Here is a 60,948-nt window from a genome sequence, read left to right as displayed (position 1 = left end):
TCCCATATTTTGTATATTAGTAGTGTCTGACGTAACTAAGAAAAATCCAAAATTATAGCTGCGCTCTCGGAGGTTTCGTAGAGTTACACAATTTTTTTGAAATTTTTCAAAAATTTCGATGTCTCCACTTTGAGAACTCGTAACTTTTTGAGTTTTTGAGCTACCGTGATGGTTTTAGGCTCATTCGATAGGTAATAACGCCGACTTCAAAAACGTCTCTTTGCGCACTTACCGAAAAAATTAGCCTGCTGAGCTACAGTTGAAAATGTGAAAAAATTGTTAGTGTGAGGTAACGATAAATGCCAAATTTCGACAATCGGGGAACTGGGGACTACCACCAGCGTACTTCTTACTCCGAGTTATGTCTGTATACGTGTTCAAATATAGGTCGAGCCTTTGAGTTACAGGAGTTATTTCAGTTTTTCTGAAAAATTTCAACTTTTTCACGTACCTCTATACGTTCAAATTTCATCAAAAAATAAGAACAATGGCGAAGTAACGAAAAAGAGGCTATAACAGAAAATTTTGCATTAACTAGCCATGTCTGTTGTTTTTTGGTGCTGTAACTTCAATATAAACATGGTTCAATTTTGGACCACAGAACGTATAGGGGTACGTGGAAAAGATGAAAATTTTCAGAAAAACTGAAATAACTCCCGTAACTCAAAGGCTCGACCTATATTTAAAGACATATACAGACATAACTCGGAGTAAGAAGTACGCTGGTGGTAGTCCCCAGTTCCCCGATTGTCGAAATTTGGCATTTATCGTTACCTCACACTGACGTTTTTTTCACATTTTCAACTGTAGCTCAGCAGGCAAAGTTTTTCGATAAGTGCTCAAAAAGAAGTTTTTGAAGTCGGTGTCATTACCTATCGAATGAGCCTAAAACCATTACAGTAGCTCAAAAACTCACAAAGTTACGAGTTCTCAAAGTGGATACATCGAAATTTTTGAAAATTTTCAAAAAAGTTGTGTAACTCTACGAAACCTCCGAGAGCGCAGCTATAATTTTGGATTTTTCTTAGTTACGCCAGACACTATTTATATACAAAATATGGGAAGATTTCAGGGGGGACACCCCGGGTCATTCCCATGTAAGTTGTAGTCTGGCGCGCCGTTGACGTGAATCTGAATCTGGGAAAGTAGGTTATCAAAATGTTGTTTGTGTGAATTGTAATCATATTTGGGCCATATAGTCATCACATATCATAAACCTTTCACAGGACGGAAGAAAAATGATGACAAAGAAAAATGATGACTAAAAAATGATGACTTTTTGCTATTTTTGAATAAGTAAGATCAAAAGTTTATTACCGGTCATGACCCCCAGTGACGTTCACGCGATTTGAGATCACTGAACCCTCTCAAAAACTAAAATCAGTAAGATCGTGTAATTTTTTATGAGAAAAATACAGAAAACCATTTTTGAAAATATTAAAATTATGACGCTTATTTGTAAACTAATCATTTTTTCCTGAGCTGACCCCAAAACCTAAAAAGCTGAATAGCTAGAAAAACTGACAAAATTCATTTCCGTTTCGTTTATTTCCAACCATTCCTATCACCAAAAATGCGGTTCAATACGATTCCCATATTCGTATTGATAACATCCTTAGCCTCTCATGGAATATCATATCGTAAGTGGGGGAAAGCAAGTTGTATGAATCTGACTTAGTTCACTGATTCTAAAGATACCAAACACGTCATCGACGGGCGTGACGTTGGCGCGTTTTGTGACGGTTATGTGTCACTATTGATATTGATATTTTATTTAACTATTTAAATATACAGAAAATGTCACTGGAGGTCAGGTAAAGTCCCTCACGAGACTAAACCTGAGAAAGGAAACCGGGAATAAGGAATTATAAAATAGGTGTTGGGCAAGGGGGAGGGAGAATAAAGAAAAAAAAATCAGAATCGTGCAATATTATTTACAAGAATATTATTTACAAGAGGTGATCTAGATGTGATAAAGCTAATCTAATTTATTCTAATATTGCCCTATTTAGATATTAGCGCGATATGCGTCTTACAACCGCACTCTACCAAAACCCGAGAAAATAGTGTGCGAAATTAAGAGACTCAGAGAAAAAGAGACATTTCTCAAGGGGTTTTCGGTAGAGCGAGGTTGTAAGACGCGTGTCGTGCTATAAATCGGGGCCTACATTGGCGCATTTGAAGATCTCTGAAACAACGCAAAAATTGAAATAAATGAGACCGCGGTCACGGTAAATTTATGGAAAAAATATTAGAAAACCGTGATTAAAAATAAAAAATTTGACGTTTTTGACAATCCAATTTTTTCTGAGATGCTCCCAAAACCCAAAAACCTACATAACCAAAAAATGTCCAAATTCATTTCCTTCCCATTTATTCCCAATTCCAAAAAATTGCCCAAAATTTCGAAAATTTGAGAGCCCAAATTCATTTCCCTCTACCAAAAATGCGGTTCAATACGATTCCCATATTTGTATTGATAACATCCTTAGCCTCTAATGGAATATCATATCGTAAGTTTTAGAACAGGACTGGGAGCACGGGACCTATATGTACGGGTACACCAAAATGTATCCTATAATTTCAGCGCCAACAACTACTATCAAGCCAACGCCTTATTCTCACCCTACGACAAATGCAATTTCCACTTCTCCTCCGCGTACTAATCCGCCGTTTGATCGTGGTTTCAAGTATAGCAAACTGAATGATGATGAATCAGGTATGTAAGACTTATGAGAGTGATAAAAAGGGATGAGACACAATTCGCTACGTCTAGACTTAGCTTGTGTTGGCGACAACACGGAGCTTCATAATATTAGTACCAAATTGAACTATTTAACACGCGAGATAGTTGCGAGGGTTTTTGGCTCCGGAGTGTAGCAGTTTGATCCCCTTTTCACATGAGTTCCATAGTTGTCCGGAATCCGGATTCCGGAAATTCCGGATTCCGGAATTCCGGGTTTTTTTGACATTCCGGTTCCGGTTCCGGATTCCGGAAAATTAAAATATTGATTCCGGTATTTAAAAAACTTCATTCCGATTCCGGATTCCGGATTCCGGAAAATGAAAAATTTGATTCCGGTTCCGGATTCCGGATTCCGGTTTTTCGGAAAATGGCATTCCGTACAACTATGATGAGTTCTATCCTCCTTAAAATCCCCAATTTTCAGACAAAACTACCGAATCCAACTTCCACATCTTCCTCACCAAAATCTCCTCTATCGCTCGCCTCGCCAATACAATCAAAATGCAATCAGACATCATGAACCGTTCTGGAATCGACAACACAATTGGTGAGCTTCTCAACTTGGGTCCCTACAATGCGTCCAATCTTCGAAAACTGAAAGTAAGTGGTCTGGATGAGTTTATGGATGTTGTGAAGACTTTTCTCCGATCAGTCAACACTGCCTATATTAAGAACGGTGAAAAATATATCAGCGCTTGCGAAGACATTCGGATCGGATCGAAACCTATTCGAAGTAATACACCGTATTCTTTTCCGTTTCGAGCGGAATTTTATGAAAAAGTAGAGGGTTTGAAAAACAAATTCGATGGCATCATTGTCGAAAATGCACTGAAAAAACTGAGATCGATATCTACTACTCTTCAAACAGTACAGACGTATTCATTAGAAGAATTTGTGTTTGAAAGTGAAAAGACAACAGTTGTGCAAGGTTTCCATAAGCTTTCAAATGAAATAGAAGATGCAAAGAATGATGTCAACAAACTGAAAGAATTTATCGCCTCCATAGCCGATTACCAATATTTTAAGGATGAATACGAACGGAATCCAGAATCAGAAAACCCGATGATATTGGTTGGTCTCACCGAACTTAGTTTGGATAAACGTTTTGAGACATTGCCTTCTATAGTTCCGATGAGTTTTAAAGAGAACTTCATTATGTTGGATAAAATGAAAGAACTCGTCAAGCCGCTTGAATATTTCTTTGATTTTATTGAGCATATGATCAAGTATCCAAATGTTCCATCAGCAGATCTTAAAGGATTTGGAGCAATCAGTCAATTGTCATCTGAAATCAATGATCATTCGTTGAATGGACTATTGAAAAATCAAACAGATATAGAGAAATTGATGGATGGTCTGAGTCCGATTTTGACGACGCAGAAAGCATCGAAACTGGCTAATATAAGCTTCTCGACAAACCAAAAGACTCGAGATGTTGTGTCAAATATCTATTCAATTGTGAAAGATTTAAATGAGATTTCATCGAGCGTTGAAAACGTTGATAACACATTCAATGATTATGAGAATTGTTTGAAAATAACTTGGTATTCTCAAGGAATCACGTTAACGGCTATGTCTGCCGAAAGTGAAATGTTTGAAGATCTTTATATGCTATCGATGCTTTGGATCGATTACCAAAAGCTGACAACTGAGTTAACAAATGTGACAAGTTTGATAACATTCAAACATCCAAATGACATTTTGGTATCTTATTCTGAAATTTCAAAGGTGGACGTTCAATTGAAATCAATACTGAACGAACTGAAAAAATCATTGGATCAATTTCAAAGAATTCCCAAGGATTTCAATGCTGACACCTTTACTACGCATATGAAAGAAGTGTTGAACTATAAAGAAACGTTTAAAACTAGTCTTAAAAATAAAAGATTAGCAAACGAATACTTGGTCTTCAACTGTTTGGAAGAGTTAGGAAGTCGGTCAAGAGACGTAAACATAGCGAGTCGATTGGTTCGGAAGCTGACAGTGTATCTGGATTCGGATCAGTTAAGTCTCTTGAAAACTTATTTCAATAGTCTCAAGGAGCCAGTAAAACTGTTCACGACAAACGAATCAATTGAGACAGAGATGAAGAAACAATCGGTAGAGAAAACAGTTCAAGACTTGAATCAACAGGATTGGTCACTTGCAACTACGATTGATAGAGCAGTGACCGGAATCAAGAATGTTCTGGAAGTGAAGAAACTCGTGGATCTGAAAATTCTGGGGCAACTGCTGAGGAATATGGATACTGTATCCGAGGAGATTACAAAGTTATCTGGTTGGAGTATAAAACGGAAGTTGAAAAAGAAATGGAGAAAAGTCTATGATGTCGTCGATCGGATTGAGATGGGTCTCCAGTTTTTCGAGAATTGGATCCATGAAACAGATATCTCGACAATGCGTAACATCTCGGAGTATGGATCATTTTTCACTGGTTTCGAGAAAATGCCTGATATGTGGATAGATAATTCGCTGGAAGAAGTATTGGATTACGTGATACCACTGGTAGAGGATGGGACATTGCGGAATGAGTTGATTGATTTGAAGTCGAAATTAGATCGAATGGCTTCATTGGATTTGCAGTTCTCCAAGTATAACTATGAAAAAGTTCCGGAAGCTTTTGAGAAGTTTGACAAGTTTTTGAATGAATTCTTTGCTGAAGACTTGGCGATTGGTTCAGAGGAAGTGACGGAGGATTGGACGTGAGCTTTCTACGGTTTTACCCAAATAATTTGATTTTTTCAGCATCTACTACTTGTGCCTCCTTCTCCTTATCTTCATCCTAATCACTGGAATTGTTCTATTCATTTTGTGGTACTACAAACTGCTCTGCTTCAAGCAACGGAAAAACTGGACGGTGTGCTCAGTTGTCGACATGGATGCAGATGATAAAACAGTGAATCCATTGACAGAAGACCTTCTCGTCATTATGGTTGTGAATGCGTCAATGGGTGCAATTCAGCAGAAATACGAGTTATGGATGGATTTGATGAAGATGGTGGTGAATGAGACACGAAATGAGAATAGAGCATTTCCGTATGTTCAATTGGCTATTCGAAAGAATTGGTTAGTTTTATGGATTATAATTACAGACAACTATAATTAAAAGGTTTTCAGGGATGTCAATCTTCCATTGAATCCGTGGACGGCACTCCAATCCATCAGACTTCATGCGAATACTTTTCTGACTCGGATTGGAAACATTTTCACAGTTACACAGGTATGCATGCGTCGCAGCTTGAGTCGATACTCAGTGAATGTGGAGACATAACTAATTATACAAGTTTCCAGGGACCCATGTATGCATCGGATGACCACGACGACACTCGTATCGATTTCCTCTCATTGATCGTCAAGGACGAGTCGGAATACGCAGTGATGATTGGACAAGCTCAGTCAGAAGAAGATCCGAAGAATCTCAACCTTTGTGCCGCCTATTTCAGTCAAGGTCCAGGTGGATCAGTCAAGATTGGACCGTTTACTGTGGAGACACTGGACGAGGCACCATTCAACCAGGGAACAGCACAGATTGATGTGACACTGCGGACTCTGAAAATTACAGACAAGCGGAAGAAGAAGGCCACTCGGACAATCAAACACTTCCATATGTCAACTTGGAATGATGAGGATATTCCTCCATTTGGATATGAGACGTGTTATCAGGTTATGCAGACGATCATCAAGTCGAAAGTGAGTATCTTGTTTCAGACTGAATATATATTGATTATATTTCAGAAACCCATCCTGGTCCACAACACGAAAGGAGTTGGCAGTGCGATGGCTTTTGTGGGACTGGAATACACTTCGAGAATGATGGAATACCATGAGGAGTACACGTACAAGGACGCATTCGGAAAATTGAGCGAAAAACGTTATTGCTCATTCCAAAATGCTCGCCAAATCGGATGGATGCACGTGGGATCCATCTTCTTCACCAGCCGTAACCATAATCTGGATATGTACATGTTCAATCAGATGAACAATGTCTTCTTGGAGGTGGATAGAGCGTACAGTGGAGTTCCGAAGAATGAGAATGGTGTCAAGTGGTGCTAGAGAAGAATGATATAATTATTCTCTGGATTGAAATAAAAATGAATAGAAATCACATCTCGGTTGGTAGAATAAAGTATACGAGCGCTGTTCTTGATTTAACAATGTATCAAAAATGACTAAATCACGAAAACAGTTCAAATATATTTTAAGCTACACATTTTATTAACAATAATTACAACCAGTAGTCAAAAACATTAGTGATATAAGAAAGTGGTCCTTGAATCTTACAATAACACATCGGAGTGTCGAAATACGCCGAGGTGCACTTAGCAGTACTCCCATATCGATCCATTCTTACCACTTTTGCAACGGTAGCAGTATGTGTCTCCTGATTGTACGTCATCATTGTCTGGAAATGGACTGCACTCGGTTCCTTTGTCGTCACTTCGATTTCATAGGTATTCCATGGGGTACTGTAGTCGTATTCAATGAGGGAGGGGACCTGGAAACGGATGTAACTCAAAATTGTGAAAAGCTATCTAAAAACTGTCAACTACAAAAATGTAGCTCTTGAAATGTTCTACATTTTTGTAGTTGACATATTTTTGATACCTCTCCTCCCTGCGGAGTTGCCAACGTTTGAAGGTGAGAAGAGACGCAGAGAAACAAGAGTGTCTCGTTGTCTGCGTCTCTTCTGGCCTTCAAACGGCTGTAACTCCGCGAGGAGCGGAGATATCAAAAAATGGTCAACTAGTAAAACATGGAAAATTTCAGAAGCTATAATTTTGTTGTTGACCATTTTTCAATATCTCCGTATCCCAAGGAGATACAAACCTCTTTCAACTCATATCGCCGGCAGATGGATGTGAAATTCAATTTGTCTAGTTGCATGTGTACATGATCCAGAACTTTCTGTCCGAGACGCATTTTAAGATCTTGGCTGTAACAATAATTTGATCAATTTCATTTTCTCCGCGTCCTTACTCCTTAACTTTCGTCTTTTTCACCTGACAAATACAGTATTGATTGGGGATGGGAAGTGTCCCACAAGTTCTCGGGAACTCTGGTTGTTTCCGTAGCAGAGAGTGTCATTTTTCATTGGGAATTGATAGGGGATTACGATCAGTGAAGGCGGTGACAGGTTGGTACTGAAATATTTCCATTTGATTGGATTTTTTTTTCAATATATTGGAATTTTCCATAAAATTTGATGTTTGAAAAGCAAAACTAAGCTCAAATTCGAATTCCTCATTAAAATCTACCCTTACCCCCATTTTTCTGCGTTTCTATCTCTCATTTTGTGTTTTTCGGATTACTGTAGCGCCGATTGTGTGCATTCACCGAACACCCTGACGACAAAATGCACAGAATTCGAAAATTGAGTGAAAACTGTCTGAATAGGGGTAAAAAGGGGTGGGGAACTCGAATTTAACATGGAAATTTAATTTGGAACATGTTTTTATGAAGAAATTGAAATTTTGAATCGAAAAACTTGTCAAAATTTAGAAAAATTGCAATCAAACTCAATTAAAACTTAATTAAAAGATGGCGGCGTAAAATTTTCTATAAGTTGGTAAATAATTAAATTTTAAAAGTTTACCATAAGAATATCCAAAATCGTTGCCCTTGTATCGAAATGAGTCTGTAATTGGTTGGAATTTACTCTCATCATTTTCAACATCCCGTTCTTGTCATCTCGAAACTTTTTAGGCACCGAAACTGCTAGAAATGGATTATTCCTTTCGAACGATCCGATTTCCGATGTGATGTGCTGGAATATGGGGGTTACTGTAGCTGTTATAGTGACACACACTTACATCACCCACTCTGATTCCATGATCTCCACTAATAAATATAAAAGAATCGTCTAGAATTTCACGATTTCTTTCGAGAAACTGCGTAAAGTAGTCGTCGAATCTCACGGGGCCATCCGGGTACTCATGGGCGAGATCGGTAAGCCAAGTGAAGGTGAATAATGGGCGGTCTGCAATTTTCAGAAATTTAATTTATATCCATCAAATAGCCCTTTTCACGGTCTACGTTTTTGTCTCTCACCTCGCCAAACACAACTCCGCCGCCTCGTTGACAACGCGCCACGTGGAATCGACCAGCTGTGTCCACGGCTCAAAGCTCTTATCACAATTGTTCGTCGGAAATTTGGCAGTCAACACTTTTCGAATATCCGCATGCCAGATATCATATTCAGGGAGGACACAAGTATTCTGGGAGTTGCCAGTGGAGTCCACGTGGAGGAAAGAGGAGGCTGGAAAAGAAATTGTCAATAGAGCGCATATTCACACCTGAAACCAAAAACTCACTGAAATTAGTGTCATCCGTTTTTTGGAGTTCCAGATGAAATTGTTGATTTTCAAGGAATAACTTTCTATGAATGATTAGATTAACAGCAATGAAAATACTGAGGAGTAGACATGAATTTCGGCTGAAATTTCGGAAAAAAAAAGGGTGTATTTTTCAAAAACAGCTGCACAGCTTACCTGTTCATGGCTCGAGGAGCAGAAAAAAATAATGTCACTTTTTTTGTAAAACTTTTTATTTATTTTTTATTTTTTATTTGTGTAACGTGGATAATCCACGATCCAAAATTTGAAAAGGTCAGATCATCTTTTTTTTTCAATTTATGTCACGTTTAAAAATATTTTGATGCTCAAAATTTGCTATTCTTCTTTTTTTTTCAAATTTCCCGCTAATTCTTCCAATTAGACTATTTGGTTGTAGCGTTTTTTGTGAAAGCTTTAAATTGTTTTCGAGATTTGATGAAAAATTGGGATTTCCGAGCACGAATGGGTTTTTAAGACTCGAAAAAAATAATGAATATCACTAAAATCCGCATGCCCCCAGTGATCACCACCACTGCATAAAACGTCTGAAAAAAAACGAGTTTTTCGGAGTTAAATTCTTGAATTTGTATGAAAACTGTAACTACTTCAAGGACAGACCACCAGAAACCTGTTTTTAAGAACAAAACTTTGAAAAATTCAGGAAAAATCATCGAAAATCACTATTTATGTTACTTAATTTTTGAAATTTTTGAAAAATTCCACAGAAATTACCAAAAAATTTGGGTTTTTTTGAAAATTATTCGAAAGTCTCTTTCGGGACTTCTTATGAATACCCTTAACGGAGGTCATATTCTCACCTCACATCGTAAACCAGTTTTCCCAGATGACACTCTAAGATACAGTGCGCCGCAAATGGTCTATAAATGTGTTTATGAGTTATACAGATTCGGACAAAAAGGTATCAACTTTTGGTTGTTTCAGTTGAAAATGCCCATCTTTGAGAGTGCGTTATAGTGAAACTAACTGTCACACAGAAGAAATGTTTATGAAGAAATTTACATTTTTAGAAATACCATTGAATAGATCTCATTTCGCTGATTCTATTGATACCAAACATGACATGTCTGGGGTGACGTTGACGCGTTTTCTGGTAGCTTCAGTGACAGAAGAAAATTCGGAAAGACCTTTATTTGATGGAAAAATTGAAAATTATTTATGATGAATTGTTGAATATAAAATTAAAGCATTTTCTTATTATAAAACCTTCAAAACATATAGTTGAAAATATGACCTTGGAGTTTGTAAGACTTCACGCAATAGAATTTCTTCACTACTTTCAGTAAGAATTCGGCTATCGTTGGGGTTCACAAAATTCACTTTGTGGTTGATTGTATGCGTGTTGGAGCGTGCCCATCCATCACTAACAATGAGCGTTTCTGTAAATAAAGTTGTTCCTTATTCATTTTTGTTATCATTCCCAACATACGAGGGTTCACATGGGATCTTTTTTGGGTACTTCAAACATTGCAACCTGAAATCAATTGTGTTCAAAGGTTAAACAAACATTCGAATTACTTCTCCTCTCTCAATCAACCCGAAAGTCCAAATGGTAGGGCGATGCACTTTCATCCAACTCCACAATTTTTACTGAACTTATTTGAGTGTTTCCTTTTTCGAATAGTTCTGATTTATTCACCTGGTTTTTCAAGGTTGATGTTTGCATTTGCCTATCATTCCCATTGTAAGCAGTCTCTGAACCAATTCTGAAAGTCTCCAACTGTGTTTTCAGGCAATCCAAAAAGTTGGATTTTCCATAAAATTAGCGGCTAGATAAATCGCTTTTTTATTGGAGCTCTCAGTCTTTCAAAAAAAATCATCTCTGAAATATTACCGTTCAGGAAGAAACTCAAATTTGTTTACCTAACATTTTTTGTCTTTCACAAGTGACATTAATTGAGAGCACCAAGATTGGCGACATTCTCTTTGATTCTTGATAAGTCCATACCTAAATAAAAATTCTTTAATAATTATGTTTTCTTTTTTTCTTAGGTACTGACTTACATTACGGATTTTACACTTTTTCCATTTATAAAAATTTCAAACGGAAAAAGGACACCGTGCTGCATCTCCAGAAGTCCAAAATACTATCCTTGGCTAAAACGTTATAACTCATTGTGAAAGTATCCAAATTGAACGAAATTTGTCGAAAAAGATGCGTAATCTACATACATCATCGCTATTGTAAATCATGATTTTGATCAAAAATTTGAATTTTTCACTCAAAAGTTTTACTTTTTATGCTTTTTAATTATAAAACAGTGGCAACTCGCAAGTAGGAGTTGAATTTTATATGAGAAACAAATTCTATACTTGAAAAATTGGGAAAAAGTTGGAAACCAAAGATTGAAAAAAATCCAATTTTTTTCCTCAAAATCTTGTTTTTTAATTGTGAACCCGGACATTTTATCCGGTTCCAAAATGTCCGGTTTCTAAATGTCCGGTTGCAACATACAGAAAATAGAGAAACTACAAGATTCCCATTTTTTTAAAGCAGCTTTTCGTGTTTAAGTCGAAAATCAGCGTAACCTTCTTCCATTAAAAATCTATATTTTTCCAAAATTTTTATTGACCCACCTTGTTCCAAACAAGCCAATAAAAGTATAATATAATTTTTTAGAATTCAATAAAAATCAGCAGAATAATTATTGGGGGACCAAGCCATTCAGTAGGCAGTCGAAGCAAATAATATATGGTAAATGAATATTTAAAAAACTGAGAAGACAAATATTTGTGGGTGAACCATCCGAACACTAGTGGAATAAAAATGAGTCCGTTGAGTCCGCTCCCTTCTCCGAAAAGATAACATTTTATGAAGAAACGGAGACAACCAGAAAAAAAGAAAAAACAAATTATCCCATCCCGGCGGGAAGGGTTCTGCTCGAGGGGGCCATTTGTCTGCGTCTCTCGTTTCTCAACACTATTTCCTTGAGGCTGTCAGTCAGAAGGACGGGGGGAGGAAAGCATTTTAAAATAGCCAGATGGAAGGGGTGACGTTGACGCGTTTTTTTGGAGGAATGGATTTTCTAGTTTTCAGATGGATCTGGCTGTTTTTCTAATTAAGTTTTCAACGGGGTTTCAGAAAATTTTACTATTCTGAAAATACCAATGGATAGATCTGATCCTGCCATTAATACCAAACATGATATGGCTGGGGTGACGTTGGCGCACTGAAGTAAGAAGAGGGAAAAACATGTCGACTCGATACCCTAGAGATGCGATACGGAGACACAAAGAGTGTCTCCGTAGAGACATCGGAAGAGTGTCTGACTATCGGCTTGTCCAGATTATCAGTAACCACTCGAGATTCTCTGTTACGCCGTCGCTATTCTGCCAAAATACTCAAATTCATTTATTTCTCATCAAAAACCATAACAAATCAAAAAAGTCACAAAAATAAGCATCACATATCATTCATCTCAATCAGAATACACTTCTTTTCCTCTTCTGACGTCTTCTTCTTCTCATCTCCAGAAGTCTCCACAATCTTCTTCTCATTCTTTACCGATTTCCCACAACATTTGACAATATAGTAACCCATCGTAGCCACCAACCAGATCAACACACAAATCTCCGCCAATTTCCCAAAAGACTGATATGTCTGTGCGTCTTGGTGTCCGGATGTCCGTGGCTTCTCTTCATATTTTTCGAATAGTTGATAGATATCGGTTCGATTCAAAAATTTGTTTGAAACCGTCAAGTTCGCGCCGAAATTTGTCATAAAATTCAGTTTTTCCTCGATTATATAGAATATCTCGCAGTCGTTCCCGTAGTATCCTGTTGGACAATGACATAGAGTAGAAGATACTGAGAAGCGGTCGCCCCCGTAACATTCTCCACCGTTTTTGCAACTGAAATTTGGACAGCCCGATCCGACTGAAACAATATAACTTATACTTTTATTCGTCACAAAAACCGAGAACTCACACTTGTGACAATTCCATCCACAGTAGCCCGGGGCACAAACCGAACTTCCATGTTTATCACATCGCCATCTTTCTTTTACCAAGCAGTGCTGGTGACAAAGGGTTCCGTACCAATCTCTAAAAACGGGGGGGGGGGGGGGTTTTAAATATATATCGGATATCTGGACTCACTCGGCACACTTGAATTTCATCTGGAGACCGGTGTACGGTAGTGGCAATTCATTAATGTCGTATACTGGTCTCCTCCAGGGATTGAAAATCACGGAATTCGAAGTGATATTGTTGTGAATCGTGACATTCATCAGTTCTTTAGAGCTATTTGATAAATCGAATCCTTCGAAAATCAATAATTCTGGAGTATTTGGCTTCAAATGACGCCAAGTGACATGTGACTTATTTTCATAGGTTACCACGAATCCTGTATGTACTGAAGCTCCAGATTCGATAAGAATCTCTAGAATATCGGCGCCATAAGTTGGAAAGGAGAAAGTGGCGGATGATAGTAGGATAGAAAACGAAAAGAGTAGTAGGAGACGCATTGTTAGATGAGGAATGAAAGAGTATTGAGGGTTACGAGGAGACAAATCGATAAGACCGCGACGCGGCTAGTCGCGTTGCGTGTCGCTAAAGAGCCTCTAGGAAATTGCGATGCATCTCAATGGATATATCTTGGACAACAAGACTGCCTGTTTCCCAAAGATCCTCAGATCTCCAGATATTCCCAAAGACCTTTTTATGTACACGCAACGAGTCACTGTATCCGCGTCGCGGTCTGATCGATCTGTCGTCTCTGCCCCCTGTCACTAAACCGCTATACTGCCAAAATACTCAAATTCATTTATTTTTCATCAAAAACCATAACAAATCAAAAAAGTCACAAAAATAAGCATCACATATCATTCATTTCAATCAGAATACACTTCTTTTCCTCTTCTGACGTCTTCTTCTTCTCATCTCCAGAAGTCTCCACAATCTTCTTCTCATTTTTCGATTCTCCACAACATTTGACAATATAGTAACCCATCGTAGTCACTAACCAGATGAACACACAAATCTCCGCCAATTTCCCGAAAGACTGATATGTCTGTGCGTCTTGGTGTCCGGATGTCCGAGACTTCTCTCCATATTTTTCGAATAGTTGATAGATATCGGTTCGATTCCAGAATTTGTTCGGAACTGTCAAGTTCCCGCCGAAATTTGTCGTAAAATTTCGTTTTACCCTGTACATTTCGAGCTCCTCGCAGTCTTTACCCCAATATCCTGTTGGACAATGGCATATAGCCTCAGATTCCGAGATACCGCGTATACATTCTCCACCGTTTATGCAACTGCAATTTCCGAAGGGTGGACAGTCCGATCCGGCTGAAACAATCGAATTTATTCACATTTATTTGTCTTAAAAACCGAGAACTCACACTTGTGACAATTCGATCCACAGTAACCATGGGCACAAGCCGGATTTCCATACTCATCACATCGCAATTTGTTTTTCACCACACAGTGGTTATGGCAAAAGTATCCGTACCAATCTCTGAAAACGGGATTTTAGATATGTAGATTTCGGACATCCAGACTCACTCGGCACACTTCATTTTCATCTGGAGACCCGTATACGGCAGTGGCAGATGGTCGAAATCGACTACCATCTTATTCCTGGGTGGGAAAACCACGGAATTCGAAGTGATGTTGTCGTGAATCGTGACATTCATCCGATATCCACTTAAATCGAAATCTTCGAAAATCAATAATTCAGGAGTGTCTGCCTTCAACTGACGCCAAGTGACATGTGACTTATTTTCATAGGTTACCACGAATCCAATATGTACTGGAGATCCAGATTCGATTAGAATCTCCAGAATTCCGGCCCCATGCGTCGGAAAGGAAAAAGTGGCGGATGAAAGAAGGAAAGAAAAAGAAAAGAGTAGTAGGAAACACATCGTTAGATGAGGAATGAAAGGGTTCTGAGGGTAACGAGGAGACAGATCGATGAGACCGCGACGCGACTAGACGCGTTGCGTGTGCCTAAATAGGTCCCTGGGAAATCGGGACTCGTCTACGTCACCTCAAAAAAAATAGACAACAAGACTGCCTGTTTCCCAGAGATTCCCAGAGACCTATTTACATACACGCGGTCTTATCGATCTGTCTACTCGTAACCCTCAGAACCCTTTCATTCCTCATCTAACGATGCGTCTCCTACTACTATTTTCTTTTTCTATCCTACTATCATCCGCCTTTTTCACCATTTCTTCGTATGACTTTGGAATTTTGGAGATTCTTATTGAATCTTAAGCTCCAATCCATGCTGGATTTGTAGTAACCTATAAAAACAAGTCACATGTCACTTGGCGTCATTTGAAACCAAACACTCCCCAATTATTGATTTTCGAAAGATTCAATTTATTTCCTGGGATGAATGAAGGTCTGATGAATGTCACGATTCACGACAACATCACTTCAAACTCCGTGGTTTTCCTACCTGCCAATAAACCGGTAATCGCCATTAACGAGCTTCCACTACCGTATACCGGTCTCCAAATGAAACTCAAGTGTGCCGAGTGAGTCCTACTTAAAAATGTCTCTAAAAAATATCTAAAACCCCTTTTTTCAGAGATTGGTACGGAATCTTTTGCCATCAGTACTGCTTTGTGAAAAACGAAAGATGGCGATGTAATGAGCATGGAAATCCGGCTTGTGCCCAGGGTTACTGTGGATGGAATTGTCTCAAGTGTGAGTTTTCGGTTTTTGTGACGAATAAATGTATAAGTTATATTGTTTCAGCCGGATCGGACTGTCCAGTTTTCGCAAATTGCAGTTGTCAAAATGGTGGAGAATGTTACAGCCCTCTCTCGGAGTCTTCTACTAAATGCCACTGTCCAGCAGGATACTTGGGTGACGACTGCGGTTTTTTCTATATAACCGAGTCAAAACTGGATTTTGTGACTAATTTCGGTGCGAACTTGTCGGTTCCGAACAAATTCTCGAATCGAGCCGATATCTATCAACTATTCGAAAAATATGAAGAGAAGCTGCGGACATCCGGACAACAAGATGCACAGACATATCAATCTTTTGGGAAATTGGCGGTGATTTGTGCTTTGATCTGGCTTGTGGCTACGACGGGTTACTGTATCATCAAATGTTGTTGGGAATCGAAAGAACAGGAGCAGATTGTGGAGACTTCTGGAGATGAGAAGAAGAAGACGTCAGAAGAAGAGAAGAAGTGTATTCTGATAGAGATGAATGATATGTGATAATTCTTTTTGTGACTTTAATTTTTTGCTACTTTTTGGTAAAAATAAATAAATTTTAATACTTTAGCTGTATAGCTACGACGTGTTAGAAAATCTCGAGTTCTCACTGATAATCAGGACAAACCGATAGTCAGACAGACCATCTCGTTGTTCAAGAGAAGTCCACGAGATAAATAAACGTCTTTAAAAAATTCAGCGTAGGGCACGACAATATGTAAAAAAAATATTGTGAAATCAAGAACTTATTTGATGAAAGGGAACACGTAAATGTCACATTTGCTGGTCAGGTGCATCTCCTCATCAAAAAACGCGTCAACGTCACTCCAGTCATGTCATTTTTGGTACCATTGGAATCAGCGAGATGAGATCTATCCATTGGCTTTTTCGAATTTCTAGATTTCTTTTTGTGTGGTCTGAAAATCGCTCTGAAAGTGGAATAGAAACATGTGCTATTGCAAGTGATCCATCTCTCCCCCTATGCTAAGGGACACACAGACAAACAATCTCGTTGTTCAAGAGGAATCTATTAAGGTGTGTTATGTCACCTTAATCGATTCCTCTTGGACAACGAGATTGTTTGTCTGTGTGTCCCTTAGCCTGGTGACGTAGAATCCCAACTTCCCAGAGACCTATTTACATACACGCAACGCGACTAGCCGCGTCGCGGTCTCATCGATCTGTCTACTCGTAACCCTCAGAATCCTTTCATTCCTCATCTAACGATGCGTCTCCTACTACTATTTTCCTTTACTATCCACCTTTCATCCGCCTTTTTCACCATTCCTGCGTATGACTCTGGAATTCTGGAGGTTCTTATCGAATCTGAAGCTCCAATCCATGCTGGATTCGTGGTAACCTATGAAAACAAGTCACATGTCACTTGGCGTCATTTGAAACCAAACACTCCCCAATTATTGATTTTCGAAGGATTCAATTTATATTCTGGGATGAATCAAGCCCTGATGAATGTTACGATTCACGACAATATCACTTCAAATTCCGTGGTTTTCCAACCTGCCAATAAACCGGTATACGACATTAACAAGCTTCCACTACCGTATACCGGTCTCCAGATGAAATTTAAGTGTGCCGAGTGAGTCCTACTTAAAAATGTCCAACAAATATATCTAAAACCCCGTTTTCAGAGATTGGTACGGATACTTTTGCCATAACCACTGTGTGGTGAAAAACAAATTGCGATGTGATGAGTATGGAAATCCGGCTTGTGCCCAGGGTTACTGTGGATGGAATTGTCTCAAGTGTGAGTTCTCGGTTTCTATGACAAATAAATGTATAAGTTATATTGTTTCAGCCGGATCGGATTGTCCAGTTTTCGCAAATTGCAGTTGTCAAAACGGTGGAGAATGTTACAGCCCTCTCTCGGAGTCTTCTACTAAATGCCACTGTCCAACAGGATACTTGGGTGACGACTGCGGTTTTTTCTATATAACCGAGTCAAAACTGGATCTTATTACTAATTTCGGCGCGAACTTGACGGTTCCCAACAAATTCTCGAATCGAGCCGATATCTATCAACTATTCGAGAAATATGAAGATAAGCCATATTGGACATACGGACAACAAGATGCACAGACATATCAGTCTTTTGAGACATTCGCGGCGGTTTGTTTTTTGATCTGGTTGGTGGCTACGACGGGTTACTGTATCATCAAATGTTGTGAGAAATCGAAAAAGGATGAGAAGAAGATTGTGGAGACTTCTGGAGATGAGAAGAAGAAGACGTCAGAAGAGGAAAAGAAGTGTATTCTGATTGAGATGAATAATATGTGATAATTCTTTTTGTGACTTTGTTGTTGTTAAAGACAAATGAATAAATGTGAATGTTTTGGTACGAAAGGAGTAGAACACCAATGATAAACGACCTCCACAATACCCTTCCAGTAATCAATTGCCTCTCCCTATCAGAAAACGCGTCAACGTAACGCCAGATCTATACAATGGTGTGTTCAAACTTTCAGAATTCTGTCTGTGACATCTGAAAATCGCTCTGTAAGTGGAAGAAATGTGTTTATAAAATCCTGATATTGGATTACGCGCCAGCGTCACCCCAGCCATATCATATCAGTGATTTTCTAGTCGACTTGGGTATTTGCAGGCTTATTCATTCATTCATGTATTTATTTTAAGAGTAATTGAAAATTAAGAAACAAAAAGAAAATCCGTTGAAAAAATTATGCTGTGAATGTGCTCAATACCAAGGAAAAGCTGAGTCATGTAGAATTCAACAAGTTGTGTTCACTGACGTACTCCATGATGAAGTAAATACGCTTCTCGGTGTGGAACGTGACGGGAAGCTTCACTATCATCTGCTCATCTCTTTGGCTCTCGATTCTTGTTTTTTCTAGCAATTTCATGGCAACGTGGGAGTTTATAGGGGAGCATTGGGCAAGGTAGACCTGTAAAATGAAAACACATTAGTCCGAATTGTGATCTAACATGAAAAATAGTTTTCAAAAAATAGGTTTTCTGGAATTACAATGGAAGTCTTTGTAGACGCGACTTTCAAACGATCTATAAATTTGATTATAAATAGTTTCGACTGTACTTGCAAACCGGACCGACACGGGCCGGCGCGTAACTCGCTTCAAGCTCAATATTATGAACTGAAAAATATACCAAAATGTAGATCTTGACGAGTGGATGGCTATTCGTTAATGTGCCGCGGGCCGGGCTTGAATGGATTTTTTGGCCATTTTCGCGTTTTTTGGCACTTTTTCCCGGCCCGCGGCACATTAACGAATAGCCATCCGGCCCGTAGTAGATCACGGACATAGAACTCGTTGAGATCTACATTTTGGTATATTTTTGAGCTCATAATATTGAGTTTGAAGCGAGTTGCGAGCCGGCCCGGGTCGGCCCGTTTCGGCCTGGTTCGCAAGTATGGTTTCGACTACAGGAAGTCTATTTCTGCCATTAAAACCGGTTAAATGTCAATGCGAGCCAATTTTTGAGCTCTCAAAGTTTTCATATGGCCAAGCTTTTTACCATAGAACTCCAAATCGGCTATTTTTGCAACGTACGAGTACAGGACATAAATGATACCGCCGATTCAAAATGTCATGCGAAAAAGCTCAATCATGTGAGTTCACAGACACATTTAGCCGGTTTTGAAAGCAGAGATGGTTTTCCCGTAGCCGAAAATACCTATAACCAAATGTATGGGTCGTTTGAAAGCCACGAGTATGACCACCACTTGTTCCAATGTTCATTGAAACCGTCATTTTCTCAAATCCAATTCCAAACAAACTTCACTCACCGCAGCTTAGTGACCAGTGTCTGCATCAACACAGTCAGATTCATCGTGATTGCGTTTTTTGTCCTTGCCGAGTGGATTTCAACTGGGTTGCAAAATTTTATGAAGACAGAACATCTGTAATGAAAATGTTGAAAATGATTAAAGTCAAATAAGAATCAATAACCTTTCTATCTGTGAGATCTTCCCAGTGTGGTTCTGCAATGTTTCCTTCCATTCTTCACGTAGGGCTGGAAAAAGGAAACATTCTCAATTTAAGACGTTTGGGAACTTTTCCCACTGTTAGTGATTTTCTCACAAGATAACTTACCTTTTCGAAATATCCTTCACCAAGTTTTTTGAGCAGCTTGTAGTTCTCCCGACGCAATCGCTACGGGAGCACATGTTGATTATCCATACTTTTTTTCATAAAATCCAGGAGAAGAATATCAATTCTGCAAAAGCCACATGTATGAATCAGCAACAAAAAGTAACGAAATCTCACTTCTTGTTTCGACTGACGAGACATATAAAAAAAAGGAAAAATATAAGTTAGAATTCAATAAAAATCAGAAGAGAAGGGGTTGCCGCCATTCCGTTCGGCGGCATAGGAGAACGTATGAGTAAGTTAGAAATGGAGAGACGATCAATGTGACCTTTCCTGCTAGAGAGAGTGTCTTTTTAGACGCAGATATCTTTTGCCTCTGTCGTCTCTCATAACCGAGTACTGTCTATGAACTCATGAGAAAGAAAGGCACGGGACGGTGTCGAATGTCGAAATATCTCAATTCCTGATAAACAAATGGGATAGCACACTGATTCATGCATGAGAAATGAATTTATATACTTGATTTTTGTAAATATGACGAATATATTTCCTGTGAAGATGACGACCAGTGAACATGTGTACAGTATGAAAAAAATGAAGAAAATGCAGAAAGTACGTATAGATTTTATTGATGGTTTCAGATTGGTGAAATAAGGGAATGATAAAGAGTTTGGAAATTTTACATACAATGAGATTGATTAGTGGTAGTGGCTAGAAGTTTTGTTGAATAGTAATAGGTGAACCTGAAATTTGAAAAATAATCATTGAATACCTTTTAATCACTATTTGTAATGCCCAACTCACCATGTTTTTGGATATTCTAGTATGATTGGATCATCGCAATCTTTATTTGTTGGCAATTGGTATGGAGCATCTTTAAAAGAGTAGTCCAGAAGTGTGTTCCATTTGACTCCACGGAAGAATCGGTGTTCTGTTTTCATGTCAGGATTTCGAATGCCCAAATATCGATGTGATCGTCAGTTGCCAGAAGGATGTTCTCCCGTTTGATGTCGCGGTGCATGATGGATTTTTCATGAAGACACCTATGAAGCTCTGCCATCCTGACCTGTGAGCAGCCAACTCCAGAACCAAACAAAGTCTGATGGAAGTTTGAAACGCGGCCAACATCTTGATGATGAATGGGTGGTCGAGTTCTTTATAGATTCTCAACTCCCCTTTCTCCGATTCTTGGAGGGTTGGTGTCATCAGCCTCCAGTTGTTCACAACTTTGATTGCACACAATCTATAAAAAAAATTATTCATTAAGTATATCACGCCGAAAGTATACAGTTTAAAAAAATTGCATCTCTACTGTTGAAACTGAAAAAAGCGCCGAATTGGTCAAAATCACGTTTTTGACCTAGAAACTGCATTTTTAGTCTTAAAAAATGATCAGAAATCGATATTTTTAAGCAAAACCCGGGATTTCATGAGAGAAATATGTATTTTCAGAACAAAAATGAGTGAAATCAAGTTTCTGAGCAAAGAATTGAGATAATAACTTGAAAACTTATATTTTCACGTTTAAAATGTGATAATTTTGGGCTAAAAGTTAGTTGTTGGTGTAAATTGAATTTTTGGCCGAAAATTACGACTTTTGACTTCAAAACTGTATTTTTAAATCGAAATTTGTAAATATGAAATAGAATTCAGGTTTTTGGCATAGAAAACTTATTTTCAGCGTATTTGGTACTAAAAGATTCATTTTCTGACGCAGAAAACAGACAGATATTAAGAATCTCAAGAAAATCGCAAAAAATTTATCTCAAAACCAGTGTTTTTGTCCTTAAAAACGTTTCGTTCTGCATTAGTGGACATCCGGATGGACAGGAACACAGACAGACATAAATAATTTTCAATGATGATAAATTTTAGAGAAAGATCGAATCACTTACCGATATTGTCCAACAATCCGACAAAAAAGAAAAAAATAAGTTAGAATTCAAATAAAATCATAAGACAAAAGTGATTGCTGCCATTCCGTTAGGTGGCATAGAATGAAGTAGGAGTAGGTTGAAAGTGAACGATGGAGGGAGGACCAAGGTGTGACCTTTCCTGATAGAGAGGGGGATCTCATGAAGACACGCAGACATCATTAAGCGGCTATACGACTGTGAAATACGACACCATTTCGAGCAGATGGACAGTTCTCATCTGCTGTTGCTCAATTTTGCAATCTGGCACTGTCTCATAAGACCCGTTGGGAGGAGACGGTTGACATTAAGTCATCTCTCATAACCGAGGACTCTCTATGAAATCATGTTTCCTTTGAGAGGAAGGCGGGGGTGGAAGGGGAGAGCAGATGGCGCACTGTAAACAATTCCCAAATGATGACTTGAAAATGAGGATTCTGAATGACTGTTGGGGGAATTCATGAACTTAGAATATCAATACGAATAGTACTCATTCTGCTGATTCTAAAGATACCAAACATGACATGTCTGGGGCGACGTTGGCGCGGTTTTCTGAAGTGATCTGCGCTTTCAGAACTGTGCATGTTGGCTTCTCTTTTAGGCAAATTGCTTACATTTAAAAAATAAGATTTTATTTACAAAAATTGAATTAAAGAAGGACTGTCTGCCCCCTAAAAGTGTATCGAATTAAAACAACCACAATTTATTTATATCCGACGAGCAAATAGAGCTCCTCAGTGGTGTCCACCAACTCCACTTGATTCTCCTCAATCTCTACTATCTCATCACTTCCGTCATCCACGAATTCCTCCTCATCGTCTCCATTATTCTGCTTCGATTTGATGGTCAGTGTTACAGTAATCCCGTATCCCGGCCCATTTTCGAGTTGGTCGGTTTTGGTGGAACGGACGGCCATCCCATCCATGGTTTCTGAAAATATGGATGGGAATCATTTTTCTCATAAACTGCTACATGTCCAGCTAAAAACCATCAAAAATGAGCGAAAACTCGGAAAGTTACAGCATTTCGAAAATTTTCGAATTTCCCAATATTCTTTAAAACTATCATAATTTTGTCGAGTTTTCTCCAAATTACATAAGTTTTTGATTTTTGAACTCAGTTCGTCGAGAGCTTTCAGAAAAGTACCCACAAGCCTAGGTTCCGAGCACTTCGGGTCTCGACACGAGAACTACAGTAACCCCCGTAAATCGTGACGAGACTTAACTTGCACCAAACCTAGGCTTGTGGGTATTTTTCTGAAAGCTCTCAACGAGCTGAGTTCAAAAATAAAAATTTCAGGTTTATTAAAGTTTAAATGAGAGAATTATAACGTATTTACAACTTTTCAGACTTTCGAAAATTTTCGAAATTACATAACCTTCGAAATTTTAGCTTATTTTTTATGGTTTTTGGCTCAAAAAGAAGGATTTCTGTGGATTTGTTTTTAGAAAAGTACCCACACGCCTACGGTTGAAGGAATTCGGGTCTCGACACGATTTACGGGGGTTACTGTAGTTTTCGTGGTGGGACCCAAAGTGCTCGGAACCTAGGCTTGTGGGTACTTTTCTGAAAGCTCTCGACGAGATGAATCCGAAAACTAAGATTTCAGTTAATTTGGACCTTTCCCTATCTAATTACAGCAAATTTTAAAAATTCGGATTTTCGAAAAATTTCGAAATTCTCTAACTTTTTCAATTTTTGCTCATTTTTTATGGTTTTGGGGTCATAAAGTAGGTTTTTTCTGGAATTTTAAAAATGAAAAACAGTGTTTTTATAATTGGTAACTATAGTAACCATAATTTGTGTAGGGTTACTGTAGTTTTCGTGGTGAGACCCAAAATGATGTAATTTGATTAGATAAAGTCCAAATCATCTGAAATTACAATTTTTCAATTCAGCTTGTTGAGCGCTTTCAGAAAAATACCCACAAGCCATGGTTTGGAGTGTTTTGGGTCTCACCACGAAAACTACAGTAACCCTCGAAAATCGTGTCGAGACCCAAAACACTCCAAACCTAGGCTTGTGGGTACTTTTCTAAAAGCTCCAAACGAGCTGAGTTCAAAAATTTAATTTTCAGCTAATTTGGCCTCCGACCGATTAAATTACAGCAAATTTGAAAATTTTTTCGATTTCCAACTCACCCAAAATGACCACGAATCCATTATTCTCAATACCGTTCGCCCAGTTTTCCAAGTCCTCGTCGGTAACCCAGTTATTGATTTTTTGCACTTCCCGATATTGGTCCACGGCGTCTCTGAATCCATTCCACTCGTCTTCTCCAGCGTATTTTCCATCGATACTTTTATAAACAATCACATTAAATAACCCACGATCACACGAAGTGACCACCTGATCCGAGAGGGTACTGTGGAGTACGTAGAGACTCGTATTCGGGAAGACCAACACGTAGAACACATCTCTAAAATAGAAGTCTGTCTGTATGCCGGTGTGTCCGGATGTCCACTCACTCCGTATCAATTTTCTCTAATCCTTCACGAATTAGATCTGCCATCTCATCGCAGGAACCAATGTTCTCATTGTCTTGAACGGTTTCAATGAAGTTGAGCACGTTGTCCGGCCAGGAGGTCTGAAATTAAAAATTCGAGACAAAATAATACAAAATTTGAAATCAGCTTGTCGAGACGGTTCTGAAAAGTATAATCATGCCTAGGTTTGAAGAAAATTGAGTTTTTCAGGGTTACTGTAGTTTTCGTGGTGGGACTCAAGTTAAAAAATATAAATACTTTTTATAGATAATTCATGAATTTCTACAAATCTATATTAGTTTTTTCCACGTGATGTGAGCTTTTAAAAAAGTCCCCACAAGCCTATATAGAGTTCCACCACGAAAAATACAGTAATTCAGATTTTGAAAATTTTGACCCCGCTTCAACTTTGTCAGTTTGGACGCAATTTCTATAAAAACTGAATTTTTGAATTCGACTCGTCGAGAGCTTTCAAAAAAGTACCCACAAGCCTAGGTTTGAAGGTATTTTGGTCTCGACACGATTTACGAGGGCTACTGTAGTTTTCGTAGTGGGACCCGAAGTGCTCGGAACCTAGGCTTGTGGGTACTTTTCTGAAAGCTCACAATGAGCTGAATTCAAAAATAGAAGTTTTGGATTATTTACAGTTTATCTGACAAAATTACAGCAAATTTATAAATTTCAGATTTTTGAAAAATTTCGAAATCTCGTAACTTTTTCAATTTTTGCTCATTTTTCAAAGTTTTTGTTTCAAAATGTAGGTTTTTTGTAGAATTTTCATAAAAATGTGTAAAATTACCTGATGTTCATTCCTCCACATCTCACATTTCATCTCAAAGTCTTCAGTTTCCTCCATTAAAGCGTGTGGGTCCGCGAGGTTCTCATCTAGAGATAATCCATACGCGTATGCTTCGATGAAAAGCTAAAAATATTGATTGATCAAAAATAAATTGAAAATCGATTACCAATTGACTAAAAAATCCGCTTAGAACATTTTTCCACGTGTCGAACTCATGGTTTGGCATGAGCGCTTTTTTCAAGGGGTTCGTGGTGTCCCCGTTGAGAAGAACGACTAGTCTCTGCAATTATCGATTTTCACCCTTTTGAAAGTTTTGATCTACCCACATATCCCAACTCCACTGGATTTGTCTCCCCGTGAGCCGCCATAAAATCACTGGTGCTACCGTAACCCGGATTAGTCAGATGGTTTTTTAGAAGATTGAGGAGGTGGAGAGACCCATTCATGGCTTCCTGAAGGTATTTGAAATTGAAAATTAAAAAAAAAACAAATATTTTACCTCATAAAACGGCTCATTAGCCATGAAGTCTTTTAGATCGTTTAAATGAGAGCACATTGATCCGGAGAGCTGAAATGTCAGATTTTAAATAACAAACTTAGAATCAGCTCGTCGAGAGGTTTCAGAAAAGTACCCACAAGCCTATGTAGGGTCCCACTACGGAAACTACAGTAATCCAGATTTTGAAAACATTGAAGAGCCGCTGCAACTTTGTCAGTTTTGACGAAAGTTCTTAAAAAATAAAACCATTGAAATCAGCCCAACGAGAGCTTTCAAAAAAATACCCACAAGCCTAGATTTGAAGGAACTTGGGTCTCGACACGATTTACGGGGGTTACTGTAGTTTTCGTGGTGGGACCCAAAGTGCTCGGAACCTAGGCTTGTGGGTACTTTTCTGAAAGCTCACAACGAGATTAATCCAAAAACTGAAATTTCAGTTAATTTAGACCTTTCCCGATTAAATTACAGAAACATTTGAAATTTCAGATTTTCGAAAAGTTTCGAAAATCCATAACTTTTTCAATTTAAGCTCATTTTTTATGTTTTTGGTCGCATAAATGTAGGTTTTTTGCTGAACTTTTAATAAAAGATAGTAGATATGGCAGCTGTGGTCACTCACATTTTCAATGAGCCCTGCCAACTCATTGAATTTCTCAGTTGCCTCGGATTCTTGTCCGTCTTCAACACTTGATGCAAGCGCTCCAATTGCAGAGATATTGTCAATTTGCTCAGAAATATGATGGAAACTGAAGATTCCCTCTTGAACACATTGGTCGATGACGGGGATCACTTGGTCGAGAGATTGTAGGCCTGCTGAAAAAAGTCGCAAAATAATTTTATGAGCGTTGGTGGATTCAGTGTGTAAATAGCAATAACACTATTTTTCATAGAAAATTCTTCAAAAACCAATTTTTTGAGCCCAAAACCATGAAAAATGAGCAAAACTCTGAAATTTTACTGTAGTTTAGTCGGATAAAGACCAAACCAACTGAAAACACAATTTTCAAATTCAGCTCGTTGAGAGCTTTCAGAAAAGTACCTTCAAGCCTAGATTACAAGCATTTCAGGTCTCGACACGATTTACGGTGGGTTACTGTAGTTTTCGTGATGGGACCTAACTTGCGTCGAACCCCATCATGATTATACTTTTCTGAAAGCTCTTGTTCTCCTGATTCCGAATTATCGATTGAAAATGCATTTTTCATCGACCTACCTTCCATAACTTCCTCGGACATTTCGGCAGAGTTGATAAGAATATCAGAACACAAAACTGCCTCCTTCACCACTTCTTATTTATAGTATCGTTCATACCGGAGATCAAACGCATTTGTTTGTTTCATTTCACGGCCAAACCACAAAAGAGACATAAAAATACTTCTGATAAGGCACATTTTATCAAAAATTCTGCCGATGTGGATTTCTTATCAGCGCTTGTTTTATTGTGCGGCACTTAACTCGAATCGAAACAAACAAAATTTGAAACGATGATCTTTGGTGGAATTCTTGGTATAAAATGAGTGCAAGTGAGGTGTTTTAGACAGGCACTGTGTGTCTATTTCAGTGCGGAGGAGCCATGACCGTGGACTTGACAACAGCCGAAGGGATTGAAGGTAAGTATTTTCAATATTTCCGTTGGATTCAGCTCGTCGAGAGCTTTCAGAAAAGTACAATCATGATGGGGTTTGAAGCAAGTTGGGTCCCACCACGAAAACTACAGTAACCCTCGTAAATCGTGTCGAGACCCAACGTTCTTCAAATTTAGGCTTGTGGGTACTTTTTTGAAAGCTCTCGTCGTGCTGAGTTCAATGTATTTATTTTTAAAAGACTTTCGTCAAAACTGACAAAGTTACAGTGGTTTCAAAGTTTTCAAAATCCGGTTACTGTATTTTTCATGGTGATACTTAGGCTTGTGGGCATTTTTATAAAAGCTTGAAAAGCGATTAGTTTGAATATACAAAACTAAATTAGTGAAGAATGAGTCTCAGAGGTTATTTTTTCAGAATCTTGAAAAACAGTTGTATAACTTTGTCGAAATGGCTCGAATTTGAATAAATTTGTGATTTTTGAATTCAGCTTGTCGAGAGCTTTCAGAAAAGTACAATCATGATGGGGTTTGAAGTAAGTTGGGTCTCGCCACGAAAACTACAGTAACCCTACAATTGGCGGCTACTGTAGTTTTCGTGGTGAGACCCAAAGTGGTCGGAACCCGGGCTTGTGGGTACTTTTCTGAAAGCACTCGACGAGTTAAATCATATAATTAAAATTTCAGTTAAATTGGACCTTTTCCGAATTAAATTTCAGCTGATGAAAAATTTTTCAGATTTTCGAAAAATTTTCAAAATTCCATAACTTTCTCAATTTTTTTTCATTTTTAAAGGTTTTGGCCTCAAAAAATAGCTTTTCTGTGGAATTTTTAATAAAAAATAGTTTTAGATGCGAAAGGCAAGGTGGGATTGGCCGCCGAGGCGATGAAGGAGCTCGGCGAGACCGGGCTCATGGCTTTGGGCAAAACCGTCCCCCAAATTGCGTGTCTTATTGCTGTCGGTACCACTTTGAAGCATATCATTGCTGGAACAAAGGCGGATGCAATGGAACCTCTCATGAAAAAATTGGGAGAGCTGAAATCGGAAATTGATAAGGTTTTGTAAAAAAAACCTCTTTTTTTTAAAGTTTTCAATAGATTTTTTCAGCTCAGCTCAAAAATGAGCTCGGAATTCGGAAAACTCAAATCATTCATGACGGAGATCAAGTTTGAGTCGGTGAGTTTGCTGGCGCATTTCCAGTGCTTGCGCTTTTCTGGAGCCATTTTGTTTTCAGAAAATCTCCGATGACATTGGTGTCCTTATGATCTACATGAGCGCAATGAATGAAAAGGGTTTGACGGAAAAACAAAGAAAAACTCGCGTTCAAAATTTCAAGGATAAATATGCAAAGTATGATCCGTTGGAGTATGCAAGGGTAAGGTCTATAACAAAAATAATCAAATTTAAAAAAAAAAATTTCAGAAGCTACGTGTGATGAACAACAGTTTTAATAGTCCGCTGAACACGGCTGTGGAAGCGGATTACTTCAAATCTCAAGATGCCTACGACAAGTGGGAGAAACTATTCACTGGTGTTTTTAAACAGTTGGTCAGTAATTTTCGACGGGGTGGAGGTTTTAAAACTCGAAATTGTTAGATTTGAATTCAGCTCGTTGAGAGTTTTCAGAAAAGTACCCACAAGTCATGGTTTGGAGCAAATTGGGTCTCGACACGATTTACGGGGGTTACTGTAGTTTTCGTGGTGGGACCCAAAACACTCCAAACCTAGGCTTGTGGGTACTTTTCTGAAAGCTCTCGACGAGCTGATTCAGAAAATTAAGATTTCAGCCAATTTGAACCTTTTCCGAATTAATTTCAGCAAATTTTGAAAATTTTGAAAATTTTCAGCTAATGGTCGAAGCAGTCGCCGTCGGTCTTATCCATGATGGCAACGAAAATAATTACGATGAATTGGCATCAGAAGCGCATTTGTATATTGGAATGATGGATAATTTCCGCGAGAATTTCAAGAATGACGAAGATTTTTGGGACAAAAAAGTAAAGGAATTCGTGAAAAAGACATTGGAAGATAACAAGGATAAGCCGGTTTGGAAGAAGGCGGATTTGATTCAGAAAGCGATGGAAAGAGTTTTAACAAAGTTAGTTGAATCCGGTTATTTGAGAGCTTTCCGATAAGAACCCACAAGTCATAGTTTACGGCGAATTGAGTCTCGACACGAAAACTACAGTAACCCAAAATTAGATTACTGTAATTTTTGTGTCGAGACTCAAATTGCTTCAAACCATGGCTTGTGGGTACTTTTCTGAAAGCTCTCGACAAGCTGAATCCAAAAACTAAGATTTCAGTTGGATTGGATTTTATCCGACAAAATTACAGTCATTATTCAAATTACGAAATTTCATAGAAAATTTTAGAAAAATCCTGAAATGGTAGATTATTCATAGCAATCTCAGAATCAGCTCATCGAGACGGTTCTGAAAAATACCCATACGCCTAGAGTTGAAGGAATTCGGGTTTCGACACGATTTACGAGGGTTACTGTAGTTTTCGTGGTGGGACCCAAAACACTCCAAACCTAGGCTTGTGGGTACTTTTCTGAAAGCTCTCAACGAGTTGAATTCGAAAATCATGATTTCAGTTAACTTGAAATCTTTTTAATTGCAGCAAGTTAAAAATTTTCTTATTTTCGAAAAATTTCGAAAATTTAAAAATTTCAACTTTTTCAATTGCTCATTTTTAATGATTTTGGGTTAAAAAATAGGTTTTTTGTAGAATTTTTTATTCATTATTTTCCAGCGACATCTTTGTGGTCACTGTCTCCGCCTCCTCATGTCCATGCCTCAAACACGTCAAAAACTCTGACCAAATCCTTGTCGACCTGAATCATTCGGGCTGTCGAGCTCTCATCTACCGTAGCCACGAAGCCTACAACGAGACGACTGACCACACGTTCCAAAAGATTAGAGACGGAATGCAGGAGATCAAAAAAGTTATCAATGAGAAAGACGTGAAATCGTTTTGGACGACTCAGAAGGAATTGGACGAGTGGGCGACGGATAAGGTGAAAGATGCCGGATACCTTGTGGCCTACAGGGAGAGAAGTGTGGGCATTGCGTATACTCGGGCGAAGACAGTACGAAACTCGTGTACCTGGTTGATTGAGGATAAGCACTACTCGGATTTTAATGGAATTCATTTTAATAGTATGGTTGTGGTCACTGGTTTCATGTAATCTTTATTTAAAAAAAAACTATTTAACCTCACATCACCTTAAAGATTTTTTTTGTTTGTGGCCTAGAAACCCCCGGAATTTGGATTTCTAGGCCACCATCCTAAAAATTAACCTGATTTTCAAAATTGTTAGACGAAACAAACCTAGAATTATGAATTCGCTCCAAAATAAGTCAATATGGGGTTCAAAATTTTAAAGTATTCAGATAAAACTTAAACTTGAAGCATGTTTTGAGTATGATGGTCTAGAAATCAAAATTTTATAGAGTGCGAAAATAGTTTCTCGGCCACTGACCTACAGTAGTCCTTTTTCAGAGATTTTTGCATCTGTGTTCAGAAAATGAGGATTATCGACATATAAATAGCACTCATTTCTGCTGATTCTAAAAATACCAAGCATGACAAGTCTGGGGTGACGTTGGCGCGGTTTTTTAGAGTAATCTGCGCTTCCGGATACTTTCGGGAGGTATTTCAGATTGTTAGACAAAATTTTTCACCTCTATAGAGCACAGTCGTCGTCCGACAACTTTCGTCAACTCCTAGACTGCGAAGTTCGAAAAAATGAGTATCACATATAAAGTCATTAGTCATTTATTTAAATAAACCAAACATCATTCCATTATTACAAATAAATTGGTCCTCAAGAAACTTGCTATTTCTCCTTCTTTCTTCGCCTCTTTTTGCATTGTCGGAACTTTTTCGGTGTCTTCTGGGTGCTGGCCTAAGATCCACTTAGGGGCAGGAAACTAATCCAAAAAACGTTTTGAACGATTTTCTAAAAAAATATGTAATTATATTCATTTATTCATTTGAACGGACTCACCGTTTGGCACGTTTTTGAGATCATTTTGGCGGTTCGGCTCGTTGAACTCCTGCAGAGCGTCTAACTGAAAATATTTGGTCACTTGAAGTTATAAAATAATCTGACATACCAAAATGTGGACGGTGCGGACCGGCAGATGGTAGTCCACGACGCTCGATACATGAGAGTGACCATAGCTCGTTGCCACAAAGGATTTTCAATCGAATCGAAGTTTGTGTTTAGCACAATTCGTACAAACGCCTCGATGCTTCGAATGAGAGTTATTGAAGCAGTTGTCCGTGGAATTCAAAGAATGATCTCACTAAGAAAGACGATGAAATTTGTCTTCCTAGATGGCTGTTCGAAGAGACCATCGATATCATTCACATTCTTGATATTCAGACTAGCCAACACTGCAAAAATTGCTCCTTGGACCATTTCTTCTCTGCCATCAAATCATTTATTGATCCATTTAAGAATATCTTCTTGATGTAACGGATATCAAGTGTTCCAACCATTCCGAGACATTCGTACGCCATGACAACTGCGTCGAAAGCTTCCAACTGCAGAGTGTTACACAGTTCCTTGTAAGGGGCATCAAGAATGCGCCTTAATTAAAAAGACGCTTCTATTACAACTCTTACGGTATTCACAAACCTGATTCTTTATTACAAATTTTGCCAACTCTTGAACAAGTTTTTTTAGTCTCAGAATAAAATTTTGTAGTTCAAACCTACAGTACCGCTCAAAAGTATATTAAGTTTTGGTCTTTCAGTTGTAAAGGTCCAACTTTGAGAGTGTGTCATGGTAATACTGATTGTCCCATCTAGAAGTTTTTTATGGATCGTACAGATCAAAAGTAGAACTCCATTTTTGTAGTTGACAACGTTTTGTGCATGTACTTCCTAGAGAGTTATGGTCATTTTAAGGGGACAGATCAAACATCACTCTATTTTGCACTGAAATGGGTCGATTTGAGGGAGAAATTACTTTGTCGTCTTCCAGGTTGTGTATACCGGGACCTAGACCTCTGGTGGGGTCTAGGTGGTGGTTTTTATATACGTGTCATAGCAGAACACAATTTAAGGGTTACCGTTTATTGAAAGATTAGTCAGTTATGATTACATTGAATGATTACATAAAAGAATGAATGCATAAAATAATAAGTACATAAACGAACTGGAAATTGTAAGAGCGGTAGTGGGTAAAAGGAAGAGGCACGAAATGAGGTGTATGATGAAGTAACTTGCATTCACGGAATAAATGTAAAATGGAACACTTTTTTTTCGTCGTATTCGTCCTTATCGTTACTGTTGTTATCGACATCTTCCTGATCTTCATCGTTTTCGTTCGGATGCGCAGTATTGATATTGTTGATACGAAACTGCTTGTTGGAGCAAGTGGGGCAGTACATTACGTAGACGATGACTAGGGAAATCAGAGCACCAGAAAACGCAACGGCTACAAGACAATATAAAACAGTCATCCAATCGTCGAATTCAGCCAAATTATCCATTTTTTTCATAATTCTGTCTCACAATTCTCGCAAATGAGTGGTAATAAGCTCCTTATAACCTCCGGTTAAAGCAATCACCGGGTTTCCTTCTTTTTTTGAAGAATGTAGTTCCATTGTGAATTGGTTAAACTGCAGAGCTTGAGTATTTCCATCATATTGTACAGCCAGCATGGCAGGGAAGTATGATCCTCTTTGTGCTGCATAGATGTCACCTTTTTTTTGATTTCGCTTTTTCAAATTCCGGAATGCCATTGAAATAAGTTATATTTCCATAATTATTCGAGTATGGCCATTCATTAAATTTCCGGACTTGTCCGGCCAAACAAACTCAAATATCTTATCGCAGTCAACAAGGTCGGAATCTTCTATGACTTCCACTGAGTTTGAAATGGTGAATAGATATTTTCCATCACTCGTTACGGCTTTCATCTTTTTATAGCACTCATTCATTCCCGATTCTCCTGTCCTTGTTGACGTGTGTAAAGAACACATTTGCGCATTGTTGCAATTGAATTATATCTCTTCCAATTACATTTGCTCTTCCATTTGCTTTGATGTCGTCTATATTGAGAAGAGATCACATAGCTCTTGAGGAGAATTCATCCAAAAGTATCCTCCAAGTTTTCAAATGTTCATTTCGTAAGGTGTTTTCATCAAGCAGTTGAGCAACTTGAGCTCTTAGTAGTCGACGGTTTCCTCGCTGAAAATAGCTAATTAAAATATCGAAAATTGAGAGCATATGTGACCCTGCCAAAATTCGGGAAAACAGTCTCGAACTGAGAAGACTGAGATTCGTGGGGGTACGGTAGTTCTTTTTGAGTAGTACTACACTGACTGACTCCGACATGTTTCGCTTGCGTCTGAACCTCTCCCATTTCTTTTAACGAAAACTTCAGTTAAAATTTTATTTATTCATTTTCTCGCTGCGTAATCTAATTGTGAGGATAAACAGAAGCCACGAGCAACTTTCCCGTTTTTAAACATTGACAATTTTGATAGAAGTTTTCTTATTATTTAGATGCATTTTGGTGGAAGTTCAAATCATAAGAAGAAGGGGGTCGCCGCCATTCCGTTAGGTGACATGAGGGAAGTTATGAGTAGGGTTGAAAGTGAACGATGGAGAAACGACCATGGTGACCTTCATGACTAGAGCGTGTGTCTATTTAGACGCAGGCACTTTCTCTGTCGTCTCTCAAAACGGAGGACTTTCTTTGAAGTCATGTTTCCTTTGAGAGGAAGGCGCGGGTGGACGAGGAAGAGAAATGTAGTTGGCGGGCGGTGAGAATTTGCAAACGATTTTCAGACCGCCCAGAGAGAAATCTAGAATTTTAAAGATACAAATGGATAGATCTGATCCTGCTGATTCCAATGATACCAAATATGACAAGTCTGGCGCGGCGTTGACGCGGTTTTTTGAAGTGATCTGCGTTTTTCAGGGTTTTGGGCGTTGCTAGACGGTTTTTTTTCTATCTCTATGAAACACAGCCTGCGAAGTTTGAAAAAACATTTGAAATCACTAGTCATTTATTTAAAGCCTTTATGGCATTATTGAATAAATACAAATATTGAGATAAAACAAAATACATAAAATTAAAAACGCGTCCGAGAATGGTATTTGCTGGGCTCCTCCTCATCGACGCTCGGCTCAGTGTAGTCCCGCAGTCTCAGCAGTGCGTCTAACTGAAAATATTTGGTCATTTGAAATTATAAAATAATTCGACATACCAATAAGTAGACTGTGCGGACCGGCAGATGGTACACCTCGTTGATCTCTCTGACCCGAGCCAGAATCGTCCGGAGTTCGACGATTTGTTGGTTCTGAATGGAATTGTTGTTTTCATTGACAAATCATTGTGCTTTCTTACCTCCGGGTGAGCTGGCGAAACGTCACCAGACGCAAGTTGCGGCAGACGAGTCGGAGGCGGATGCGTGGGCTGTAATTATGATTTTTATGACTTACTTAAAAGAAAAAATTTACTCACTCAAGGAGGACCAAGTCCATGACTCGCTGACGGAGAAGCGAGGAGTCGGTGCTTGTCTAAAAATGAAAAAGTTAATTTCAATAAAATTTAATGTGTGTTCTTATATATCAGGTAAAAACTTTCTATTCACCTAAACGGCTTATTTGCTTCAAAAAATGTCCTTATTCAGATAAATTTTGTAGTAAGATCGAATTACTTACCGATACTGTCCAGCAATCCCCAAAAAAGGAAAAAATAAAAGTTAGAATTTAAATAAAATCATAAGACGAAAGTGGTTGCCGCCATTCCGTTAGGTGACATAGGAGAACTTATGAGTATGTTGAAAGCGAACGATGGAGGGACGACCATGGTGTGACCTTGATGCTTAGAGATTGTGTCTCTTTAGACGCAGATTTGTTTTTCACTGGCGTCTCTCATAGCCGAGTAATCTCTATGAAGTCATGCAATCTTTATGAAGACTCTGAGAGGAAGGCGCGAGTGGAGGGCGCGGAAGAGGAATTGGTGGACGGTGAGAATTTGCAAACAAGGAGATTTTCAGACAACACAGCAAGAAATCTGAGGTTTTAAAGATACCGATGGATAGATCTGATCCTGCTGATTCTAAAAACACCAAACATGACAAGTCTGGGGCGACGTTGGCGCGGTTTTCCTGGAGTGATCTGCGCTTTGGATACTTTCGGGAGGTATTTCGAGTTTAGACGGCTTTGGCGATGGTCATTTTTCCACAAAAAAAAGAAAATGTAAATACAGTACAGATATTTGTTAAAGTATGAAACGCAATTCAATTTCGATGGAAGTGGTAAAGGCCAAAACAGGGCTCCTGCCATAACTTTTTTTCTAGAATAGTTATTTACAAACTATAAAATGCATCAAAACAAGCACGATGAATGTAAGATTCCTGCAAAAATTCAAGTCATTTGACAACAGAATCTCTGAGAAATCACATTTCCTAACATGTTTTTTCCACTTTCAGAGCGATTTTCAGATAGCACAAAAATAAATCTGAATATTTAGAAACACGAGTCAATAGATCTAAATTTGCTGATTCCAAGGATACCAAATATGACATAGCTGGGGTGTCGTTGTCGCGTTTTTCGTAAATATTTGAATTCTGAGCAAAATTTGTTTTTTCAAGCTGTTCTGATCGATTTATTTTCGTGATTTTCCATGCTAATTTGTTATCAATTTTTCTGAAAATTGACAGACATACACATTTAAACACACTGAATCTGATGCGCACTACCGTTAGTCGATATCTCTTCTAAAAAAATGTTTACGCAAGTTTTTTGATTTTAGCCGGTCAACATGTTTACTTCAAACCGCGGCATCCTCCTGTTGGTCTATTGGGATAGGTCGTAAAAATGATTTTCCATCGAGATAAGTGAGCAGGTGGTTTGTGTTAAGTGTAATGAGACGATGGAGAATAAGTGTACATCTATTTTAAATGGATAGATCTAATACTGAAATGTTCTTCATCCAGTTTCCGTTTTAAAAGTGGGGTTAATATGTGTTATTAGGAACAAACTGCAAAAAACAACGCGTCAACGACACCCCAGACATGTCTTTCTGTCAACAGGTGCTTGTTCCGCTGTCGCAACAACTTTTTTATTTCGGTTTGCACAAAAGGCCTCGTAAATGATTCATATATTACGAATCTCGTCAGCGAATATACAAGAAACCGCGTCAACGTCACCCCAGACATGTTATGTTTGGTGTCAATAAAATCAGCGAGAGGACGCCTATCCATTAGTAGTAGGTGGGCTTAATTTCACCCTCCCCTCCTGGAAGGGGAGGGTGAAGATGTGGTGCGTCAGGTGTTGCGCGGAGGGTGGAAGGGTGGAAGGAGGGTGAGAGGAGAGAGAGGGTGGGTTCGATCTCGGATGAACATTTTTTTCAAATTTTTGAATTTTGAAAAAAAATTTCAAAAAAAAAATTTCAAAATTTTTTTCAACTTTTTTCCGCTTTCGATTTTTTTGTACCTGTATAAAGAAAGAAGCACAGTTTTTTCAAATCCAAAATTTATTGAAAATACAAAAAGGAAAAAAAACATCGAAAAACAAAAGAAAGAAAAGGAATGAGCAGTGGAAAACTGATGTATTGAATCCAATTGTTTGGGTAGAGGATGAGGACTCTGAAGTCTAAGGCGAATCAGATTGTGATTTGGATGAGTCTGAAAAAAAAACTACTTTTATCTCTATCTTTTTTCTATCAACTTACTTCTGTTAATGTGTTGATAGCGGTTTAGATTGATGTGATGATGGTGGTGGTGTGGTGGGTGCGGAGAGGGGGAGCATCTATGGGAAGATGCTCACGCACTCAACCGGGTTCAGGGAACCTGGGTTCCCCACCAATGCGGTCTTCAGGGTGGCCTGAAGACCATGCGGTCTTCAGGGTGGCGAAGCCAGGTCCTGTGGACCTTGAAAAAAGGCGCCGCCGCAGTTGTACAGCGGCCAAATTAGGGACCATTGGGGCGGGGACAAAGACGTCGCTGGGGCCAATTAACCATTAATATACATTAATTCCGAGTGTCTCTGAAACAAAACTTATTTTAGGTGATTAGGCCAGGTGACTTGACTCTAAACTCTTTTTAAGGCGTAACTGTTCAAAAACTACAAATGTTTTATGTTAAATCTAAAACCGGATCGTGGCTTACCTTAATAATAAACAGGAATATGGAAGGGAAGGAGAAACAATAATTCTAAAAGAATCAGGGAGAAGGGAAGACCAGCCATACAGTAGGCAGTCTGAGAGGAAGAATGAGATGAGAGATCTCTGTGGCTTACGTCGAGTGAATACATATATCTGCGTCCTCTGCGTATTGCCTTCTGGGAAGAGCGCGCACCACTTTTTGAGGTTATAGGCCTCCGATAGTTTTCCCATGACCCAGGACGCCCTGGCGTTTATCATCAGATCTTGATTTTGTATTTTCTCTAAGCATACAATGGATGCCGCCATCACAGTGGCTGTTGTAAATCATAACAATCATATAATTATTTATTACAGGTGCACATCTAGAAGGTTCTCATCTTTACATTTTTGTTATTCTGGGTCAATCGGATGTGTAAAACGTCTTGGCTCCTGGGAAGAGCGCGCACCACTTTTTAGGGTCATAGGCAGGGTGTCTTGGGTCCTGGGAAAACTCCAAGGCCTATGACCCAAAAATTAGTGCGCGCTCTTGCCAGAGGCCAATACGCAGAGTACGCAGATACGTTCCCGACTTGACGTAAGACATAGACACTCTCCCATCTCATTATGCCTTCCCAGACTGCCTACTGTATGGCTGGTCCTCCCTTCTCCCTGATTTTTATTGAATACTAATTCCCCTCTCCCTCTCTTTATTCTCCGCCTTCTATTCTCCAGATCTTATTCCTGTGGATTTATGATGTGTGGATACTTAACGTACCAGAACTGTCCAGTAAAGTGAGTTCACACTCCAAATAGTGAGGTTGTCAAACAACAACTCGATGAGTACGGCGACATGGCGGCTAGAAACGGATCAGCATCATGACGAATCTTTCGGAACTCTAGAAACAACTCAAGAAGGCTCGGAATTTCACAGGATTAGGCTAAAAACCCCCTGTTACTCGGTAATGAGTGTGACAAAGAAAACATTCAACCACTATCAACTCCGTCCTTGAAGGGGAGCTACAGTAAGTTCTGAAAATAATGATTTTGTGGATAAGAAATATTTTTGAGGTCCTCCCTGTCCACGTCACCCAGACATCACACCAAGATTTTTTGATCCAGTTGTCCGGTTTTGTACCGGTTTTAAATAATTCTCTTTTCTTTTTCCTCTGAAAAGAAGTATTACATCTCGATTAATCCAGCTTATTGCACTCCGAACACGTCAACTATTCTATGGCGCGCTTTGCGTGCTGGCGCACTAGCGGTGCACGTCATCTCGGGCGCGAAGCGAGGAATTTCAGTTAGTTTTTCCTTGAGTCTGAGCGCTGAACGACACCGGTCGGTGTCGTTATCTCAGTAGTTTTATTTTGTTTTCCTCACCCTTGGGTCGTTTTGACCATTTATATTGTCTTTTGCTTGTTTTTGTGTGCCGTAATAAATAATTATTACGAGAAACCATGTTTGTGTTTCGTACTCTTTTAACTTGGGGGCCGAACCGGGGAGTTGTTGCAGGTATTCACAGCTAATAATCAGCCGCTAAAACTGTTGTTCTCTGTGGAGGTTGAAACTTCAATGCTAACAAGAACAAGACTCATCAAGTATTATATTGCTGATATAGACAGAGATAATATTATTCTCGGCATGGATCAGTTTGACAAATTGGGAGTTGAAGTTCGCATCGAAGAGCAACCCCGTGCAATCACCATGTGTAAAGACATTAGACTAGCTCCGAGTGCATCAAGAGTGGTGCAAGTGGAAGTTGAGGGGATTGTTCTAGAAGGGAAAAATCACTGCTTGATCACTTCAATGCATGAGTGTATCGCTCCGTCGATATGTGAGGTGGAAGTGAATGGAAGAGCATGTGTGACCATCTCTAATTTCAGTGATAAGCCAGTATTGTTGAGAAAAGGACAGAGGATTGCTGTAGGGGAAGTAGATGGCTTTGAAGTAGTACAAGAGAAAGGAGAAAGTTTGGATTTCTTGAAGGAGTACCTTGAGGGACCAGAGTTCCATAAGGAGGAGAAGGGCATGTGCAGTATCGGGAAGGGTGATTCTGATGACAAAAGATGGAAAATGGTGTGTGAACATCTGAAAAGACAAGAAGGAGGCTGTGAAAATGAGACAGAAGTCTGGAATGTCATTCGGAGTTTTCAAAACATTTTCGCGATTGAAGACAGCGAGTTGGGGCGTACTAATGCTGCAACGTGTGAGATTGAATTGTTAGATGGAGCAGAACCAATTCGGCAAAAGCCGAGACCAATTCCGCTTGCCATTCGGCCGGAAATCAGAAACATTCTGCAGAAAATGTTACTACAAGGGGTTATCAGGGTGAGTAAGTCACCGTGGTCAAGTCCGGTAGTCATCGTGAAAAAGAAAGATGGTTCTGTGAGAATGTGTGTGGATTACCGAAAAGTGAACAAAGTGGTGAAAAATAATGCTCATCCACTGCCTCACATCGAAGCAACTCTTCAGTCGTTGTCTGGGAAAAAGATTTTCACCACACTTGATCTGTTAGCGGGGTATTGGCAGATTCCGTTGGAGGAAAAGAGTAAAGAGATAACAGCGTTCGCAATTGGGAGTGAGTTGTTTGAATACAATGTGCTACCATTCGGGTTAGTAACGTCGCCGGCGGTGTTTCAGGCAACCATGGAAGCGGTTGTGGGAGATTTGCTCGGGAAAAGTGCTTTCGTGTATGTCGATGATTTATTGATTGCTAGTGAGAACATGGAACAACATGTCCACCATATCAAAGAAATCTTAAGTCGGTTAGAGAAAAGTGGAATGAAGTTGAGAGCAAGCAAGTGTCATATTGCGCAGAAAGAGGTTGAATACTTGGGACATCGGATCACCCCAGAAGGTGTGAAAACCGAAGAAACCAAGGTCAACAAGATGAAAAATTTCGCGAGACCAGAAAATGCGGAACAAATGCGCTCTTTTCTGGGACTAACTAGTTATTATAGAAAATTCATGCTCAATTATGCACAAGTGGCAGCGGATTTGACTCCATTAACATCCGTCAAAACTGCATGGACGTGGCAGCCTGAACACGAAAAAGCATTTCAGGAGCTGATACGGTTGATCTGTACAGCACCAGTGCTTATGCAACCTGACATTGAAAAAGCAGTTGATGGGTCGAGACCTTTTAGAATTTATTGTGATGCTAGTAAGAAAGGGGTAGGAGCTGTTCTGGCGCAGGAAGGGGAAGACGGTCTTCAACTTCCGATTGCTTTCGCATCAAAAGCTTTAAGCCCAGCTGAGAAAAGATACCATGTTACTGATCTCGAAGCGTTGGCAATGATGTCGGCGTTGAGAAAATTCAAGACAATCACTTATGGTACGTCGGTCATTGTATACACTGATCACAAACCGCTGATCTCGCTGTTGAAAGGATCACCATTGTCAGATAGATTGATGAGATGGTCTATTGAAATCATGCAGTTCAATGTAAAAATAGTCTATATTGCCGGGAAAGCTAATGTGGTCGCTGATGCTCTTAGTAGAGGTGGTTGTCCTTCAGTGGAAGCTGAAGAATCCGAGACTGCAGAACTCACAAATATCATTGGGGAGATCAAAGAAAAGAGTGAGAGTAAGGAGAGTGAAGGGTTGAATATGGAAAAGTGGCTGGAAATGCTGAAAGGTGAAGAAGGGTGGTGTGATATCATTCAATTCTTAGAGAGTGGTTGCATGAAAGAAAAGGTGAAGATTCCAGGACTGAAAGGCGAGGTGCCAGTGGAAAATTATGCTCTTGTGGGAAATTCTCTCAGAAACATCGAAGACGACGAATACAACAGACATGTTGTACCGGAGAAAGCAAGATTGGCGTTAGTCAAAGAAGCACACTCTGGAACAGTAGCTGGACATTTCGGAACTGAGAAAATCATGAGACAGTTGAGGAAAAGATTCTATTGGCCAAAAATGAGGGTAGATATAGAGAAAGTGGTGAAACGTTCTCAAGAGACCGAGTCCATTTGATCATTTGACGGATGATGCAAGATCACACACTCAAATGTAGATCAAACCAAAAAAATGAGATTTACTTCGAATTTTAGACTCCTTTACAGGTTATTTAAGTATGACTATCCTTGATATACTCTACTCAACAGAAGAATCGTTCGACCATCTGTTTTTTTCCAAAACTCAGATTTGGGTCATTTTTTAGGAAAAGATGTCATTATTAAAAAGTGTTTTGAATTGAAATGGAAATCAGGTCACTGTGTTACTTTTACCATCACGTGACCCAAAAATGAAAAATTCAGAAAAAGTTGGTTGTAGGATAGTCGTACTTAAATAACCTGTAAAGAAGACTAAAATTCGAAGTAAATCTCATTTTTTTTGGTATGATCTACATTTGAGTGTGTGATCTTGCATCATCCGTGAAATGATCAAATGGACTCGGTCTCTTGAGAACGTTTTTCTAAAATAAAAGTAGTTTCTGAATTATCTCATTCCGACAAAGTAGTAGCTCTACAATTTAATGAGCAAAAATAAAGAATATGTCTTTACCAATCATTTGCGAAAAAAAATCTTCTAAAAATATTAAAAATGACAGAAGTTATGAAGAGCCAAAGTGAGTCGACTAAAAATTTTTCCAAAAAAACAAAAATTCGATTTTTTTAGCAAAACTTGGGAGAACGCTGCTACTACTTTAGGAGTTTTTTAGTAAGACCAAGTTATGTCTTTTACAAAAAAAATATCAAGATCTGCGGTTCCCAACGCAAGAGATTCTCATGTGAGATATTACTTGAACTTATGCACAACTGTGTGAATGAAAAACGTACCGAATTTTTTTCTACAGTAAGCAGATTATTGTCAAACAAAACCCAATCATAAAATTACTCAAATAAAAACATTTATTTTGTGTATGCCACTCTTACGCGACAGCTGGAAGTCACACGCCGCTCAATTGAAGATTTCCACTAAATTCAAGATTTCTATTTGATGATGAAGAGTTAAGACATAAGTGTTAATACAAAAAATGTTGCAAATTACAAGGACTATGCATTTCTAAAACAAAATTTCAAAAATCTCTAAAAAAAATTTTTTTGGTTTTTTCTAGATTAGAGTTCAACTCTTTAGACGAGGTTTTTTTTGATGAATTTTTTTTTGATCAAAAGATAAAATTATAATAAATAAGAAAATAACAGATTTGAAATGGGGAAATTCCGATTAAGTATCCTAATTTTGGATTTTCTTAAAAAATCGGTCAAAAAAGTGTGTTTTTTGACCATAACTCGGTTGAAAAAGTTTCAAAAATTTTGAAACTTTGCGAAATGAATATTCTATTTGTATTCAATATATGCTAAAAATTTCAGCTTTTCCCGATCAATTTTCAAAAAGTTCATTTTTCGACCTATGAGCACCTACCGTACTACAGTAACTCGGAGCTGCGACCCAATATTGTGCACATGCGTTGCACATGTCCTCATAAACGTTCTTTGAAAGTTTCAAAGCTGTAGCTAACTTAGCCGCCCTACGCCCCTACCTACAGTGACCATGCTCGAGTCTTACAGAGAATGCGTTATATGAAACGTCTGCTCCGTTGGAGATTGTTGCGTGTGATCTCATTGATGTAGGCTTGTCCACACAAGGAAACAGGTACATTCTATCGATTATTGACTTATTTACAAAATACGCTAGTGCAATACCTATTCCGGATAAGAAAGGAGAAACGGTGGTGAAAGCTTTTGTAGATAGATGGGCTATGGGGGAGGGAAGAATCCCAAACAAACTGCTCACAGACATGGGAAAGGAGTTCGATAATGAATACTTTAAACAGCTTACAAAGTTGTTGAAGATTGAACATGTCATGACGAAAGGATACAATAGTCGGGCAAATGGGGCAGTTGAGAGATTCAACAAGACCCTAATGCATATAATGACTAAAAAGGCCGCGTTACCAGTAGAATGGGACGATCAAGTTGCATTCGCGGTGTATGCATATAACAACATTGCACATTCTACGACGGGAGAATCGCCGATATTTCTGATGTCTGGGAGGGATCCTAAGGGCCCACTTGATTTGGCCGGAGAGGATGCCGTTGGCATGAGTTATGTTAATGTGGATGAGTACAAACATCTCATGACTGCAGAATTGGTGAAAGCTCATGCTCTCGCAAAAGAGCGGGCTCTGCAGGAGCAAGAAAAATACAAGTATCTGTTTGATCAGAAGCATAAGACGGAACATGGGAGATATCCTGTACTAGGCAGTCGGGTGCTTGTGGAAATTCCGTCTGAAAAGTTAGGTGCCAGGTGTCCGAAACTTGTAAATAAGTGGAAGGGACCGTGCAGGGTAATTCAGTGTTCAGAAACTTCAGCTACAGTTGTCCCAATACTGGGTAAGAAAGGAGAAGAGATGGTGATTCCATTTGAACATTTACGGGTCATTCCAATAGAAATGGAAGATGTGCCAATAGAAACTGTGAAAGGGAGAGCAAAGAAACGCGCGCAAAAGTTACAAAATGTTAATGCAATAGATAGCCCAACGAACTTTACTTATTTCAGGGATCTCTTCTGTTGCAAATGCCCAAGTCCCTGCACTTGGTCGCCTCGAGAAGCGCCCTCAGCCCGTACAACTTCACCGACACAGTTGCAACGAATGATGGAACTGATAAAGCTGGATCCAAATCTCAAGGAGAAGGATCAAATCAGGGAGCTGTTGTTGCTGTCCCAATCCGCAATTGAAGGACTGTCAACTGTGCCTGATGAACGCACATTCAGTGCATTGGCCACTTGCCCAACATTACCACTCTTCGCGAGTGAAATCAATGGATGGGAAGCGGCATATCTACAATGTCGTCGTGACCTCGTGCGCAAACACCTGGGATTCAGTTTTGGAAGCACCAAAACAATTCAAGTGATCTGTGCACCAGGTGTGACTGTTGACAACGTGCCAGTTCAAGCTTCAAAGATGACAATGTTGAAGGATTTGGCGAGTGTGACAGAGGATACGTACAGTCAAATGTTGCGCCATGACACGGGAATAGTAGCCGTCGTGGTGCCGATTTCTATCAAGGATGAAGACCAGGATGCTTGGAGAGCAATTGTGAATGCAGTCCCTTCCAGTGCTGTGGTATACTTGATCCCGGAGCACATGACCAGATTCGATCATAGCCACATGGCGATGTTCACATCTCTTTTTGGAAGAGTAATGAGGGATCACGGCGAGCTAGTCGTGGTTTCCCCAGATGAAATATGCACAGAGGAGCTGAATCGACCACTGTACTTGGTGTCGGAAATAGTCAGTGCTACGAAGTATTGGAGGATTGTCAGAGCATTGTTGGAGGGGCACGAACACCAGTGGCCACAGTTTATGGTGTCTGATGAGAAGGAAGATCGTATAGCCACTGGCAACCGGCAAGTCAGTGAGGAAGCAATCACCAAGCCTGGACCTTCTCAACCATCAACACATCGGAATCACGAATGGAAGAAGGAAGGATTCGTCAGAGGAGGAGGAAGTCGGGGACATGGTCAAAGTCGAGGAGGAGTGCACAAGTCGTATCACCCATACCCATCCAGACATCACGGAAAGAGCACCACTCCACAGAAGAAGTGAAAGCTGCTGGAATCCTTGTCATCCACTTCTATTTCATATGCTCCATGTTCGTTTTCTAATTCGCCTTGATACATTGTTGAAATTTATCCTGGATTGTAATCACGTGTTGTGCTAAGTGCATAATTATTTATCTTTCTTGCCACTCCACCCCATCACATATCATTGTCACATTGTCTATCCGCATCACCTAATCTGTAATCTTGTTTTGCATGCTAAAAAGTTGTTTCTCGATGCACACAGTTTTGTGTTTGCCTTATACTCCCCACCCTTCTAAGTTTAGGTTATTATTTCTTACGTTCTAGGTTCCCCTATTAGGTGTCTATATTTAGCAGTCTTGCTCATCTTATCCATTAGCATGTAAGAATGCATTCATGCTTTCATCTGGTTTTCTAGTATTTTGCCACTTTATCATCCTTATCCAATTCATATGTATCCATGTAATTTCTCTGTTCCGTGTCAGTATGACGAGTCATCCGCAAGTGCCACTTTCTGAGAATAATGATGTATGGATGGATTTGAAAGTTCCGGAGATGTCCGGTTTTGTACCGGTTTTAAATAATTCTCTTTTCTTTTTCCTCTGAAAAGAAGTATTACATCTCGATTAATCCAGCTTATTGCACTCCGAACACGTCAACTATTCTATGGCGCGCTTTGCGTGCTGGCGCACTAGCGGTGCACGTCATCTCGGGCGCGAAGCGAGGAATTTCAGTTAGTTTTTCCTTGAGTCTGAGCGCTGAACGACACCGGTCGGTGTCGTTATCTCAGTAGTTTTATTTTGTTTTCCTCACCCTTGGGTCGTTTTGACCATTTATATTGTCTTTTGCTTGTTTTTGTGTGCCGTAATAAATAATTATTACGAGAAACCGTGTTTGTGTTTCGTACTCTTTTAACTCAGTAATTCATTAATTTCATCAACTCCTACTCAAATCCATAAAGTGGCGGAAATTCGTTGGGAGATGATGGAGGTGGTGGACTGGATATGGGATGTCACCCTTGTCGACATACTTGAAGCCACCAACATCAAACTGGGTCTGGCCACGGGAGAAAGAAACTGGGAAATCGGCAAGCAGGTACACATCTTGGAGGATGTAATCCATGAGATGGGGGATCAAAGGAAGTGTCGCGAAAGAATTGGGAGGACCATTGAAGCCCTTCGCAGCGTATTGGAATAAACGCCCTCTCCTAAAATTTTTGTATCCAGTTCGGCCTCCGCAAAGTCCTGAAAAAATTTAAGCTTATTGTTAAATGTTATGAGAAAAAAGTTTATTTTAAATTGAAATAAAAAAGAAATTAATTCCAGAAGATTTTTAAATTGATTATATAATTCCATTTTCCAATATACATTTTGTCATCACCTTTAGTGTTTTGGATTTTTTCTTTTTCTCTACACATACACTTCCAGGTTCAATTCCAGATTCATTTCAGATTTTTTTGCAAAATTTCAGATTGCTCAGTCTTCATTTTAGTGAGGCGAGAGATGACTCATCGCGTGGAGGTGTTGGAAAAATTTGGCGGGAGAAAATTTGAAATTAATTTGAAAAAAACTTGGCCGGAGAAAATTTGAAAAAATTTGAAATTAATTTGAAAAAAATTTGAAATTTTTTTTGAAGTTGCCGTGAAAATTATGCTACCCTACTACTTCCATTGGTATCTTCAAAATTCCAGATTTTTTTCTGTGTGGTGTGAAAATCGTCTGAAAATCGGAAAATGCTGGCCGTTCCGTCGACAGATGTCTGTTCTGCTTGTTCTCTTCCCGTACCATTTTTTTATTTTCCTTTTGCATATTTATTACCAGTGAAATAGTATTGTTGGATGAGAGATATGTACCAATATGTCTGCGTCTCACCATCTATCGGACATGAAGCCATTCTCCGATATACGTCCCTCATTCCTCTTTTTCTTTTCGATCGCCTTTCTGGTATGGCTGATCGGCAAAACATATTTCTATTTTTATAGAATTAATGGTTTTTTTAAGCAATTTTGGAGTTAATTGGATGCTTGGATGTGAGTTTTTTCTAATAGCACCTTCAGAAATTGACTGAAAACCGAACTTAGCAAGTCAGTAAAAAATCACAGATAAGATCACAGATACAGTATGACAACCGTTTTCTTTTCCGAGTTTGAAAAAAATTTAGAAATGCTAGAAAATCGCCAAAATCGGGTTCGGGGACTAGTTTTCGGTGACAATTGGATTTCTAGGCCAAAGGTGGGCCATGGGTGGTTTTAGGTGGTTTTCTACGGTTTTGGGCTCAAAAACTCGTTTGTAAGCCTAAAAATTGAGATTTTTGAGTATTTTCAACCTTTTTGAACGGATTTGCAATATTTTTGGTCAATTTTCGTTAATTTTCGTGATTTTTCGGACAAAAAGGGCTTTCTATTAGGTTGTGTGTTATTTAAAGGGGGCACCATAGTGTGATGAAAAGCAGAGAAAAGTGATCGAAATTCTATCCTAGGGTTACTGTAGATGGGGTTTGTAATAACTAAAAGTAGAGTTTATATTGGTGTTAATGATATTATATAGGATATTGCTTGAAATGGGCCGAATTTTACGATAATTTTCGAAATTCTATTGAAATTTTGCGATTTTTACGTTAAAAAATCCGATTTCTCACTCCAAAATCTGTGGTGAAATTCGAATGCAGTGAGTAAAGTGCGTTTTGGGCGACAGCTGGGTAGCCCCTCATATAGTCCATCTCATAAAAATTACTCATAAAATAGAGTACATTTTTGACGGGTCATCTCATTTGGGTCATTAAAAAATGGAGCTATATTTTGAAATGTGCATTCTATAAGCTCAAATTACGATCACCCTTTGAGGTGGACTAGAATCACTGTAGGTACTGTAGATACTGTAGATACTGTAGATACTGTAGATACTGTAGATACTGTAGATACTGTAGATACTGTAGATACTGTAGATACTGTAGATACTGTAAATTCTGTAGATTACAAGTTGTATGTTTTCAGAGAAGTCGTATGTCACATGAAGTTCACTCCGGAGAACTCCAACATCGAGCATCGGAGTCTTCATGGTTGCTGGAAAACGGAACACTGGAAAGTGGTTGTGCAGATGCACTTGCTCCACTTTCGAGGAGTTCAGACAAACTTCACCGTCACTGCCAAGGAATCGCTACCCCACATCTCACCCGACAGAGTACCAGATCATGGGGTTCATCAACACCAGAACGGTGTTTATGAACTTTTTGGCAAACTCACTCAACGCACCAGGCGAGCTCTTCACTCTACTCTCGGTTGGAACGACGTCGAGGAATCGGACGGAAGTCAAGTTCTTTGTGATCAGCTTGGACGCCAACCAATGTGAAAACAGAACGCTGGTGGAGCTTCTGAAAAAGTTGAATTTTCACGAAGTATTCCAAAGAATGTTGCCACACTTCCACATATACAAAGTGTATCTCGGAGGACTGGAAGACTGCCTTCAATACCTCGAACCGGTCAAGTCGGCACTCCGCTTGGAGCCTCGAAAGTATACCAAAAGCTTTCGTTGCAATTGTCGTCCTAATAATTAGTGTATGGATGTACAAAAAGAAGGAACCCAGATTCAGAAAACAGTAGTAACAGGTAAATTTTCACTTGAAAGTATTTGGTATGTCGGAAAACATTTCATTTTTTGCAGGTGGAACTTGATGTGTTGGCCTAAAATGGACAGTTGATAGATGAACTCCAGATTTCGTTTACTTCACGTCCAATAATTCAGTTACTGCATACAACTACCGTAATCACTCTCTTATGACTCCAAACAAATGTGTTTTGAAATTCAGTTTTATTATTTATTTTCTGTTTCCTTTTTTGTTCACAGTATCTCTTCCTACTTTCAATATGATTGTTTTTGTCGGTTTTCTTGGTTCCCATTTTTTGTAATTTAAGAGTTTTAAATAAATTTTCCCTTCTGGGGTGACGTTGACGCGTTTTCTGATGAAGTACGTAAATTAGCTCCTAGATGGCAATGAGTTTGTTCGCTGGTGAGCAATTAATAGGAATAATCAAAGTCTGAGTAGTCATACTGCTAGTAATAGTTTTTTTTCAGTCTATAAAGTATATTCCAAGTCTCTAGAAGTGTTGATCAACGTCTTCAGAATTCAGTTCACGCTTTCTGCTTTTCCAACCTCATTAGTGGGAGAAACGTGACTTTTTCACACATCTCTCCGCTCGTTTTGCTTTATGATTTCCACTTTTTCTACTTTTTGGTTTCGCTGGTGACTTTGCGCAGTATACTCACTATTTTACTATTCTGTTCCAAAATTTCATGGGAATCGTCGTGGATCCAACATGGTATTTCTACAGTATGCATTTCACAGCTATACTCACTACACCAATCAATTTAATTGGAGTTCTTATAATTTTGTTTTGTCAGAACAGTCAGCTGGCGTCATTGAGGTGGCACCTGCTGACTTATCAGGTTTGTCATAGGAGGCAAGACATCCGGACAAACAGATTTTGATTTTCAGATATGCTCCATGACCACCGACTTTTTCATCAATATAGGCACATTGCCTGTTGTCTATTCTCCATTTCCCATTGGAAGACCTCATGGAATTTTTACTAGAATTTTTCAATTTTTCGGTATTTCATTGAGTACAGAGGCGCAGTGTGTGAGTTAATATGGCTCTATTCCAGATTTGCTGTTCTTTAAAAACTCGAACGTCCCAAAAAACACTAAAACGTCCAAAAACATTTCGACGTCCCAAAAAAGTTTGAATGTCCCATAAAATGTTTAGACGTTCCTTGAAGTTCCAAAATATAGTTGTGAATATTTAGATGCCCCAAAAAACATTTAGACGTCCCAAAAAACATTTAGACGTCCCAAAAAACATTTAGACGTCCCAAAAACACTAAGACGTCCCAAAAAAGTTTGAATGTCCCATAAAATGTTTAGACTCCCTTGAAATTCCAAAATATCGTTGCGAATATTTAGACGTCCCAAAAACATTTAAACGTCCCTTGAACACTTTCAGTAACTTTTAGTGTTGAAGGGACGTCTAAATACTTTGGGACGTTTAAATGTATTTTTGGGACGTCTAATTATTTGATCCCAATTTTTGAGATTTTAAGGAACTTCTAAACATTTTATGGGGCATTCAAACTTTTTTGGGACGTCTGAATATTTTTTGGGACGTCTAAGTGTTTTTTGGGACGTTTAAATGTTTTGAGGGACGTTCGAGTTTTCAAAGGACATCTAAACTGGAATAGAGCCGTTAATATCATACTTGTCAACCATGCCCGAAACGGGCCAACACGGGCCGGATCGTAACTCGCGTCAAACTCAATATTATGAGCTGAAAAATATACCAAAATGTAGATCTCGGCGAGTTCTATCTCTGTGACCCACAACGGGCCAGATGACTATTTGTTAATATGCCGCGGGCCGGACTAGAATGGCCTTTTTGGCCATTTTCGCGTTTTTTGGCACTTTTTCCCGGCCCGCGGCACATTAACAAATATCCATCCGGCCCGTAGTAGGTCACGGAGATAGAACTCGTCGAGATCTACATTTTGGTATATTTTTCAGCTCATAATATTCATTTTGACGCGAGTTACGAGCCGGCCCGTGTCGGCCCGTTTCGGCCCGGTTGACAAGTATGGTTAATATAATCTTTTACGTTAAGGAAATCTTTATTTGTAGATAATGGTCTTTGTGTCCGTTTTTATTACAGCTGGCAGTGTGGAACTACTATTTTTTCTTCGTTATCAAGCTATACTTCCTCATTCCCACCCCTATAAACTAACCACTCTCACCTCCGTTATTCTGATATCTCTCTATCAAGTTGTGCTTATTACTATCATGATTATCAGTTTTCATTCCGCGGTACCCGATCAAAAAGTTGCCAGAGCACAATTTGCAAGACTCTATCCAGAGTACAAGTATCTCGTCATAGATGAACACGTGTATTTCGTATGTGTTATAGTCGAACTGGTCCACGTCATATTCTTGTTCTCTTGTTTCTTCCGGTTGGGTCTCGGAATGATTACAGTAATTCTATTGATCTGGATGCCGAGTAGATCACTACACAGATTCGATTTATCGACAAAAACTAGAATGATGCATATGCAACTAATTCGAAGTTTGTGTTATCAGGTATAGAGTCTTGTCATCATTCGTTCTGAGAATTCTGAATTCTGACGATCTCAATTTTTGGCTCTATTCGAGTTTAGATGTTCTTTAAAAACTCGAAGAAACACATTCAAACATCCTTTGTGGTCCCAAAAGTGCTCAGAAATGTTTAGATGTCTCTTGCTTGCTTACACTTTATTCCAAAGTTTCAAGCAAGCTCCTGGGAATCTTTTTTTTTAAACCTGCTATTTCCAGGGTGCTGAGCCTAGGAGCAATGCCAGAGCAAGCTGTGACGTCGTTTTGTTTTTAGGTTATCAGTATTTCCAGGTGTTAGAGCAAGTTCTAGGTTTTTTCAGTATTCAAGAGACGTCGAAACATTTTTTGGGACGTCTCATTATTTAAAACCAAATTCTAGGGTTTAAGGGACGTCTAAATATGTCATTTCTGAGATCTCAAATTTTCAATAAAAAGTGACAAAAAAATTTCAGATCTCTGTTCCAATTCTTGCATTTTACGGTCCTGTTTTTGTGGTGATTGCTCCACTGATGTTCACGATACCGAATACTCAAAGTAAGAAACTTCATAACAAAAATACAGAAAAAACATTTGAAATACTTACAGTATCCTCCTGTATCTCTTTACTTTTTATGTCATTCCACACATTCTTGGGTACAATCAGTATGCTTTATTTCAATCGTCATTATCGACACTGGTTGATTTCCGCGGTTCGAAGCAAGTCACTTACCACTACTATACCGACATCAAAATTTATGTTGGCTGCTAGAGAAAACTATAATACATCTAGAAATTTATCGACTGTGTTTTGAATGATATAGTTTTTTCAAGGAAAAAACTGCACTAACTTCGACTAAGTCTCAATAATCCTTAATTTTTGGTTTACTTGATTTTCTTCCCTTTCTTATTTGATTCCAAAAAGTTTCCTAATAAATGTCAATGGTAATCAAATTTTAGTTCAAGATTCGCTGATTCTATTGACACCAAACATGACATATCTGGGGTGTCGTTGGCGCGGTTTCTAGCATGAAGAGAAGCAGAAACCAATTCGCGATAACACATGTTTCTATTCCACTTTTAGAGCGATTTTCAGACCACACAGGAAGAAATCTGGAATTTTGAAGATACCAATGGATAGATCTCATCTCGCTGATTCCAATGATACCTAACATGACATGGCTGGGGTGAGGTTGACGCGTTTTCTGATTGGGGAAAGGCAACTGACCACGTAAGAATATTGTGGAAGAAATTTGTTATCGGTGTCACATTCGTTCTGTCTTCTTATCGGGAATCGAGTCGACACTTTTTTCCATCTTCTATCTTTAGTATACTTTTTTGATTGAATAGTGGAATAGCCGATCAATATTATTGTCTTCATATTTTTTTTAAATTATTTCTTATCCCCCATTGCTTCGACTGCCTATCGGAATGGCTTGGTCCCCCTATTATTGATTTTTATTGAATTCTCGTATTTTTGGTTTCAATTGGATTGCTTGGAGTAAGGTGAGTCCCTGAAAATGTTTTTGTGACTAAAAAGTGGTTATTTAAGCAAAAAAAACTGGTTTACATTAAAAAATGAATCAAGTTTTGAGCATCGAAGACCCGCCTCGAAATTGATTTGAAAAGTAAGTTGAGATAATATCAATGGCAAATTGTTTTGGATCACAGATGATTGCAGAAACAATTGAAACATTACTGGTTTCAATCGCTGGAATTCTTCTTCTGGCATTTATTCTGGTTATGCTGTTCCAGATAAATTGCGCCCAAGAACTAGAACTTCTTCTCTCAGGTCAGATTTTTCATATGTTCAAACAAGTATCCATGTATCTTTTTGCAGGTCTCTCCTGTGGCTATCCAAGCCGAGGAAAATGCAAATAAGTATGTTTTATTAACACTAAACACCGAAAATGAACTGTTTATTACAGGGAACTGGAAATTCTGGAAGTCCCGGCGGCAGATCATCAGAGCAACTCGGATAGAAATGTTGAAACCATTTTTCTTTGTATAAATTTCGTTTAGAAGTTTTCACGTGCAGATGTATCAAATAAAATTGTAAATAAGTTTCCCGCAAGTATTAGAAATCTGAATAGGTACGTTCATGTGAAGATAGAAGCTGATTAGATAAACTTGAATAAAAAAATTGGTTATCGTGTAGTTTTCTCCTCCAAAAATCATCAGCGTGTCGAACCCAAATGATCATACAAATTTTCAATGTGTCAATCTTTGAAAAATTGCTAGTTTTGAAAGCATGATTTACTCAAAAAAGTTGTTTCCAAAAACGTTAATTTTTTAAAAGTTTATATCTCAAACGTTAGAGGGGCTATTAAAAAGTTGTCAACTACAAAAATTATCCTTGTAAAATTTGCTACATTTTACAAGTTGACAACTTTTTGATAGCTACTAAACACACAGAGATTCGGTAGGTTAAAGTTGATCCCAGGAGAGTGCGTGAGGGAGAGAGACGGAGAGAAGCTAGAGTGTCTCGTAGTTTGCGGCTCCCCCTACGATTCTAGCCGCTATATAACTCAAGACGAGACGGTGCTATCAAAAAGTCGTCAACTACAAAAATTATTAGAATAATATTTTGTATATTTTTGTAGTTGACAACTTTTTCCTAGCACCGTCTCTTTTTGAGATATGACGGTTTGAAAATACTCTAGAAATACGGCAGAAAATCACAACTTTTGGGGTATTTCGCTTCATTTTGAATCTTTTTTTATGGTTTTCAGCGGGTTTTAAGCTATTTATTCCTATAAATAGATATATTCTTGTACAAAAACTAATCTTCCATCTCATTATGACCCCTCCGCCCATTTCGTTCGCAATGAGGCCATAAAGTGAAACCGTCTCCTACCAACGGGTCTTATGAGAGCTCCTCCGAGTTCTTTTTTATGACACCGCCAGATTGCAAAAGCACGCGTTGCGCAACTGCCAATAGTGTCGTACTTCACAGTCATATAGCCGCTTAATGATGTCTGCGTCTCTTCATAAGATTACACTTTCTAGTAGGAAAGGGCACACCTTGGTCCTTCCTCCATCATTCACTTTCAACCCTACTCATAACTTCCCTTATGCCACCTAACGGAATGGCGGCAACACCTTTTTCTTCTGATTTTATTTAAATTCTAAATTCTATTCTTCCTTTTTTGGTGCGATTGGGAGTCACTGAGCAGAAAATGGGTGGAACAGTGAGTTTTAGACAAAATACATCCATCTGATTGGAAAATATTTATTTGTAGACTACCGGAGCCGACCACTTTTTCCATGTCCCCGGAAATGTTCAAGGGTGCTGGATACACCCGTGCCACCGATATTTGGACATTCGGAATCCTGGCATTGGAGCTGATCACCGAAATTGCTGGTATGCTCAAAAGCTGCGACCAGTTGGAATTCCCCAGAAATCTCTAAGGGGACAAACTGGATTTTGTGAAAAGAATGCTCCAGTTTGAAGAAAACAGAATAAGCTCGGGTGATGTCAAATGGGACACAATTCTGGACTATTCTTTTAAAGACGATCCATACCAATTGCCAGCAAAAGAAAATAGCAAGGATCCAATTATTCTAGAAGATCCAAAAAACTGGTAATTTTTGAAAGACAATCTCATTGTATGAAAAATTTCATAAATGTTTTCCACGTATCAATCTAAAGTCATTAATAAATCTTTATGTATTCTGAGAATTTTCCTCCGATTTCTACATTCAACACGTCCCAGTGTCCAAATTTCCAAATGTGGTATATTCTTTTAGATAAACGTTTTTCGAGCTCTCCTGCCACAGTATTCTTGCAAAATCCTGTCAATCTAGTGTTTCTTGAAATACAGTACCTGCCGAAAATCTATCATATTTTGCCTTTTTCAGTTGAGAATGTCCAACTTTGAGAGTGTGTCACGGTAATACTAATTGTCACACCCTGTAGATTTTTGATGGATCGTACAGATCAAAAGCAGAATTCCATTTTTATAGTTGACAACTTTTTTGTACGAATACTCCCTACAGTGTTACATATCGACAAAGTAATTCCTCTCTCAAATATACTCTTTTCAGTGCAAAACAGGGCAATTTTTGAGCTGTCCCCTTGAAATGATCATAACTCTCTAGATAGTGTCCGCACAAAAAAGTTGTCAACTACAAAAATAAAGTTATATCTTTGTTCTGTATGGTTCATACATAATTTACTTTGTGGGACAATTAGTGATACCGTGACACCTTCTTAAAGTTGGGCATTTTTAATTCAAAAAGGCAAAATATGATAAATTTTTTGGCTGGCACTGTATAATGTTTCTCTAGCTTATGGCTCAGAGTCGGTTCATTTGCATTGGGGCCATAAAGTCAACCGTCTATCGAGTCTTATGAAAACCCCTCCGAGTTCTTTATTATGACACCTCTAGATTGCGAAAACACCCTCTTCATGAGACCACACTCTCTAGCCGGAAAAGTCACACCATGGTCCTCCCTCTATAGCTCACTTCCGAACTACTCATAACATATCCTATGCTAGCTAACGGCATGCCGGCTAACAACCAAACATTTTCAACCCAAACACTTATTCAAAAATGAGTACACCTCCAACCTACAGGCAGAAATTACCCAGAACCTAGGGTCACGATGATTGAAAGACACAATTTCAATTTTCAAACCTAACCCATAGACTCAAACTATCTCTCATTTCCATATAAACCCCAAACCTTAGGTAAAATTAGACTACTCCAACCCCCAGACTTTAGGCAAAATAGGGCTACATCAAACCGATACCTTAACCAAAATTACTCTAACCTCAAGCTCAGACTTTAGGCAAAATAGGTTACATCAACCCCAGAACTTAGGCAAAAATATTAACTAACCGACGACGTCTTCTTGACCAGCATTTGGAATTCTTCCTCTTGTCCTTGGTTGAGCTTTATACCACCGAAATCCCATTCGGACATTTGTCGAGAGGCACGACGTCTCGAATACAGTAGCGGAGAAGAAGCGGGGCTGGCCAATACTGACCGTGAATACACGTTCTCAGTGAACGTCGAACGGTATTGGAGCCCAAAATAGGGGTGGTAGCGGGATGTAGGCTTCACAATTGTAAGCGATGACATTTTCAATTCTCAGATGAATGAATGAATGAATGAAAAATAATCAGAGCTTGAACCCTGCCAAAAAAGGACCCAGTGCTTCCATTTTTGGTGATGACTAAACTCCAAATCAGTCGACCCCCTTCCCCTACTTGGGCAAACATTCAAAGATGGGAACCAGAATATGACTAGTCCGAGAAATGTATACAACTGAATAACCTGAAACTTGACAATCTCCCATACACACCAACACTCTGACTGAAAATTTATCCGACTGAAAATTTATAGAGTCTGAAATTTAACAACAACAACAACAACAATAGAGTGACTTAGTGATCAAATTTGAACCACATCATCATCACTTTCATCGCCTTCGCGGGAATTTGAGGATTATCCACTTGATCCATTTCTTCCGGATACTCGGCTTCACTCTCGGTGTCAGTGTCCTCATTCGGTAGTTCATAGACATGGCGTGGGGGTGATGGTGGTTCAACCATCTCTTTCCGCCTGGAGCTCCTCTACTCGACGAGTTCTGGAACGAAGAAATCCCCGGATTGTCTCCAGGAGCTTTGGTGGGAAATCTATAATATTTTGAAATATTTTCAGAAAATTTTCACGAAGCACTACCTCCAAAGACTGGCGGATGTTGAAAGGGTTGAAGTTTCATGAAATCTCCACCCAAACCAAGTGCCAACAAGAACAACAAGAATGGCCACAACCTGAAAATTTCTGACGTTTTGTTCAAAAAACTGTTAAAAAAATTTTGATATTTCTTACGGAAAGTTTTGGGCAGAACGTCGGAATTGTATGCCCGAAGACACAGCATGCATGACCTCTTCCAGCCACATCCGTCCTGAACCATTCGATTTGTTCTTGCTGTGTCCGAATAGTGTCCCGCAAGCCAGCATTCTGCTCCATTATTGTCTGAATAAAGCAAACTTTCTATTTTAGCTCCAGTGGAATCAAATGGTTAATAGACTTACGCATTTGTGGTCTTTTTCCCTCGGAACTTGGCAGCGATGGCAATACTTTTCTCCACCCACATGATCACGATTGTTCTTGTTGTGGTAATGCGATTGCTCGCATTTTTCACAATATTTGGTGAAATCGCACCGACTTTTACCATCCTTTGGGGCCTAAACGAGAAAAAATAATACATTTCTTCAAAACCTCGTTTGACACAATTACAAACGCCACTTTTCTTCAATATTTTTACCAAGAATATCTTAAAAATTAAACATTTTGCATTGAATTTTATTTTCCAAACTGAAGTCAACAAAACACTTGGCAAATAATTCCAAAAACATTGACTTGTCTAAAATTGGGCCGGCCCGGATTCGAAATATTTTTTTTTTCAAAATTTTTCGAAATTTAGTGTAAAAATGCTCAAATTATCATACTTAGTCGGATACTAGACTTTTTCGAAAAAAAATCTAAAAATGTTTCAATTGAGCGGATCGGGCCGGTCTTTGACTAGTTTGCAAAAACTACATTCCGCTTAGAAAAAACTTATTTTTATTCCTAAAAATTAGAATTTTTAAAAATCCACCAAAAAAGACAAAAGTAGTTTAATCGACTCACCTCATCTCCAAAAATCCATATCACCAGCATCAACAATCGTAATAAATTTCAGTATTCAATAACAATCAGTAATTCAAAATAAGGGATGGCCACTATTTCCGGTAAGTAGCCTTAAGAAACATTGAAATGAAAAAAAGTTGAGAAGAAACACCTTTGAGAGAGAGTGTGTCCTTTTGTGAAGAGACACAGATGACTCATAACTACTTTTTTCAATGAAACAAAGAAGAGAACAACTGGGGGAGGGGGGGGGCTGTTGAGTCACTGAGACGTTCTTTTTAGGTGCCGAAAATTCAAATTTCAAAATTTTTGAAACTACAAACAGGAAGGTCTCAACACTTTAGATACATAACATGGTATAGCTGGGGTGACGTTGACGCGTTTTCATAAGACAGTGAGAAACAGGTGAAACATTTGTGTATTTGCATGTATTGGGTGGCAGGAGAGTAGAGAGATATGAATTCTGTAAAATAAGAACTCAGAACAAAGAAATGGATAAATTAAAAAAGATAGGAATTATTTTATAATCAAATCTTGTCTAATTTTGATTAATCCACCCACTTGGGTTTCAGAAGAATTTTCAAAAAATAGCAGTTTATTAAGATGTTATAATACATGATGGTTGGGGGTTGTACGGACCCGGACTATCATAGTATTAGATGGATAACCGTCTCATCTCTCGATAAGATCTTAGGTTTCCTATGTGTAGCGGTTGAATCTCTGTAGGACACCTCTTTTACACGTTAGTCATTTCTACATATTTATTCAATAAACTAAAATCAAATAAAGATAAGAGTAATCAAAAACCGACTTCGAATACTCTGACAAGGAGCATTTTATACACTCCTTATCAGTAGTATTCTCGGTCAGAGAAACTTCTAGAAAACGGGGCTGACGTCAGAACGTCTATGACAAAGAGAAAGATTTATTCTGAATTTAAAAAAATACATTATACTGAGACAAAGAATTATAGCCATTTGGACACTAGTTGCAGGCTGCAGGGTTTCTGCATGTTCCTTTGTGCTTTTTCAGGCAGTTGATGCAGCTTCTTGCTTTCATTGCTATCTCCATTCTTTGTGAGGGGCTTAGTTGAGGGCACTCGAATTTGTGATGTTCCTCTCCACATAATAAAGTTCTGAAATTAGTTAGTTTGTCGATGATTTCGTTTGACTTTTTCATGTATTTCTTTTCTGGGTTATGGTATTCACTCCTATTAGTTTCTCTCAAACTGATAAGATGTATTTTTGACCTGATAATCACAATATATTATATTCTTTCCATACAGTACCGTGACATACAATTTGGCCTTTTTCAGTGGAAAATGTGTAATTTTTGTGTCGATATTTGAAACACCTTGAACCGGTTTTCGATACACTTTTTTTTCATAAACAAAAAATTTTTTTGGAAACTTTTTTACAATTAAGAATGTATAACTTTGAACGTGGGTCACGGTTCCAAAAATTGCCATATAATGCTCAATTTTTGTAAAAAATGTAGATCAAAAGTAGATCTTCATTTTTGTAGTTGACAACTTTTTTGTACGGACACTCCCTAGAGAGTTACATATCGACAAAGTAATTTCTCCCTCAAATCGTCCAGATTAGTGCGATTTTTGAACTGTCGTCTTAAAATGATCATAACTCTCTAGGGAGTGTCCGTACAAAAAAGGTGTCAACTACAAAAATAAAGATCGACCTTTGTTCTGTATGGTTTATATATAATTTACTCTGTGCAGCAATTAGTGATACCGTAACACCCTCTCAAAATTGATGATTTTCAACAGAAAAAATTATATGCATATCTTACTGAACGGTACTGTAAATGGAAAATACTTACCACTGGTTTTTTCCCTATTGTTTGAATTAGTCGAAAGTTTTAGAATAGTAAAATCATAGAAATATAGAAATTGTTAAATAGAAGTTCATAATTCAATAAAAATCAAATACAGGAGACCAGCCATACGAGGCAGTCGAAGAGAGCAAGTAATGAAAAAGTGGGACTCTCAATGGTCATGGAGCGTTATCTTATCAGAGAAAGAGGCAGAATATGTACATAATAAGAGTCTCGCAGCAAAAAGATAGTACATGCATAGGACGAACAAGTTTTACCTCATTAACGAGAGTCTTATCTGTTTTGGAGAATTTTAGAATGGCATACGACTATTATTATGACAATCTGAATAACAGACAGTGCTGGTCTAAAACATGTCAATTCGGAAATTTTGACCAAAAATGAAACGACGTCAATCGAAACAGCGAAAACGAGTGTTACCAGAATGTTTTGGGGTGAAATTTTGAATTTTATTGAATTTTTCGATTTTCAAGCGATTTTCGTTATCAACATCTAATAATTGTCAACGCTTGTCAATCATTTTCCCAGAAAAAAAATAGTGAGAAAATCTAAGAAAACATTTCAGGCATAAAGGGATAGTGACGAGAAAATTTTTTTTTTCATTTACAGTTGAGAATGTGCAACTTTGAAAGTGTGTCACGGTGTCAAAACTTGTCATATAATGTCCAATTTTTGTACGACATGTAGATCAAAAGTAGTACTTCATTTTTGTAGTTGACAACTTTTTTGTACGAGCATTCCTTGGAGAGTTACAGGGAATTGAACTTCTAGAAGAGTTTGTAGACTTTGCCGAGGTGTAACTTTTGAGTGAAAAGTCATACAAAAAAGTTGTCAACTACAAAAATGGAGCTCCAGTTCAGATCTACATACCATACAAAAATTGTCATAGTAGGAAAATGAAAAACGCCATGACAATCACTTTAATTTTGTTTGTTTTAACAAAAAGGATATCTGGACAAACAGGCATATTCCTCCGGATATATTTTTTTAGTAAAATCGCTATTTTTCCTCCATTTTTCACACCAAAAACTAATTTCTATTGTTTCAAAGAATCGCTTTTTTATTTTTTACAAAAAATCTTTTTCCTTTTTATAGAGATAGCAATCTTCGGCAGGGTTTTGATCTCCTGGAGAGTAATTAAAATAGCAGGTGGAATAGGTCTGTTTGTCCAGATGCCTTTGTAGTTAAAACAGAGGGATTAAAGTGACTATGACTAATGATAATTTTTGTATAGTATGTAGATCACAAGTAGAGCTTCATTTTTGTAGTTGAAACCTTTTTTGTATGATTCCTCACTGAAAAGCTATAGCTCGATAAAGACTTTTATGGAAGTTAACGCGTAACTTTCTAGGGAGTGTCCGTACAAAAAAGTTGTCAACTATAAAAATGAAGCCTTACTTTTGATCTACATGTTGTACAAAAATTGAGGTATTTTATGAAAATTTTTGACACCGTAACACACTTTCAAAGTTATACATTCTCGTGTTGTCGAATTTCTCTTCATTCATTGTATGTAATTCTTGTACTCCTGTTTTTTTTCCAATCCTCTCTTTCCCCTTCAGTATTTT

At 38.5% G+C, this 60,948-nt stretch overlaps 13 protein-coding genes across 13 annotated transcripts; 6 read left to right on the top strand and 7 right to left on the bottom strand.

Annotated features, from left to right (window-relative positions):
- Positions 1 to 2,568: 2,568 nt before the first annotated feature.
- On the top strand, positions 2,569 to 6,799 carry GCK72_015481 (uncharacterized protein; the record flags this gene model as incomplete). Its single annotated transcript, XM_053730900.1, has 6 exons — positions 2,569 to 2,719; positions 3,171 to 5,448; positions 5,492 to 5,812; positions 5,864 to 5,966; positions 6,038 to 6,436; positions 6,482 to 6,799. 6 exons carry the CDS (start codon positions 2,569 to 2,571, stop codon positions 6,797 to 6,799), a joined length of 3,570 nt encoding a protein of 1,189 aa, XP_053585672.1.
- Positions 6,626 to 9,242, bottom strand: GCK72_015480 (uncharacterized protein; the record flags this gene model as incomplete). The annotated part of the gene is made up of 7 exons (XM_053730899.1): positions 6,626 to 6,795; positions 7,028 to 7,241; positions 7,574 to 7,679; positions 7,747 to 7,887; positions 8,795 to 9,002; positions 9,058 to 9,179; positions 9,235 to 9,242. The coding sequence occupies 7 exons, from the start codon at positions 9,240 to 9,242 to the stop codon at positions 6,626 to 6,628; spliced, it is 969 nt and encodes a 322-aa protein (XP_053585671.1).
- Positions 9,243 to 12,499: 3,257 nt separating this feature from the next.
- Positions 12,500 to 13,561, bottom strand: GCK72_015479 (uncharacterized protein; the record flags this gene model as incomplete). Its single annotated transcript, XM_003092534.2, has 3 exons — positions 12,500 to 12,972; positions 13,024 to 13,139; positions 13,194 to 13,561. 3 exons carry the CDS (start codon positions 13,559 to 13,561, stop codon positions 12,500 to 12,502), a joined length of 957 nt encoding a protein of 318 aa, XP_003092582.2.
- Positions 13,562 to 13,911: 350 nt separating this feature from the next.
- GCK72_015478 (uncharacterized protein) lies at positions 13,912 to 15,526 on the bottom strand (the record flags this gene model as incomplete). Its single annotated transcript, XM_053730898.1, has 4 exons — positions 13,912 to 14,384; positions 14,438 to 14,553; positions 14,601 to 14,847; positions 15,502 to 15,526. The coding sequence occupies 4 exons, from the start codon at positions 15,524 to 15,526 to the stop codon at positions 13,912 to 13,914; spliced, it is 861 nt and encodes a 286-aa protein (XP_053585670.1).
- On the top strand, positions 15,435 to 16,276 carry GCK72_015477 (uncharacterized protein; the record flags this gene model as incomplete). The annotated part of the gene is made up of 3 exons (XM_053730897.1): positions 15,435 to 15,580; positions 15,634 to 15,752; positions 15,804 to 16,276. The coding sequence occupies 3 exons, from the start codon at positions 15,435 to 15,437 to the stop codon at positions 16,274 to 16,276; spliced, it is 738 nt and encodes a 245-aa protein (XP_053585669.1).
- A 4,523-nt stretch (positions 16,277 to 20,799) lies between these two features.
- On the bottom strand, positions 20,800 to 21,063 carry GCK72_015476 (uncharacterized protein; the record flags this gene model as incomplete). Its single annotated transcript, XM_053730896.1, has 1 exon — positions 20,800 to 21,063. One exon carries the CDS (start codon positions 21,061 to 21,063, stop codon positions 20,800 to 20,802), a length of 264 nt encoding a protein of 87 aa, XP_053585668.1.
- A 1,410-nt stretch (positions 21,064 to 22,473) lies between these two features.
- Positions 22,474 to 26,789, bottom strand: GCK72_015475 (uncharacterized protein; the record flags this gene model as incomplete). Its single annotated transcript, XM_053730895.1, has 9 exons — positions 22,474 to 22,700; positions 23,912 to 24,189; positions 24,239 to 24,357; positions 25,056 to 25,178; positions 25,222 to 25,335; positions 25,382 to 25,507; positions 25,555 to 25,623; positions 26,174 to 26,367; positions 26,768 to 26,789. 9 exons carry the CDS (start codon positions 26,787 to 26,789, stop codon positions 22,474 to 22,476), a joined length of 1,272 nt encoding a protein of 423 aa, XP_053585667.1.
- Positions 26,790 to 27,127: 338 nt separating this feature from the next.
- On the top strand, positions 27,128 to 30,330 carry GCK72_015474 (uncharacterized protein; the record flags this gene model as incomplete). The annotated part of the gene is made up of 7 exons (XM_003092531.2): positions 27,128 to 27,164; positions 27,988 to 28,193; positions 28,245 to 28,313; positions 28,372 to 28,512; positions 28,560 to 28,685; positions 28,985 to 29,235; positions 29,895 to 30,330. The coding sequence occupies 7 exons, from the start codon at positions 27,128 to 27,130 to the stop codon at positions 30,328 to 30,330; spliced, it is 1,266 nt and encodes a 421-aa protein (XP_003092579.2).
- A 12,664-nt stretch (positions 30,331 to 42,994) lies between these two features.
- On the top strand, positions 42,995 to 44,806 carry GCK72_015473 (uncharacterized protein; the record flags this gene model as incomplete). The annotated part of the gene is made up of 1 exon (XM_003091926.2): positions 42,995 to 44,806. The coding sequence occupies one exon, from the start codon at positions 42,995 to 42,997 to the stop codon at positions 44,804 to 44,806; it is 1,812 nt and encodes a 603-aa protein (XP_003091974.2).
- Positions 44,807 to 45,717: 911 nt separating this feature from the next.
- On the bottom strand, positions 45,718 to 48,965 carry GCK72_015472 (uncharacterized protein; the record flags this gene model as incomplete). The annotated part of the gene is made up of 4 exons (XM_053730894.1): positions 45,718 to 46,025; positions 47,639 to 47,842; positions 48,023 to 48,150; positions 48,931 to 48,965. The coding sequence occupies 4 exons, from the start codon at positions 48,963 to 48,965 to the stop codon at positions 45,718 to 45,720; spliced, it is 675 nt and encodes a 224-aa protein (XP_053585666.1).
- Positions 47,836 to 52,910, top strand: GCK72_015471 (uncharacterized protein; the record flags this gene model as incomplete). The annotated part of the gene is made up of 6 exons (XM_053730893.1): positions 47,836 to 48,290; positions 50,618 to 50,900; positions 51,365 to 51,446; positions 51,498 to 51,601; positions 52,729 to 52,769; positions 52,817 to 52,910. 6 exons carry the CDS (start codon positions 47,836 to 47,838, stop codon positions 52,908 to 52,910), a joined length of 1,059 nt encoding a protein of 352 aa, XP_053585665.1.
- Positions 52,911 to 54,155: 1,245 nt separating this feature from the next.
- GCK72_015470 (uncharacterized protein) lies at positions 54,156 to 54,476 on the top strand (the record flags this gene model as incomplete). Its single annotated transcript, XM_053730892.1, has 2 exons — positions 54,156 to 54,252; positions 54,301 to 54,476. 2 exons carry the CDS (start codon positions 54,156 to 54,158, stop codon positions 54,474 to 54,476), a joined length of 273 nt encoding a protein of 90 aa, XP_053585664.1.
- A 1,804-nt stretch (positions 54,477 to 56,280) lies between these two features.
- On the bottom strand, positions 56,281 to 57,077 carry GCK72_015469 (uncharacterized protein; the record flags this gene model as incomplete). Its single annotated transcript, XM_053730891.1, has 4 exons — positions 56,281 to 56,458; positions 56,579 to 56,670; positions 56,729 to 56,804; positions 56,935 to 57,077. The coding sequence occupies 4 exons, from the start codon at positions 57,075 to 57,077 to the stop codon at positions 56,281 to 56,283; spliced, it is 489 nt and encodes a 162-aa protein (XP_053585663.1).
- Positions 57,078 to 60,948: the final 3,871 nt, after the last annotated feature.

This window comes from Caenorhabditis remanei, chromosome IV, assembly GCF_010183535.1.
Source record: "Caenorhabditis remanei strain PX506 chromosome IV, whole genome shotgun sequence".
Taxonomy (NCBI): Eukaryota; Metazoa; Nematoda; class Chromadorea; order Rhabditida; family Rhabditidae; genus Caenorhabditis; species Caenorhabditis remanei.
Note: the sequence above shows the minus strand (reverse complement) of the source record. Positions and strands in the feature narration are given on the sequence as shown.